The sequence below is a fragment of the Cannabis sativa genome, chromosome X, assembly GCF_029168945.1.
Source record: "Cannabis sativa cultivar Pink pepper isolate KNU-18-1 chromosome X, ASM2916894v1, whole genome shotgun sequence".
Taxonomy (NCBI): domain Eukaryota; kingdom Viridiplantae; phylum Streptophyta; class Magnoliopsida; order Rosales; family Cannabaceae; genus Cannabis; species Cannabis sativa.
The window spans coordinates 33,042,532-33,114,620 of NC_083610.1; the positions used below are offsets into that span (position 1 = coordinate 33,042,532).

At 33.4% G+C, this 72,089-nt stretch overlaps 2 protein-coding genes and 2 pseudogenes across 4 annotated transcripts; 2 read left to right on the top strand and 2 right to left on the bottom strand.

Annotated features, from left to right (window-relative positions):
• Window positions 1-22,270: 22,270 nt before the first annotated feature.
• Window positions 22,271-24,230, bottom strand: LOC115720198 (uncharacterized; annotated as a pseudogene).
• Window positions 24,231-25,386: 1,156 nt separating this feature from the next.
• Window positions 25,387-25,770, bottom strand: LOC133032125 (glutathione S-transferase T3-like). The gene has a single exon (XM_061105969.1). The coding sequence runs from the start codon at window positions 25,768-25,770 to the stop codon at window positions 25,387-25,389; it is 384 nt and encodes a 127-aa protein (XP_060961952.1).
• Window positions 25,771-26,995: 1,225 nt separating this feature from the next.
• Window positions 26,996-37,058, top strand: LOC115710561 (uncharacterized). 3 transcript variants are annotated; one of them, XM_061107289.1, is made up of 17 exons: window positions 26,996-27,233; window positions 27,575-27,976; window positions 28,073-28,158; window positions 28,477-28,631; window positions 32,238-32,302; window positions 32,402-32,596; window positions 32,688-32,739; window positions 32,930-33,175; window positions 33,274-33,407; window positions 33,939-34,128; window positions 34,240-34,299; window positions 34,404-34,655; window positions 35,037-35,295; window positions 35,375-35,399; window positions 35,494-35,580; window positions 36,057-36,107; window positions 36,264-36,309. In XM_061107289.1, exons 2-16 carry the CDS (start codon window positions 27,801-27,803, stop codon window positions 36,085-36,087), a joined length of 2,013 nt encoding a protein of 670 aa, XP_060963272.1. In that variant the 5' UTR covers window positions 26,996-27,233; window positions 27,575-27,800; the 3' UTR covers window positions 36,088-36,107; window positions 36,264-36,309. The 3 variants fall into 3 exon arrangements, with proteins under 3 accessions (XP_060963272.1, XP_030494789.2, XP_030494784.2); XM_030638929.2 differs by having other exon boundaries at window positions 27,006-27,482; window positions 35,375-35,580; window positions 36,264-37,058; XM_030638924.2 differs by having other exon boundaries at window positions 27,006-27,233; window positions 35,375-35,580; window positions 36,264-37,058.
• On the top strand, window positions 33,450-33,632 carry LOC115703328 (U2 spliceosomal RNA; annotated as a pseudogene).
• Window positions 37,059-72,089: the final 35,031 nt, after the last annotated feature.

Genomic DNA, 72,089 nt, shown 5'->3' on the forward strand with positions numbered 1-72,089 from the left:
CTAAAAAGATTTAAAAAATCTTAATAGATAAGATATTTTTAAAATATCTTAAAAGATAGGATATTTTTAAATATCTTAAAAGATATTATAAATATCTTTAAAAGATATTATAAATATCTTAAAAGATAAGATATTTTTAAATATCTTAAAAGATATTATAAATATCTTAAAAGATATTTTAAATATCAAAAAATATCTGACCTTAAATTTAAAAAAATATAATCAAATTTAAAAATAAGATAGATTTTTAAGCAAAAAGATAAATACTAGTTCTATTCAAATTCAAATTACACTAATATCTTGAATTAAATAAAAAAAAATTAAATTAATTCAAAATGATAATTAGAATTGAATTAGGAATAGAAATAGTATATATATAAAACCATACAAAAAATTGGAAGTTAATTCCATGAAAAGGTATGAAAAATTGAAGAAAATTGAAAAAAATCGAAACTGTACGGACAGCTCTGCGATCGCAGGAAACTATCAAGACAATTTTGTCAAATCTTCAAAAAATCATAACTAATTCAAATAAAATCCAAATTGAGTTCTGTAAAAGGCTAACTTGCTTAATTTTTTCCATACTATCCAATAAAAATAATTCCAGAACCGAAATAACAATTATTTTTCACGAAAATTTCATAATCATCAATCAATCATCAAATAACACTCAATACAACATAATACCATCCAAAGAACATACAAACAATCGTTTTAAAGTCCAAATTACATGTAAGTAAATCAATTACCATGGCTCTGAGGCCAGTTGTTGGGAATTATTTTACCAGGATCTTAGATCTACTCACAAGTATGTTTATTAACATCCTAAATATGAACTTTCTAAAACGATAAAATAAACACATATAAAGTTAAGAAAACCTTACATTGATGCAGCGGAATAAATGTCTCCTTCCACTCAGATCTCTAACCCTTGATTCCTTTACGTAGCGAGTATAATCAAGATCCGAGCCCGAATCTCCTTCTTCTTCAAGCTTTGATCCTTCACGGTCTTCCAATCTATGATTGAGTTACGCTTCTTGTGTGTGGGCACTTACTCTTTCACTAGGGTCACGAAAAAGATGAAGGAAAAGAGGGAGAGAGGTTTCGGCCAAGGTAGAGAGTGAGGGAAGGCTCGGTTTTACGAGAGAGAAATTTCTGTCAGAAAGCTAATGAAAGCATGTATTGTGAATGAGCCATCACTTTCTATTTATAGGCAACTTACTAGGTTTAGGTTTAGAATTATTTGGCATTAAAATAATGAAAATATTAATTTGAAAAAACCTTATAAGTGGCCGGCCATAGGTGTTGTAATGGGCCCCACTTAATTTTGCAATTTTATCAAATTTTATCTCTATTTTCTCAAAAATGCCAATTTTCCAATTCTAACCTTTTAAATGCCAAAACTAATTATTTAATAATTAAAATACATTATTAAATAATATTGTCATTTAATTTAATTATTAATTAGACATATAAAGTCTATTAATAAATAAATAAACCTAGAAAACTCTTTTCCTTACAATTTCACCCCTGAATAGTGAAAATTCATAAAATCAGACATAGTCTAACTTTAGAATTATAATTGATCAATCACGAATCAATTAATGAGTCTTATAAGCAGAATGTTCTCAACTAGAATGGGGACCATGGATCTATATGCTGAGCTTCCAATAAGTGAACCAAATTTACCAAGTAAATTCCTACTTATTAATTCTTCGTTGAATCCACTCTTAGAACTTAGAATTGCACTCTCAGACTTATATAGAGCATATTGTATGTTTCACGATACCAATATACTATCTCATTTAACCATTGTTATAATCTTATTGTGATTTAAAGATCCTCTATATAGATGATTTACATCGAGATGGGATTTCTTTACCGTTCTCACCCCTCGATGTATTTTGCCCCTTAAAACACTTAGCTACCTGTAAATGGTGTTTAATGATCTAATAATTAGTCAGTTAAACAAGAGCTCATCCATTTACTTCTATTTGCTAAGCTCGAAGGGAATCATCACTTAACTTCTATACACCAGTAGAAGCTATAGATTCCATATTTATGTTCAGCACTCCCACTCAATCATACTATCATGTTCCCAAAATATACGTATCACCCTGACCCAAAAGTAGGCTTAACTAATAAATCAAAGAACATGAATAGCACTCCTGAGTTGAGCCCAAGCATATCAGGATTTAGATTCTTTTCAATCTTAAGATCAACTACTGATATTGACTTGGAAAGATATGTATAACGGTAAGTTTGTAATATCTTAACTTAGTTGCAATATCGGTCCAGTCCAATGTATACTCCATACATTCGAAACTAGTATACTTTACTAATGTCCTGGAAAGAACATAACACTTACTCCAAGTGTAAGTACACATCATCGCTGATTATCACATTAGTGTAAATCCAATAACACTGATGAAACAGGGACCAAAACTTTTGATTCATATGATCACAATCACATTCCACTGTGTTGACGATACTGTAATTGTGAATAAACATATGATCTGGATTTAACTGATTTTGTGTGTATGAATGTAATAAACATATTAAACATATTAAACCATTAGCATGTAAAATTCATGCAAACATCAATCACTTGAAATTTCTTATATTGATAACTAATCAGATTGTAAAGAGTTTTATTTAGGGCATAAAACCTAACAGTTTTTTACGTGGTTTTGCAGTTAAAAATCTGTATTGTCCACGAGTCAATCTTATTCAGATTTCTGAGTATTTTTTAGGGCCTCTTTCATATGAGTTTTTTTGTCCCTTTTTTGATCTTCTTTGTCACTATTTATAATTACATAGTGGACATTGAATTACAAAGTTGACCGAAATAATTTTACAGCAATCATCCCTAAAATTGTGGGATTTGATTACATATCACGTAGTGTAAATGCAGTTTATGATTTGGAAATCGTATAACTGTGATTTTCCCGCTTTTACTGGGTCAAAACTATCGTGTATCAAACACGTCTTTAACTGTTGAATCTAGAGATGTCTTGACAGAAACTTGATTATCGTGATCCCAATAGCGAGCTGGGGCCACTCTTCCTTCCTAGGTCGACAAGGTATGTCTTGTGTCGATCGCGGTTATTTACAGAGAGGTCTTTTGACTCGCCAGGGTTGTAAGCCTCGCTCCTGTTAGATGGATGAAGCTATAGGAAGTCTTCTCGTAGCGAGATGGTCACCTCACTTATTTGTTCTTTGAGCCGATCCATCTTTTTCACTTAGTTTGTTCATTGCACGCTAAGGACTTTCACGGTTGATACTTGTCGCTTTCTCTAGTACCTCACTATTCGCATTTAGCGATATATGGTTTCTCGCTAATATGCTAAGTGCCAGCTTGTACATTGATTCCTCGCCTAAGACCTTACAGTAAACGGGTTACAAATATACTCTGACTCTTATGTAATTAATGAGTTATTCTATAAGAGGAATTGCATTGATTCATATTCTCTTAATCCTGACACGTGTCCTTCATTAGGGTGGCCGCCGAATTTTGGGTATAACATGCGTTAACAGAATGTAATTTCAATTTTTAAACAAACTATTAATCTCGCAGATAGCACTGAAGCAGCCAATTATCCCAATCTCCCTATTGTATGTAATCAAGGTGAAGCACTCAATAATTAATGCTTTTACCTAAGTAGTAAATCCACGAAGCATGCAATTTATTTAACTTAGATAAAGCTTTGAGATTTATGGAGATAGACTAATCTAGGCAACAAATCAATGAACCATATAATTCATTTAACTTAGGTACTATTTTTCATCACAATTAAAATTATAATTTGTCACAAACACTTAGAATCCTAGACTATTAGGTGAATAGTAATCCTAAGATGACAATAGATTAAAGTAAAACCTAATTTAGCCACCGTCTAAACAAGATTAAAATAATAATCATAACAGTGAACATAGAAGAATAGAAGCAATTTAATATATAATGGAAACTAGAAATTAACATTCAATAATGAAACTAAAAATTCATGTCTCGGGTTTTGAAATAACCCTTAACTAAAAGAAAACTACTCAGAACAAGACATTATAACCAAAATCATAATATTTAGTAAAAGTAGAAGGAGAAGAAAAGAACTAGAATGAAGAACACTTTGAAGTCGATCTCCGTCTCTTCCTTGATCTCTCTCTGAGCTTCTCTCTCTAATTTGTAGTTTTAGAATTATTCAATTCGTAGCCTAAGAGGTCTTATTTATGCTGCTTGAAAAGATAGATGAATCCCCTTAGAATTAGGATTCTATTTATAGTATTAGGAAATATCTCACTAAAAGAAAAGATAACTCATCTTTTCTTTAAAAAAAAAAGATAAAAAATCGCAACTCTACTTGAACAACTATCCTTTTATCTTTTTTTTTTCAAAAATTTCCTGTTGTAACGACTGATAGTATTTTGGCCATAACTCTCTCGATATTACTCGAACTTAAACGATTCAAGATGTTCCAGGAAGCTAAGAATAAGATCTAAAACTTTCATGTTGAGCTTCAAGTCTAGTTCTACCTCTAAGCTTGTTGAAATTTGCCATTAAATTCTGCCTTGTAAAATCGAGCTCACCGGCTTCCATTATTTTCTATCAAAATATGCTAAAATCCCTCCAAAAGACTCTAAATGCATGAATAGTCTTTAAAATAGCCCAACAAATTAAAATCACACTAATTAATAATTTAAAGAATCAATTTAAGAATATTAATACATAAATTGATCATATTTATAAGACAAATATGGACTCATCAAATTCCCCCACACTTGACTCTTGCTCGTCCTCGAGTAAGTTAATGATAAAATGAATGATGCTTAAACAAATCGGTCTTTATGAAAAAAGAAAAAATAGTTTCAAGAATTGTACATCCCTTTATAATTCCAAGAAAAATTACTTTTCCTGGAATTTCAATCATTAGAATTTCAACTCAAGATAAATTACTTTACAAACTCAATTTTTTTTGTGTGTATGCAATCAACTCATCATATTACTAACATTCAAATCAATTCATGCATGCCAACAATAAACACATCTCAAAAGAAATGTGTATTTCAACGAAAATCTACTTCATAAGCTTAATTATCAAACCATTCTCCACTAAATATAATCATACACAATCTAAAAATCAATAGGACTATAGGCTTATAATGCAAGGCTAGGGTGAAAGGTAGATAGAGAATGTTAATTTAGGCTCAAATCACAACATAGTATACATATGCAATATTCTCTCAAATAATTCATATTTGTATTCTCCAATCACTCTCCTCAACAATTCAATCTTGTATCTTTTTTTTTTCCATAAAACTTACTATTCCCCCACACTTAAATTGTTGCAAATATTCATTTTGTTATTTATTTTTCATTGATTTTTTTTTTTGAAATACTTACAACTTGCAAATATTCATTCTAAGGGAATAATAATTTTTTTTTTCTCATCATCACTTATACATAACCATGAATATTTTCTCATCAATAAAACTTTCACACTTTTATAAACACATTAAACATCAATATCTATGGTGTGAAAAATGATGAATAAGTTTTTTTTTAGGCTCAAAAGTTTATTGTATAGGGTTAAAAAGAAAAAACAAAGATGTTAACATTTAGGCTCCAATTAGGTAAAACTATGGAATTACAAATAAGGTAGACTTGAAAAGCTCAATCGATCCAAAAAAAATTGCCTATATCATATCTCAAAATCATGTGTAATTTATCAATTTCATCTCAAATGATTATCAAACAAGTTCTAAAGTGGTTGAGACTTTAAATTAAAAGTCAAGCATGCACTTATCTTTCCAAGCATTCGCAAAATCATGTATGAAAGTTTTTTTAAAAAAATAAAGCTTGAACAGTAATTAATCATGAGTTACGCACACAAATCATGAGAATCTATCACTTTTCTAAAATTATAACTATCACACAATCAAGAATTTTATTATCAACAAAATTATTTTTCACAAGACCATGCATAAGACATCAAAGTAAAAATACATATCAAATACGAGCAATTATTGTCAACAGAATTTCATTCAACCCACACTCACTAAAATTAAAGTAAGAAAAATTAATATACACTAAAAAAAACGATAAAAAAATAACTAAGGAAAAAAACTGGATAGATACGATAGTTAATCTCCCCCCCACACTTAATATAAGCATTGTCCTCAAGGCTCAATCAAATAAAATTAATGCAAAATAAAAAGAAAAGGATATGAAAAACTCCCGTAAGTTTACTTTGTTTAGCGTCGTTAGCTTGACTGCATGTTGTACTCATGTGGTCTTCAAGTGAGGTCTTCTAACAAAGACTCATTCTTTATGTACCTATCTATAGAATTTAACACATTGAATTTGAGTATTTCACCATCAAATTCCATTCTAAGTATCAATGCTTTTGTATCCAACTTCTTACTTGCAGTGAGTAAGAAGGGTCTCTCAAATAGAGTTGATGTAGGATTGGTCACATATATTTTTGAAAGCAAACTAAAACTAAAACTAATAACTTACATGGTGGATACAAAAGCATTGATACTCATAAATCTGAATAAGATTAACTCGTGGACTGTGCAGAATTTTAACTGCAAAACCACGTAAAAAACCTTGTGTTCATATTCTTTATTTTGATAGCTTTTATTTTTTTCTGTGTGAAATCAATATTGTGAGGCTCAAATTTGGTTAACGAAAGTCTGTGTTAACACTGGTATACTCGAAATATCTTGCTTCATGACTCCTCCCCTTCTTTAGAGCTTTAATCCAACTTGTATTCTTAGCACTTCTTTTGTTCCTAGAATGACTCACATTTAATTCAAAACTGCCATTTGTTGACTCGTCTGTCTGGGGGCGACACTGTTGGGTTCTATGCCCTAAATAAAACCCATTTCAATATAATCAGATTTACTAATTAATAAAGATCAGAAATAACATTTTATGTTGCATGGTTCACATGATTTATTTCATGATTGTTTAATGTATAAATTCTATTAAGTCCAGAACATATGTTGTATTTGTTAATGATTATAGTGTTGTCAGCACAGTGAAATATAATCATGATTATATGTTCAAAAGTTTAATTCCCTGATTTGTCAGTTCACTGGATGTAGACTGGCATGATAATCAGCGATAGGTATTCTTACACCTTGGATAAGTGTTATGTCCTTTCCAGGGCATTGACAAAGTTTACCAGTATCGGATGTATGGAGTATACATTGGAAGGGACCGATATTGAACTTTGTTAGATATGATAATTTTACCGTAATATCTATTCAATTCAATATCACCTAATTGATCCTAGATCAAATGATCTTAATCCTGACATGATTAGGTTCGATCTCAAGAGTGTTATTCGTGTTCTTTGATTTGTTAGTTAAGCCTACTTTTTGGTCAGGGTGATATGTACATTTTGGGAACATGATAGTACAATTGAGTGGGAGTGCTAATCATAGATATGGAATCTATAGCTTTTATAGGCATTTAGAAGTGAAACGATGATTTCCTTCGAGCTTGCTAAATAGAGATAAATGATAGAGCGCTCATTTTAACGACTATATTAGTTCACTATAATATCATTTATAGGTGACAAGTGTTTTAAGGATAAAATACATTGAAAGGGTGTAACGGTAATTTTATCTCTATGCAATGTAGATCATTTTTAGAGGATCATTGATTATTGGGATTATAACAATGGATAATTAATAGCGTATCTATATCGTGGAACATATAGAGCGTTCTATATGACTGAGAGTGCAATTCCAAGTTCTATGCGTGGATGCAACAAGGAATTAATAAGTCAGTAAATTTACTTGGTACGTTCTGGGTCTGCTTATTGGAAGCTCGGTTATATAGGCCCATGGTCCCCATACTAGTTCAGACCATACTGCTTGTAAGACTGAGATAATTGATTTTAATTAATCAATTATAATTTTAAAATTAGACTATGTCTAGTTTATGAATTTTCACTAAGCAAGGGCAAAATTGTGAAGAAAAGAGATTCTAGGTTTTATTTATTAATTAAGAGACTTTATATGTCTAATTAATAAATATATTAAATGACAATATTATTTAATAATTAATTTTTAGTTATTAAATAATTGGAATTGGCATTTAAGTGGTTAAATTGGAAAATTGGTATTTTTGAGAAAATAGGATGAAAAAATGACAAAATAATAAAATTACAAAGTGGGGCCCAATCCAATACCCATGGTCGGCCACTTGGTGTAGGTTTTACCATTTATTTTTCTAATATTTTAATGCTAATTAATTCTAACCTAAACCTAGGTGGTTACCTATAAATAGATAGTGATGGCTCACACTTAATAGTTTTGATGAAATTTCTTGTCTTCAAAAAATTGAGCCTCCTATTCTATTCCTTAGGTCGAACCACCATTCCCTCTCTTTTCTTCTTCATAATTTCGAACCTTGAGTGATAGAGTGAGTGCCCACACACATCAAGTGGTATCTCAATAATAGTGTGGAAGACTGTGAAGAATCCAATCAACAAGAAGGAGAATCGGGCTCAAAAAGGAGAGAAAGAGATCCAGATTCAGATCTTGATAATGCTCTGCTACAGAAAGGAATCAAGGGCTAGAGATCTGAACGGAAGGAGTCATTATATTCTGCTGCACCCAATGTAAGGTTTTCTTAAACACTTATGTGTTTATTTCATTGTTTTAGAATTCATATTAGGATGTTAATGAAACATACTTGTTAGTAAATCTAGATGATAGGTCAAATATTTCCAACAGACACTACATCTAGTTTATACCACCCCTGAGCTAGAAAAACTAGTCTGTGCAGAAGTTTTTCTTGAGAGATTGGGTCCATACACTGTTGGACTTATGAATACACTTTCGGGAGGAGTTATGGTTAAAGTAGAAAATTGAGGTGTCAGAGTTGAACTACTAACAATTGTTGACGATGCAAGAGGCACTTCATAAGCATGGACATAAGCCTCTTCCAAATTTATGAAGCCTTGAGCTCTGGATAAAAAATCTGACAATGTATCAGACCTCTTTCTTTGCAAATCTCCCCACAACAGGGATCTAGTAGATATCCCTGAAGTTAAGGCCACAAACTTCATGTCATTGTTGACCTTATTTTGGCTATTGCATCCATCATCCTTTGGATAATCTTTTTGAGACTTTATCCTGGTTCTTGTTTTACATTGGTCAATGAATTAACCTCCATGTCATAATCCTTAGCAGCTATGAAATATTTTTTAAACATGGTTTGTAAATCTTTCCATTTACGAATTGAGTCGGGAGACAATTTCTTCCACCAGTCTTCGCTAGACTTCAATAAAGCTAACAAAAAATAGAGGCACTTTGGGGTTGTTTGGTATGTGGTAATGAGAGAAGTGGGAATAGAAATCTGAAAGTTTACTATGTTTGGTTAGGTTTTTAATATTTTAATGTTGGCTAAGTGAAAGTGGTGGCTTCAGTTTGGCTGGCAAGGAAAACCCAATGAAAATGTGGTTTCCACTTTCCAATGCTATTGGCAGACAAAAACTTTTGCATTTTAAAATTATTTTTTTTATATATGAATACTAATGTATATAAAAATATTTAAAATATGAAGTATTTTCTTTATTTTTTTATATATTTTATTTTATAAAATATATTATCGATTTGTATATAAATTTATTCTTTATAATTATTTATTATTGTTAATTTTTTTATAAAATTATATGAAAAATAATAAATAAAAATTATTTTAAATAGTTAGAAAGAAAAAAATATTGAATTATTAGTATTTTACAAAAAAAAATTATTATTGTAAAAAAAAAAATTGTCACATTCCATTCCAATGTCAACCAAACACGGTAATATTACTTTCCTAGGTTTATCATTCCCTTCATCACTCTCCAAGCAATGTTAAACCTATTCCCATGGAATGAAACCTGCATACCAAACGACCCCTTTACGTCATCACTTGCCTTTTCTACTTGCATCAATCAGATATATTTAGACAGGTGGGCCCTGGGATCCATCCCGCCCTCATATAGCTCCATCTGAGGCATTGTAAAGTGTTCCAGCAAGGGTGCTTCTATTATTCTTCTCACGCAAGGTTCCAAATCTTATTCTTCCGAGTTAGATACGACTTCTACTTTTGAGTCAGATACGACCCCACTTTATTTTTGGGCAAGTCATTTTGTGAACTTAGTCAACTTAGCTATTTGATCTTCCAAATGCTTAGTGTTATCATCTTGGAATTCAAGCTCACAGACTTTGTCATTGATGTGATTTCTAAGATTGTTTCCATGAGGCCTAGCCTTCTCACCTCTAGCTTGTTCTTTTTGCATTTAAGTGCTTCTAGAGGTTCGCTGTAGAGAAATTATCTTCTGGAATGGGTTGAACCTCACCTACTCTATCGCTGAATAATATATTTTTATACTTGGGTACCATGCCTATCATTCTGCGGAACTCTACCTCGTGGATCAATTAGGAAATTTTTCCCTGGAGCATTAACCACCTTATTTTTTCGCAGAGGTTGGTTGGCAGTATTCATGTTGTTCCTTGGAGTAGTGGGGACAATCTTTTTTATTGGTTCCTTTATAACACCCTTTTATCTGTCCCCTGTGGGATCAGAAGTTCTAGGGTCTTTGGTTTGTTTTCCTGAGGAGCATGGTCATCAAGAATATTGTCATCGCGAGCCACTTCCCCTAATTCAATTTTGGCCTCCAGTTTTGCTAGAGTTTCTCACATTTGATGGAGAATTCCTCCTGATCTGCCAACTGTTGGAAGTTATTTTACCAGGAACTTAGATCTACTTACAAGTATGTTGATTTAACAACCTAAATATGAACTTCTAAAACGATATGAAATTAAACACATAAGAGTATCAGAAATCTTACAGTGATTGCAGCGGAATATATATGTCTCCTCCCACTCAGATCTCTAACCCTTGATTCCTTTCTGTAGCAGAGTATAATCAAGATCTGAGCCCGAAAGTCCTTCTTTGTTGTCTCTGAAATCTACACAGCCTTCCTCACTATGATTGAGGTATTACTTGATGTGTGTGGGCACTACTCTAGCACTCATAGAAACAGTGAAGGTATAGAGAGAGAGAGGGTGGCGGCTCAGAGAGAATTTTCTGGGAGAAAATTCTTTCAGAATAATGCTGTGAAAAGCTTGTACAGTTGTGTTAAACTCTGAAGCCTTTGCCTTCTATTTATAGAAGACCACCAAGGGCTATGATTGACATTTTGAACTGAGAAAATCAAGGGGAAAAGGAAGGTAAAGGGTCCGGCCTAGGCAATGTGGAAACAAGGCTTGCCTCTTTTCCAACTTTCCTTTTCCTACACTTGATAGTTTCCCTTTTTGTGAAATGTTGCCAATTCCATTGTTCAACCATATTAATGATAAATCTAATTACTTAATAATTAAAAATAATTATCAAATAATATATTATCATTTATTTTATTAATAATGAAACTAATTAAAGTTTCCTAATTAATAAATATGCCCTTCAAAATCTCTATTTACAGTTTTGCCCTTAATGAGTGCTAAATTCTCAAACTGACAAGTCTATCTTGAGAATTTTTAATTGATTAATTAAAATCAATTAAATGAGTCCTACAAGTAATATCATCTCAACTAGTGAGGGGACCATGGGTCTATATATCCGAGCTTCCAATAAGCAGATCTTGAATTTACCACTTAAATTCACTGACTTATTAATTCTTCGTTGAATCCACACATAGAACTCAGAATTGCACTCTCAGTATATAGAATGCTCTTCCTGGATTTGACTGATACCTGCTCACGATTCCAACTGCATAGCAGATGTCAGGTCTAGTGCATAGCATAGCATACATCAGACTCCCAACTGCAGAAGCATAAGGAATTTTTGCCATGTCTTCTATCTCTTGAGGATCAGTAGGACACTGTTCCTTAGATAGACGGATACCATGTCTAGAGGGCATGTTTGCCCCTTTGGTATTGGTCATGGAAAATCTCTCAAGAACTTTGTCAATGTAGGCTGTTTGAGAGAGAGCAAGGGATCTGTTCTTCCGGTTTCTCACAATCTAAATACCAAGAACATAGGCAGCCTCACCCAAGTCTTTCATGTCGAATTGAGTGTCAAGCCATTCTTTGATGTGAGTCATTTTCTTGACATTGTTTCCAATGATCAAAATGTCATCAACATAAAGGACCAGGAATACTACTACTTGGTTTTCCTTGAGTTGGTAAACACAAGGTTCATCTTCATTCTGATGAAAGCCGTAGGTCTTGATGATCTCATCAAACCTTTTGTTCCATGAGCGAGAAGCTTGCTTAAGCCCATATATGGACCTATTTAATTTGCAAACTTTATTCTCCTGCCCAGGAAGAACATAACCTTCTGGTTGCTCCATATAGATGGTTTCTTCAAGAAGCCCATTAAGAAAGGCTGTCTTGACATCCATTTGCCAGATTTCATAATCTAAAGCGGCAGCTATGGAGAGAAGAATTCGGATGGATTTGAGCATGGCAACAGGACTAAAAGTTTCCTCATAGTCCACACCTTCTCTTTGGGTATAACCCTTGGCGACCAGTCTAGCTTTGAAAGTTTCGACTTCGCCTCCAGCACCTCTTTTCTTCTTGTAGACCCATTTACATCCAATTGGACGAAAATCTTCAGGTGGTTCTACATATTCCCAGACTTTGTTCTTCTTCATGGAATCCATTTCTGAATCCATACCGGCTGACCATCGCTTCCGTTGCGGACTTGCCATTGCCTGTTTATAGGTCAATGGGTCGTCATCAATACCGTCACCAACGACCATATTGATTTCACCATCCAAGCCATAACGAGATGGTTTCGTTGAAACCCTCCCACTACGACGAGGAGCGGTGACTTTCTGAACAGGAGCTTTAGTAGTAGTTTTCTCAGTTGCTGGCGAGGGAGTGGGATGTTCCTCTTCTTGAGTAGAAGAAGATGGTACATTTGAAGGAACAGTATCTGTGAGCATTTCCTCTAATACAATTTCACTTTTCGGTTTGTTGTCTTTCATATAGTTCTCTTCAAGGAAAGTAGCATTTGTAGAGACAAACACTTTGTTATCCTTGTGACTATAGAATAGTCCACCCCTAGTCTCTTTAGAATTTCCGACAAACATGCAAACTTCGGATTCGCGATTCCAGTTTGCCTTCTTTCTTTCTTAAGACGTGAGCAGGGCACCCCCAAATCCTATAATGGCGCAAACTAGGTGTGCGACCATTCCATAGTTCGACAGGTGTCTTAGGGACTGCTTTAGATGGAACAACATTTAGAATGTCGTTTGCCATTTGAATAGCATATCCCCAGAAGGACGTAGACAGAGTTGAGTAACTCAGCATAGACCTAACCATTTCTAAGAGAGTGCGATTTCTTCTTTACTGCAACTCCATTCTGCATGTGGAGTGCTAGGGGCAGTATATTGGGATTCAATTCCAAGTTCAATTAAATGATCTTTGAACTGCATATCCATATATTCTCCACCCCTATCAGTTCGCAAGATCTTTAATGTTTTACCTAATTGGTTTTGAGCCAAAGCATGAAATTCCTGAAACTTTTCAAACGTTTCAGATTTCTTTTGCATTAGGTAAAGAAAACTATATCTAGAGAAATCGTCAATGAAAGTGACGAAATACTCATAACCTCCTCTGGCTTTTACATTCAGCGGTCCGCAAACATCTGAATGTACTAACCCTAGTGGTTCTTTGGCACGCTCTCCCTTTGCAGAGAAAGAACGTTTGGTCATTTTACCTTCTAGGCAAGACTCGCGGTAGCGGCTCTCCTAAGACGACATTTTTCAATGGACCGTCTTTGGTTAGCCTATTGAGTCTATCAAAGCCTATATGACCTAAACGTAAATGCCATAGATAAGTTTGATCATCATTATCAATCTCTTTTCTCTTAAGGCTTATAGGTCTAGCTACATTGAAAAGTTCAGTATTTAGTGAGATTTGAGTATCAGGTCTTAAAACATAATGCCCTCGTTCCATGTTTGCAACACATATATGAAATCCATTACGAGAAATTGAACAATTTGAACTCGAAAAATTCAATATATAAAATTGTGTCTGTAAACATGAAACACTAATCAAGTTTCTACTAAAATTAGGAATATATAAAACATTCTCTAAAAGTAAAAACTTCATAGAATTAAACTTGATTCGGGCTGTTCCTCTTGCTTTAACTGATACCAACTCGCCATTTCCAACTTTAAGCTCTAACTCATCTAGGTGAAGATTCTCCCAAGTTTCAAGCAGCTGTAATGAAGAACATACATGGTTAGTAGATCCAGAATCAACAATCCACGAGGATTTGTCGTTCTCTAAAACACATGATTCAAATACAAAAGCATCACCTTCTTTTGAATTGTCTAGAAGCCTGGGACATTGTTCTTCTTTATGTCCCTTTCCATTACAATTCGCACATAGAACATGATGTCTGACATTTGTACTTGAAGAAGCAACTTTGTTGGAGCCCTCATGCTTAATCTTCTTCCTCTGATTAAAACTTGCAATGCTAGCAGGTCTCATTGCAATCAGATCCCGCTCATGGGCCCTCAACTCAGACTCGAGTTTGTCCATGTCGGAGGAGTTAGGATTGTTCAATAAGTAATATAGAACAAAACTGTTATACTCCTGAGGAAGACTATAAAGTATGAGTTTCACCCATTGTTCCTTTGATAAATCAATTCCTAGTAGATTTGCCTTTTGGAATTTCAGATTCATCAACAATAGGTGCGAGTTAATGCAACTACCAGGATGCATTTTCACACTATTGAGTTCTTTTGCAAAGATACTAACTAGGAGTGGATCGGGATGAGGGTTATTCATTTTGGCACTACAACATATCAATAAACAGAAGTAAGGTTTCGGTTCTATAAATTCATACACAGGTTCAGAAAACAAACAATCACTTATGTTATAAAAATACTAAATCTAACATAGTTTATTTTCCAAGGTTTCCAACGAACTGATACAGTGTCCCGTTTAGGCGAGAGTCAAAGCATCATCCATTGAATAGAGTTGTCAATTCATCTAAAATGTCAAACATTCTAGCAACCTTTTATTCGATCAAGATTGGAATTCAGCGTTGTCCCGTTTAGGCGAGAGTCAAGGCAATTCTATCTTATGAGCTTCTACCATTGTTTCGCATTCTTATAAGTCTTACATAGTCGCCACCATTAGGGTGGTCATGAACCATATAAATAAACCTATAAGAATACTTATCTTTCGAGATTAAACGGCGCTAACTTGCTAATGAACGTTCCTCCATTAGGGAGGATTACTCACTAAAACAATAGCTATGTAAAACCAACAATGGAGATCGAATTTCTCTTTGATTAAAGCTCATTATTTAAACATGTATTTTATCTAATCATTTATATTCCATATCTCAATAATGAAATATTACAAATTAAAGTAAAAACTTTAATTAAATTTCAAAAATGGAATAATTTTGAAAAATATCTTATTTAAGTTGTTTAGAAAATCTAAATACCCAACTTAAAAATATTCCTCAAACAATGACTTAATTAAATATTACCAATTAAGTAGTAACCACTTAATTTAGAAGATATTCCATTTTAAGTTCCCATATTTAGAAATATCAACTTAAAAAATATCTAAAGAATCTTAGAGCATGTTTGGTATTGTTTTCTGTTTTTTGTTTTAAAAAATTGTTTTTAGAAATGAGAACAAAAAATAGTTTTTGAAGTTTTTAAAACACAAGTCATGTTTGGTTAGTGATTTTTAAAAACAATATTGACCAAAAGTGAATTGGTTTTTAAAACAGAAAACAACATTTTGTTGTTTTCAAAATTTTTGTTTTTTGTAACTTTGTTTTCTAAAAACTGTTTTTAAAAAACAAGACCAAACAAGCCAAATTGTTTTTAAAAACAATTTTCTGTTTTTAAAAACAAAAAACAATTTTTTAGTTATGATGCCAAACATGCACTTAATAACCAATTTCCAAAATTCCTCAACTTAATTTATAATAGGAAATTCAAAAATATTCAAATCTAAGTTGATTTGATAGATTTAACTAAATCTCAACTTAAATAGGAATATTTAATGAAATTATAAAATTAAGATTCAGAAAGAATTTATATGGTTATAATTCCATATTTAATTAAAACAAGAAAAATACATATAGCTTTCTAGAATATGATTATTCAAACTATGTTTTTCTTAAATTAATTTCAAGGAACAATGAAATTAATTATGTTGCTAATCAATCTTTTATTAGGTCAAACTAATATAATTAACCTATCACAGTTATCCAAATCAGGCAAATGGGCCTTCACAATTGGGGTTGTTCATGTGAGGGGGAGCTGGGTCCAGTATGTCGCACCCACTTCTAAGGCTCCCAACTCTCACACAAGGCCCAAAAGAGAGGAATTTAACCTTACAATGAATAACTGTTATTAATTGAATAGGCTCACAACTAAATGAGCCTAAATAAAATCTATCAGTTATGATATTTTATTTAGCAACAACCACCTATATGTATCTATAATAGAAATTAAACATATAGGCTCACACAGGCATACACATTTGGATGGATCCTATCATGTTGCTAAGTCATACATAGATGAAAGAAGTTTGTAAAAATTACCTGTTACAAATTATTTACATGATCTATCGTCAATTGAACCTTTGGTTAAAACTAGATCATCTGATCTATTATCAAGTTAACCAAGGCAATTTAGATCAAGCAATAATAGGTTTTAGAAAACTTACAAACAATCTAAAACACATACTCCTGCAACAAGGTTAGATTTGGATAGTTGGATGTAGGATTTATTTAATTTTAATCATTTATTTCGAAAAATAAAAATAAAATTAAACCTACCATTTTGAAAAATTAGGTTTTGGGTAACCTAAATGTCATTTCAAAATAAATTGCTAACTTTCCTTTTAAATTTCATGTTATTTAATAAATTAAAAAATAAAATAGAAAATGGTAAATACATACCCTTTTCTTGTTTTACAATTTAATTTAATTAAAAAATAACAAAATTTAAAAGTTAACAAAAAATACCTTATTTCCTCTTTTAAAAATTATCATGATTATTGTGATCTTATTTTAATTAAGGTCAAGTTACCAAAAAAAAAATTAATATCTGACCTTAAAAAAATAAAATAATCAAATTTTAAAGGAAATAAGAAAAAGGTAAGCAAAACTTGATTTTTTTTCCTATTTTCAAAATCAAATTACACTAATATCTAAAATTAATTTTAAAAATTAAAATTAATTTATTTCTGATAATTAGATTTGAAATTTGAAAAACAAAAATCAATATACAAAACTACACAAAAAATCGGAATTTAATTCCATGAAATAGCATGAAAAATCGAAAAAATTGGAAAATTGGATGAACTGTACGGATGGCATGCTGTGCATGGCCATCCGCGCGCGGATCTGGGTGCATGACCGAGAGATCACGGCGCAGGGAGGCTGAAAGCAGCCCTTCCGCGCGCGTGATCATGTTGCTTGTCACCCCGATTTTTCCAGTTTTCAAAAATTCATAACTAATTCAAATTAAATCGAAATCGAGTTCTGTAAAAAGGTAAATTGCTTAGAATTTTCCAAACTATCCAAAAAAAATAATTACAGAATAAAAACAGTAACCATTTTTCCCAGAATTCACAAACAACATTCAAACATCAATATGACACTCAAAGCAACATGATACCATCCAAAAAACAAGCAAATCGTTTTAAGTCCAAATTTCTTGCAAGCAAATCAATTACCATGGCTCTGGTGCCAGTTGTTGGAAGTTATTTTACCAGGAACTTAGATCTACTCACAAGTATGTTGATTTAACAACCTAAATATGAACTTCTAAAACGATATGAAATTAAACACATAAGAGTATCAGAAATCTTACAGTGATTGCAGCGAAATATATATGTCTCCTCCCACTCAGATCTCTAACCCTTGATTCCTTTCTGTAGCAGAGTATAATCAAGATCTGAGCCCGAAAGTCCTTCTTTGTTGTCTCTGAAATCTACACAGCCTTCCTCACTATGATTGAGGTATTACTTGATGTGTGTGGCACTACTCTAGCACTCATACATTTCGAAACAGTGAAGGTATAGAGAGAGAGAGGGTGGCGGCTCAGAGAGAATTTTCTGAGAGAAAATTCTTTCAGAATAATGCTGTGAAAAGCTTGTACACAGTTGTGTTAAACTCTGAAGCCTTTGCCTTCTATTTATAGAAGACCACCAAGGGCTATGATTGACATTTTGAACTGAGAAAATCAAGGGGAAAAGGAAGGTAAAGGGGCCGGCCTAGGCAATGTGGAAACAAGGCTTGCCTCTTTTCCAACTTTCCTTTTCCTACACTTGATAGTTTCCCTTTTTGTGAAATGTTGCCAATTCCATTGTTCAACCATATTAATGATAAATCTAATTACTTAATAATTAAAAATAATTATCAAATAATATATTATCATTTATTTTATTAATAATGAAACTAATTAAAGTTTCCTAATTAATAAATATGCCCTTCAAAATCTCTATTTACTGTTTTGCCCTTAATGAGTGCTAAATTCTCAAACTGACAAGTCTATCTTGAGAATTTTTAATTGATTAATTAAAATTAATTAAATGAGTCCTACAAGTAATATCATCTCAACTAGTGAGGGGACCATGGGTCTATATATCCGAGCTTCCAATAAGCAGATCTTGAATTTACCACTTAAATTCACTGACTTATTAATTCTTCGTTGAATCCACACATAGAACTCAGAATTGCACTCTCAGTATATAGAATGCTCTATATGTTCCACCATATAGACACATTATTAGTTATCCATTGTTATAATCCTAATGTGATCAATGATCCTCTATATGGATGATCTACACTGTAAAGGGACTTAGATTACCGTAACACCCTACAATGTATTTTATCCTTAAAACACTTAACCCTGTATAAATGATATTTCAACTAAGTGAAATGAGTACTCAATCATTTATCTCGTTTGGTTAAGCTCGAAGGAAATCACCCTTTGCTTACTATTCGCCAGATAGAAGCTATAGATTCCATATTTATGTTAGCGCTCCCACTCAATCGTACTACCGTGTTCCCAAAATGTATGTATTGCCCAGACTAAAGTTTTAGGCTTAACTAACAAATCAAAGAACACGAATAACACTCTTGAAATTAAGCCTAACCATATCAGGATTTAGATCATGTGATCTAGGATTAACTTCTGATATTGAATTGAATAGATGTTTACGGTAAGTTTCAAAATCTAATTCAAAGTTCAATATCGGTCCATTCCAATGCATACTCCATGCATCCAACCTGAGCTTTACTTTAACCTATGTTCTGGAAAGAACATAACATTTCTCCAAATGTAAGTAAACTCTGTTGTAGATTGTCATATCAGTGAAACCCAGTGTTCTGATAAATCTAGGAATACTTTATTCACATAGTCATGTTTATTTTCCACTGTGTTGACAACACAATAAACATGTTCAAGTATGTGAAAGGGGTTTGGATGAATTTATAAATCAAATAGACAAGCAATTGATTAAGTGAACCAAAACATACACAAGTGAATGAAAAATTACTTCTGTTACTTTATTGATATAGAATAATCTGGATTACATTGAAACAGAGTTTTATATAGGGCATAAAACCCAACACCAACTTCTTTTTAGTTTCAGCAAGTTCTTTAGCCATTCGAATGACTTTAGGATCTGGTTCATAATAATACTCCTCTTCTTTGTCTTTTCTATCATCATTAGGATCATTGTCCTTAGGAACATCTTTTGGATCTTTTGGGTCATCTTCATTAATCTCTCTCCTCTCACTGTCTCTGTCTCTAAGTTTTATTTTTGTCTTTCAGATCTCAGAACGAAGAACAAGAGATTTGGTTCTAAAAAATGAAGATTTTCTATAGGTATAAAGATTTTCTACTATTAATATTTATTTTTATAATTTCTTTTGTTGATATGGGATCTTGATTTGTCTTTGATGTGTTGTGTTCAATTGCTTGTAATTTCTAATCTTGAGGTTTTCACTTGAGTTTGAGGATAATCTCTGGTCATTCTCTTTATTCTCTTATGTATTTCTCTTAGGGTTGGCACTTCGTGTTATTGTGTCATGTTTATGTCGACACATTTATGATACGACACGATTAAGGTAAACACAAACACGATATGTTTATTAAATGTGTCAAAACCTTAAACACAAACATGACATGTTTATTAAACGTGTCGAAACCTCAAACACGAACACGACACAATTAATTAGTAGGTCACACGACTCGATAACACGATTATCATTATAAATACGAAAATTGAGTTTTTTATATAATATATGAAAAGTAATTCGTGTTATCGTGAATTATGACACGACATGATTACTAAACGTGTCAAAAACTTAATCACAAACACGACACAATTATTAAACATGTTAAAAACTCAAATACGAACATGATACGATTATTAAACGTGCCACCCAAATTTATTTATTTCGTGTTGTATTCGAGTTGTGTTGTCGTGTCGTGACCTATATTGCCAGTCCTAATTTCTCTTTTGTATGATCTCTCATTGATGGGTTTTCACTGTGGTGGACCTTGCTTCTACTACTGTTAATACATCTGCGAAGCTCAATAAAACTCCTTATTACTTAGTTTTAATATGAAACTGTATTGAAGTCTGCCCAACCAATTAATTTTCCATGGGTTTTAGTTTTGAATTTTTTTTAAAGTTGATTACGAGTCTTTAGAATCATTTCCAAGTATGGTTTTTATGATGACTAGATTTTTCTCATATAAATTGTTAGTTGTACTATCTGGCCATATTGGTTGTTTCTTGCTTAGCCTTATGTGGTGAGTTTATTTCCAAGGAAAAAATATCATAGTTTGGCAACAACTTGATTTAAGACTTTTTACCAAGCTTGGATATGGTGATATCTATGTTAAATCTCTTGTTACATCAAAGAAAAAAGTCTTTATTGCTCATCAAGATAGTAAAATAGTATGGAGGGCGTCTAGGAGATCCGAGAATATTTTAAGCTTGTGGACACACTTCCAACAACAAAAGATTATTTTGGGAAATTCATGAGACAGAAAAATTATGTACAAACTAGAAGTAACTATAAGAAATTATGAATTGAACATGCTGATAATATATCTTGTTTGGCAATCTGTAATGGGTTGATTTATTCAAGTTCATTGGATAAGACTTTGAAGGTTTTGAGGGTATATGATTTGAAGTGATTAGAGTCAATTAAAGCACATGATGATGCTATAAAATCATCATACCCAGTTTACTTCTATTTTGTTGTGTGTGAAAACTATAGCCTAATTATTATTTATAAATTTTGTGATTGCTCAGGTGAATTTCCAAAGGCAGGCAAACACCTGACAAGTCTCTCTAACAGGCGCTGAGGACATAGGCCGACAGCCAAGACGCCAATGTGATGGTAGCCTTAACGAAAATGGTTTGGTGACTGACTGCCTGAGTGGGGAGAACAAAAGTCACGTCTTGTTCAATGACTTTATGGTTAGAAAATTCAAAATAACTTTAGACTGCGAAAGATATCTAAGCAAAGAAATCAGTATTTGGAACAATTAATTTCTCTCTATGGGAATGATTCAGTGGAAGAGCAAATGCAGCTTGGGTGTGTTTATTCAAAGCACTTCTCACCAAGTATTTGGATCTCAGAACATTGAATTACGAAAGGACATGTGAAATTCATCAACTCTAACTCTTTTCATATAGGTCATTGTTTTTGTTATGTAAAGAATCATGTGTTTTTGTTTAGGATATTTATTTTTTATTTGTATTTTTAATTCTCTTCATTATGATATTTTGGAGATGGTGAGGATGACGGTCTTTCCAGATTGGTTGGTTTAAGGGATGGAGCAAGAAATTTGCATTATGCTTCATACTTTTTTTTTAAGATACATTATCCTTCATACTTAGATGTGATTGAACTGCTTTTGCTTTATTTTTTATTTAAATAAATAAAAAAAATAAAAATTCATGTTTTTTGTTTTTAAAATTGATAAATAAAAGTAGTTGTAGAATACACTTTTATTTATTATTTCTAAAATTAAAAAACAAAAATAATTACAAAACACATTTTTATTTTTCAAAAACAAACTTTAAAAAATAAAAATACTCTTTCTTTGTCATTATAAAATTAAAAAATAAATTTTTTTACTAAACATCACTTAGAACATCTCCAATGGTAGCATCCTTTAAGGATGCTAAAAATCTCCATATCATCTAAAAATATAATATTTTATTTTATTTCTCTTTCACATTATTTTTGACACTATTACTTTTAAAAACACTCCAATGGTATAGCACTCTTCAAAAATGCTATAACTATGATCTCACATATTATTATTTAATATATTACTTTTTTAATTATAAATACATTATCACACTAAATTTAAAGAAATTATATATTAATATAAATATGCATAACATAAAATTTAAATTTCTTAACTATAAGAAAAAAAAAATACACTAACTTTTAAAATAACAAAATTATAATTAAACAATCTAATATAAAATTAAGATAAACTAAATTAAAAATAACTCATTAAATAACATAATTAATAAATATTATAATATAATTAAAAAGTACTAATTAAAATAATTTTTAAATTTAGACCATATGTGCTCCACTAAGTCTGCCTGAAGATTGCGATGAATATTTCTATCGCGAATTTGAGCATTTATTTGAAGCATCGCCGAAAAATTAGAAATGGGTCCATGTGATACTTCAACTATTGGAGTGTCGGCGGGGCCTTCATCATAATTAAAATCTGAAATACCCTTATATGTATCTCTTTCATCCTCGACAATAATATTGTGTAATATGATGCAAGCATACATAATATCTTTGAGAACATCTCTTTGCCAGAAACGCCCAGGACCACGTACAATGGCAAAGCGAGATTGAAGTACCCCAAATGCTCGCTCAACATCTTTGCGCACAGCTTCTTGACATCGTGCAAATAATTTTCTTTTCTCCCCTTGAGGTAATGGGATAGTCTTAACAAATGTAGCCCACTCTGGATAGATACCATCTGCTAAATAATAACCCTTGTTATATTGTGTACCATTTACCATAAACTCAAAAGTGGGAGCTTCCCCTTGCAAGATGTTAGTTAATAAGGATGATTGATTTAACACGTTGAAATCATTATTGGAACCTGGAACACCAAAAAATGCATGCCAAATCCAGAGATCTTGTGATGCAACTGCCTCAAGCATGATTGTTAGGGTACCATGATCACCACGTGTAAATTGGCCTTTCCATGAAACTGGGCAATTTTTCTATTCCCAGTGCATACAGTCAATGCTTCCTAACATACCTCGAAAACCTCGAACCTCTCCCATTTGAAGTAAGCGACGAATATCATCAACATTGGGTCTTCTCAAATATTCGGTCCCAAAAATCTCATTCACTCCCCGAACAAAATTCACTAGGCAATCAATAGCAGTAGTTTCACCAATTCGAACATACTCATCAACGTAATCGGCAGGCGCTCCGTACGCCAACATTCGCATAGCAGCAGTGCACTTCTGTAGTGGAGACAACCCTCTTTTACCGGTTGCGTCAAACCTCATTTGGAAATAACTTGAATGACTTTCTAGAGCTTGTACTATGCATAGGAAAACGTGCTTACACATTCTAAATCTTCTTCGAAATTGATATTCTGTATAGACCGGATGATCAGAAAAGTAGTCATCAAACAAAAGTTGGTGTCCTTCTTCACGACTCTTGTCTATGTGATTTCTCTTTCGTCCTTGCCTTGTAGAGCTACTTCTAGCTAAGAATTCATTGTAATATTTTTCATCGGAATCGTCAATTAATTCTGAAATTAAGATATCATCCAAACTCATATTTTCGTACGGATTTGGAGAATTTAGTGAATCCATGATAAAACTTAAAGTAGATTAAATTTGATAAATATAATAAGTAGGTTATATTTGGGCACAGCTTTACTACTTCCAATCTCCTAACTAAGGGTCTTACCACCAACATCGCTTCTTCCTTCAACGCAACGGCGAATTCAATACATAAGTATAAGGTTGATAAATATAAGTAGATTATAGTGAAAAATTGATTAAAATGGGGACTAAAATCTGATATTTATAGATGTTAAAATGTTAAATTGCTCAACTAATTTAGAAGTAATTAAAATTGTAAGTGCTCAACTAACCTAATTAAATTTACAAGTACCCAACTAACTTAATAATTAAAAGTTAGGTGTCTACTTCCTAACTAACTACTACAATCCTATATAAAATAAAATGTATGAAAAAACATCAAAAAAAAGTGATTACCAATAATTTTTTTTGGCTCTCTTTAATTACCAATGCCTCTACCATTGGATAATTAGAACTTTTTTCTATGCCTTCACATTGATATTGATGATATTATCAAAAGAATTCAATCTCATAAAACAACAAATTTTCATATCATTAAAAAGAGAAATCAATTAAGACCAAAACTTAATCACATCTATTTATATTACATTATTTATCTATTACCTATTATAAAAGAGTGAAGTTTGGTGTTGAAATTTGGGTCAAATAATTTTGTCTTTTGTTAATTAAACTTTTTGTCTTTTTGTTTGGTTTCTTAATTTATTTCAAGTTTTTTAGAGAGTATGTTTCTTTTTCTTTTTTAATTATATTTGGCATGCATGCCATATTTGTTATAAATTTTAAATTAAACTTCTAAATATGAATGTATAGATAGGTCTTTTATAAATGATATTATTGGCATTGAGTAATGATAAATAATAATAGATATTGTTGGCAACCATTAGAAATTTTTAAATATAGAAAATTTAAGTTACACTAGTTTAAAATAAAATTAAAAATATTAACTAAATAAAATAATAAATATTAATAAAAATAGTACAAATACATAACATTACAACTTTAAAATATTAGTCTTAATATGACTACATAGATTTTCATGATCTTTTTTTTGTTCCGCCGTCATGTGTGATGTGTCCATGACGAGATAATCCATATATTTTATCATCATATTATGTTCCGTCTCTTTTTCTTTTATCGCCACCAATTTTTCTAAAGCAACTGTTTTCCGTGCATTAACATCTATAAATGCAGTATGTGTTTCTTTTTTTTTTTTCCTTTCCCTTCCGCTTAGCCGCCTTTTGGCCAGTAGGGCACACTTCATGAACTTCATGCTCACTCATTTCCGCATTGGACGATGAAGTATATGCCCCTAATTCGGAGAGCTTTGTTCTCTTACCACCTTCTTGTGGTTGAAAAGGTTGTATTCCATTTCAGCTCATCCTTTAGCAATCTCCAGCAGGGTACATACAAAAAATTAGAATTGTTATTTTCATATTTATACATTTCATGCGCAATTTCAGTAATTTGCTCTTCAGACTAACCACTATGATGTGCTTGTTGTACTCGTTTATAACACCCATTGAAACGCGTCACCTTTTGATTCATCTTGCCCCAATGATCTTTGCATTGTTTTCCAGTTCTTCGTTCTTCACCTTTGTGGTTGGTATTGAAGTATTCTGCGATTCGATCCAAAAATTTAGCAGAAGTTTGGTCATTTCCTACCACAACATCCTTAGATGTATTAAGCCGTCCACTTATTAAAAGTATATTTGCTTCTTTGCTCCACTTGAGTTTACTTCTCTGGCTTGGTAGATTTTCATTGTCTATAACCACATTTTCCAGCCCTATATGATGGGTTTCAGATGCTGATGCCGATGCCGATGAAGTTTCAACATTCAAATCAATTGTACTCTTTTCCATATTTGATCTATGAAAGCCATATGGTAGTGAATTTCGTAGTGTGAATAATGGAGTATGTTGAGAAGTCTCAAAAGAGTTAAAATTTTGGTGAGGGAATGAAGATATGGGAAAATTTTGACTGAGTTGAGAATACTGAAAATTTGGATTGCGGGAATTAGTATGTGGAGAATTTGAAATTTTTTGGTTAAATTGAGAATACAATAAATTTGGATTTTGGGAGTTGGTATATGAAAATTTTTGAGAATTTTAGGAGTTTTGTGAATCTATTATTTGGTAAGAAAAAAAAAAAGTAGCATGAATTGTAAAAGAAGAGTATGTGAAATTATTTAGAAGATGAATTTGTGTTAAAAATGTAAAATGATTAGTGACTATTTATAAAGAAATAAAATAATAAAAAATTAAATTTAAAACGATAAAATTACTGTTGCTCAATTCTTGTTTTTTTTTTTGAAATCTAACATAATTCAATGCAAATTTTTCTAATATATTAATATTTTATATATATATTTAATTATTCAATTTTAATTAAAATATTATATAATCGTTTTTTTTTGAAACAGTACAACACATTTTTATAATATTTTATTATTATATATAACAAGTTAAAAATATAACAGTATTATTGTATATGTAAATTATTTGGTTATAATTAAAAATTTTTATATGTTTCTTCATTTTTAACAACAACAAATTTTTAGTTTTAATTTTTTATTAAAAAATTATGATAGTATTGATGCTACTGTATAGTATCCCCACAATTTTTAGAATGTTATTCTTTCTACTCCAATAGTATAACATCTAAACATTTTACCACATCATTTATCTACTTAAGTAAGTATTTTCTTTTTTTTTACCATTAGAGTTGCTCTTAAAATAATAAATTTTTTCACTATTTTTCTTTGAGAGATCCGTCATTTTTTTTTTTTAATTTTCAAGAAAAAAATGATTAATTTTGTCATTATTATTTTGTCACGTGGCTCTCATGATATATGTTTGTTTGTTTTTCTTTTTTTTTTTTAATTTTTTTTTTATTTTATTTTTTTATTTTTTAACGAAATTATGTGTATGTTAGATTTTAATAGAAGCCTCATTTCAAAAAAAAAAAAAAAAAAAAAAAAAAATAGAAGACAAATGAATTGGGGTGATTTGAAACATTTTAGAAACACGAGGATATAATTGCATAAAAAAAAATAAGTTAAGGGCCAAGTAACAAACTACGATTAACTTAGGGGCAATACACACACCTCCTTGAAGGACATTGATCACAATCATCGGCGTTAGAGAGGAGGACAACGTTGTAATTGAGCACCAAACAAGGAAATTCAACGTTGTCGAAAGATTTTTGTCCCAAATGGCTTCTCCACTAATCAATCGCTCTCGCAAAACCAAACCCTAGCTCCACCTCTCTCTCTCTCTCTCTCTCTCCCTCTCTCTCCCTCTCCACTGCGCCAGATCTTCTCACGGTACCTTCGTGTTTTACTTCCTACATTTACAGTCCTTGCATATTTGTGTATCTTTTTGTTTTGTTGACATCTTGTTCGATCAATTTCCCTTTGCCACCTAGCTTTATTGAATGTCATTTTCAGACCAGAAAAAGAAATTTATTACTTTTTTTCGTAATAAATATGTTCTGGACATAAAATGGTAATGGGGTAGTGATTGAAGCTCCTGTATTGAATTCGTGTATGGTGGCAGTGATTCTAAGTGTTAATGTAATCCTTATTGTTTTTATTATGAATATTGTTTATATGTTTTCACTTCGGAAGCTGAGGCTAAATTGTATGATTTGTGTCTGGTTTTGCAGCTGCACAAAGCTCTTGTGCCCCCTTGGAAAGTTAAATTGTTGAGGTGGAAAGTGTAATTACATTACAGAGAGAGAGAGAGAGTGAGTGAGTGAAAGAAAGAGACTTTACAACTATTCAGTGAGGCTTGTGAAAGGATAGGTTGAATTGGGCTGGAAATGGGATTGGGAATTGACATTGACTGAAAACGAAGGGAGGGATGCAAGTTTATTTGATAGTTAATTACGTATGTTTCGGCGTCTTGGATGGTGGGTTGGTCTAAATTATAGAAGCTGGTCAGGAAAGAGGTTGGCAGATGCCCAGCCTCACCCGGCGAAGATTAAGCCTGTGGCTATGTTTGACACGGTACAGGAGATTGCTGTTTATATTCATAGGTTTCACAATCTCGACCTTTTTCAACAAGGGTAAGTGCTTATCGAGTATTTCTTTCATTTACTATCAAAATGATATTCTTAATATGTATCTGTAACTTTGTTTAACATGATTTTCTGTTGTTGTAGCTGGTATCAACTCAAGATTACCATGCGATGGGAGAACAGCGAGTATAATTCTGTGGGTACTCCAGCAAGAGTTGTCCAATATGAAGGTATGACTAGAACTTGGGACGTCTTCTATGTGAGACAATGGTAATACTACTAGGCTATGCAACTAGATATTGGACAAAGAAATCAGACTAAGATAATTACAACAATAGAGCTCTAATTATTATCTAAGTTAGCAAACAAAAAACACATTAAATTCTGGTAGCGAAATAGAAGAATTTCATGATACTGTTAGTATATATGAAATAATCATCTTTATGATAGAAATCTGCCAATGAGAAGAAGAAAAGAAATGTCAAACTAAGGCTGTGTCTTAAAGTTGTTTTGCTGTCCCCTAATGTTATTTTTTATCTATATTCCAGCTCCAGATATAGGTGCTGATGACGTATATGGAGTGTGGATGATTGATGATACAGACAATAGCTTTTCAACACAGCCTTTCCGGATAAAATATGCAAGGCAGGATGTGTTGCTATCAGTTATGATATCGTTCAATTTATCTCTTGGCAAAACTGAGGTAATTGTCTGCGTTAAACACAAACTATACTGCTATAACAATGTAAACATGTTGTAATTCATCATTGATATTTAAGTTGTACAGCATGTCAGAAAATGAATGTGACTTAGCCTGCCACTTTTATTAGGAAAATGATAATACACAATATTTCATTCTTTCATAAAGGCATTTCTGCTTATGCAAGTCCATTTGTATGGTTTGTACTAAGTAGATATGCCTCGTACCTTGCATTAACATTTTGAAATACGTAGTGTGTGGTTTTATTGCTTAAAGCCTAACAAGACTTCGTATGAGATTAGGTCTAAAATTAATGATGTTTTAAGAAATGGTTTGATGTGCCCCATACATCCCTTTTAGTCAACCTAGCAATAATATGAACAATAACAATAGCCAAATGCAAAGAAATTAGAAACATGAGTGTTTATTGGAATTAACTGGGAAAAGGTAAAACTCTGCACCCCAGGTATTCAAGAGGCTTGGTGCTCTCGATGCGATGAACCAACTTAATTCATGCATACCTCACTCTTCTAACAAAAGGCCTATATATTCAGTCACAAGGCCAACCACTCAAAGACCAAACCACCCATCCTTTTTCAATTAGCTTGCTGTCCCAAAACTACCCTTGTGCAGTGTTCAAAATTGCATTTGTTAGGTGCACCTCACTTTGAGGTGGAACCTTTACGCACTATGGCATGTGCCTTCATATGCAACAAAGAGGCATACGTCTTCATATGTAGCAATGAGGCGTATGCCTCACATTGGTGATGCACCTTTGATCTGACTGATGCCTGAAAATGATCAAGGCATGGGCCTTAGAAAAAAAAAGAAGAAAAATCGTATTGGACTTTTGAATGCTCAAAAGGCCAAAACTAATGTTATTTTAGTTTTTCAGCTTAAGTAACTTAAGCCCATTGGTTAAATAACTGAAAAAAGTCCAATATAACTCAACAAATTTAAAAAGTTCCAATAAATAGCTGTCATTTGCTTCCCCTCCCTCCTCCCTCAATTTTGATTTTAAAACTCCAGAGAACACAAAAAAAATTGTCAAGCATGTAGTGTTCTTCTCGAGCTGTTGGTTGAAGCTTCTTCTTCTTTCTTGCAAGCTAAAGCTTCATTTCATAGTAGAAGGAGAGTTCAACTTTATTTTAGTTTTGAGTTTTATGAGACACTTTATGGTATGTTTGAGTTTTATGAGACTTTTCATAGTATGTTTGAGCTTTATAAGAGATATTATTCATCCTTAATATTTTTAGGTGCTTTAAAAATATTTTTTCAATTAAATATTTGAGGCTTACGCCTTACCTCACAAATAATAATAATAATAATAATAATAATAAATAAAAAGAAAGAATAACTTCTCAAGGCTTAAAAGCGTTATTTTAAACGTTGTCGTGCTGTAGGTCCTTTACCCTCCTCACACATATGAATTGTATGAGAGGCCTAATAATACCCTCTAATATATTTCACCTTGTCCTTGAGGTGAAAATCTAGAAAATGACTTTGAATGGCATCAAAATTCTCCCAAGTCGCTTCAAAAAGAGGCAGGTCCTTCCATTTAATTAAAACTTCGAAGGTGCGTTAACTGCCATGCCGAACCTCTAAGACTTCAACAGGTTCCACTTGCAGCTCTATATTACCAGTATGTTGAGGAGGTAAAGTTGGAGAAGAATTTGCTACCGTGGGCAGCTCGGAGTTGTGACATATGACACACCAGATAAACCACAAAGGAGGTAGGAAATTCAAAATGAGATGTTACTGCCCTAATGCGACGCAACATCTTAAAAGGGCCATTAAAGCGAGTAGCTAATTTCTCATTTTCTGGACGACCAAAGACTTCTGATGATAGGGGTATAACTTCAAAAACACATGGTCCTAACTTGAAGCTCCACATGATAACGCGAAACATCAGCTGTTGCCTTCATCTTTTGCTGTGCTTGGAGCGAATTCATCTTAAGATCATCAAGGAAAGAGTCGCGCTCCTCCAGCCATTGATCCTCAGCGACCATAGAGGTATGTAGACCTCACTGAGTAAAGGACAAGAGTGGGTGTATTGCGATTATACAACACCTGGAAAGGAGTATACACCCCAAGGAATAAAGAGAACTATTGTTACCAATACAACACCTGGAAAGGAGTATACACCCCAAGGAAGAAAGAAAACTATTGTTACCAATACTCCGCCCGTGGCAGCCATTTTGTCCAAACTTGTGGCTTCTCCAAAGCAAAATAATGTAAATAAGTTTCTAAGTAATGATTGACTACCCCAGTTTGGCCATCAATCTTAGGATGATAGGTGTTGCTATGTCGTAACTCCATACCTTGGAGATGGAACAACTCCACCTAAAAATGACTAAGAAACACCTTATCACGGTCAAAATTGATGGGGTGTGGGATGGCATGTAGTTTCACCACATGCTTGTGGAAGGCTTCAACATCTACCTTGGCATTAAAAGGGCGCTTCAAAGGAATATAGTGTTTGTACTTACTCAGCTAATCCACCACCACAAAAATGACTCTATCAAGTTAAGGTAAGCCTTCAATAATATCCATTGTCAAATCCTCCCACACTTGATCGGGGAGCGTCAAGGGCTAGAGCAACCCCGTAGGAGGCATAACTTGATGTTTATTGCACTGGCAGATGTTGTAGTTACGCACAAACTCAAGTAACTGCCTTCTTCATTCCCTTTCAAAACACATCAACAACTATTGATTCTCCCACTTGAACCAATCAAAGCTGCCCCATCCAAACAAATAATACCAGAATCAAGTTTCTAGGTCGGTAAGAGTAGTTGGAGTTCGAAATAATGCTTTGCTCAATTGGTCTGCTTGTCGGGTCCTCACCCAAGAATATTGTAAGCTCAATCTTTTGAGGACAGAGTTCAAGTCGTCAATTGCTTTCCCCATCCGTCTAGAGTAGGCTTGCTCGGACATAGAGCAAGTCGGATTGGAAATTGCAAGGCTTAGTCAACAATTCTTTCAGGTGATCGAGTTTGGAATTGATGGCTGCAAGTCCTTTATGATTTATCCTGATTGCACATCTTCTCTTTCAACATGATCAATTCATCCTGAACAGTTTCGACTACCCTTTCCATTGATTCGACGTGGGATTCGATGTTTCTTTTAGGCATTCGCCAAAAAAATATATGCTCTCATACCAATTGATGTGCCCCATACACCCTTCTAAGTCAAGTCAGCAATAATATGAACAATAAGCCAAATGCAAATGCAAAGAAATCAGAAACCAGAGTGTTTATTTTTTGGAATTAACTGTGAAAAGATAAAACTCAACACCCTAGGTATTTGAGAGACTTGGTGCTTTCCAAGATGCAATGAACCAACGTAGTTCATGCATACCTCACTCTTCTAAAGAAAGGGCTATATATTCACTCACAAAACCAACCTCACAAAGACCAGACTGCCCATCATTTACAATTAGCTTGCTGTCCCAAAACTACCCCCGTACAGTAAGACCTTTACCTTTCACATAAGTGAATCGTATGGGAGGCCTATCATGATTTTACATTATGGTTTGTGATGTCTATTATGAATAACGAGAATGAGTAAAAAAGAACATTTGACAGTCTTGTATAATAAAATTGCTCTCAGGGTCCACCCATGTCAGCTGTAATTTTGAAGTTTGAGCTTATGTATGCACCCATATCGGAGACTGGGTGAGTTTTTTTTTTCCTTACTTAAGCTTTATTGTCCACACCTTGTGTGTTTTTTTTACCTCAATTTAGATCCTTAATTGTAATTTGAAAAACATGCAGGTCTAACTTGCAGGCTTCTCTAAGTGCTTGCTCTGCTGCAGTCCATGAATTTCGAATTCCTCCTAAAGCTCTTTTAGGTTTGCATTCATATTGCCCTGTTCATTTTGATGCACTACATGCTGTGCTCGTTGATGCAAGTGTACACATTAGTCTACTTAAAGGTGAATCATATATAGCTGCAGAAAAGCTTCCAAGGTTTGTGATCTTTTACCAGTTTTGGGAAGTCTAGATTATTTGCAGTGGCTTTTTGATATGTTGAAGTAACAGAGTTATTTAATTATTTCAGTGATTCTATTAGTACCACAGTTGCTGATGGTGAAAGTAATGGGTCAAACCAGGTAGGTTTTCACACATTGTTCCTCTATATAGTTTCCTAGTGACATCTTTTTGTCAAAATTTATTTATTATTAACTTATTTATCTTATGTGTTATTATTTTTTCTAAAGTTTGTTTACAAAAAATAAAAATAAAATAATTATAATAAATAAGTTCTTTCACCTAATTTGAAATATGTGGTTATTATATTAGGCACAGGGTCAGTTGGATACGACGGATTCAAAAGCTGTCATGCTTATCAAGTCATTAGTAGCTGCTCGTGACATTCTACTTGAAGAGTTACAAAGGTTCAGCAAAGCTGCCGATCAAGTTATTGATTTGGATGAGTTTATATCAAAAATGGATGATATAAAGCTTTCTGATTCTGTCTCTCAAGGAAATTTTTCTGTCATAAATGGAAAATTTTCTGGACAAGGCAAGCTACAAAATGTTTCTGAGGTCCTTACTTGTTTCACGCAGCAAGTCTTATTTTAGTCTTTGTTCGCCTTTCTAGTCATGGATTTTGTTGCTAAAATGCTTCTTTGTTTCTTGAGCAGAATGAGAATGGTACTTTAGACCTACAATGTGGTGAATCACTCCTCTCTTTGCCAAAGAGTGTTCTATTAAACACGCTTCATTTATTGGGCGATCAAGTGTTATATTTATGGAACACATTTTTGCAGTTCCACAGGTTTTATTTTTCTTCTCTTTTCCAAATGTGTTTTTAATTTTTATATCATTGGCGATTTAGTAGTTTTCACTTTTTTTCTTGTTCTTCATCTAGGCAGTCGCATAATGCAATCTCAAATTATTAAATTTATTTTTTGAGGGGGAAAGCCAATTCCAGTAGCTTGCTACTCGGGCTTTCAAGTGTCACCTAAGCTTTGCACTATCGCTTGGGCCTGGCGCACCTCATAAAAAAAAAGAAAAAATAAGTAGGACTAGAGTACAGAAACACACACACACAGAACACGTGTAATAATGTAATGTGAGCTCCAGTTTGTATGTATGCATATGCATGCATACATATTTTTATTAATGGGATGGCAATATATTCATTCAGTTATCAATTTATCATTAGAAACCTGATTCATTGACAGGTTTTTTGAGTTCATTTTAATCTTTTAATTATTCAGCTTCGTGTCAATAGTAGTATATGTAATGTGCTGAAAAGTGATTTGATCCTATGGTCTAATTGCTAAATCACCTGGTTTTGTTGCAGGTCCAATAAAACTAGGATATTGGAATATCTGCGTGATGGTTGGGCTAAAGATAGAAGGGCAGAATGGTCAATATGGATGGTATACTCTAAGGTTGAGATGCCTCATCATTTTTTAAATAGTGGTACAGATGATTCTTCTCCCCATAGTGTTCATAAAAGAGTATCAAGTATTTGGAAGCTCACTGATGATGTAAGTGATAGAAAGTGATAAAAGTTTTGTTGGTCATGCCATATTTTTAATCCGGGCAAGAATTAATTCTTCACTATGTTCTAATAAAATATTATTTTGTGCTCTGTACAGCCAGCCCAGACTGCTGCTATGCGTGCTGAGCGCCATCGGCGAAGTATTGCTCAAATGAAAGTGAGTCCTGTGGACCTGGCCACTCATGAAGTGACCTATTGCTCGTATCTTCTGTAAATTGTTATTATTTTATCTTTTTGTGAATGGAAATTTATTTAGTGCAGATTAATAATCGGTCAATCCAAGACATGTACATATTTGGAGATCCCTCTCGTATTCCTGTTCTTATTGTGGAGCGTGTCATGAATGCACCAACGCGTGCTACTAGTGAAAATTCTTACTTGAGACATTTGGATGTGATTAATTCACCTGCTTTACTTAGTGCACGTGGCTCTGAAGCTGTTAAGCTAACTGGCACTAACAAACCAAAGAATGGTCGTGTTTTAAAGGTGGTTGTATTCGTGCATGGGTTTCAGGCAAGTCTTGATGAACTGTTTTTAAATGTTTAGGATTTTATATGGATTGTTGGAAAGTTGCTGTGCCTGTTAGCTTTAATTATGTAATCGTAGTTGTGTGATATTAGAAGATTAGAAAGTTGGACCTTTGGCTTAGAAGATATATATAATGGACATTTCCTCTTGGAAAATACCAGCGGAATATTTCTAAGCTTTTTTTTCTTCAATTAAGTTTTTCAGTTTTGTAGGTCCAGTAATTATATATATAATATTCTCTTTTACAAGATTTTACTGTCAATTATTTTATGGACAGCAGAGAATACACTTTGCAATCATTGCATTATACTGGTTATTATCTTATTCCGCAAAATATTTTTTTTGTGTTTCAATCTAAAATCATAGGGCCATCATCTGGATTTAAGGCTTGTACGGAATCAATGGCTTTTGTTCGATCCCAAGATAGAGTGTCTTATGTCAGAGGTAAATGAAGACAAAACATCTGGAGACTTTAGAGAAATGGGACTAAGGCTGGCCCAGGAAGTGATTTCTTTCCTAAAGAAAAAAATGGATAAGGTTTCAAGACATGGGATCTTGACTGATATTAAGCTTAGCTTTGTTGGACATTCTATTGGAAATATCATTCTAAGAACGGCACTAGCAGGTACAAGTATGGTTTTCGAGTCATTCTTTTTCATGAATTTATACTTTGGCACTAGATATTTATGGTTGTCTTTTTGCAGAAAGCATAATGGAGCCATACCTAAGGTACCTGTATACATATGTCTCTATATCCGGTCCACACTTGGGGTATCTCTACAGTTCGAACTCTTTATTTAATTCTGGACTATGGCTTTTGAAGAAGTTCAAGGGCACCCGGTGCATTCACCAACTTACTTTCACGGATGATTCCGACATTCAGAATACATTCTTTTACAACCTGTCCAAGGTACTGAAGTTTTTCATGCCTTTTTCTGGTGTTGCTTGTTATGTGCATGGAACTATGAAATGTTTCACGAGATCTTGTCCATGTATGTTACTTTATTGACATGGAAAGTAGTATCTGAACCACTCCTAAGTTCTTTTCTTTCTTTCTTTCTCTCTCTCTCTCTCTTTTTTTTTTTTCGAAAACATTGTCAGATTTGGTGTCTGTCATGTCAAACTATTTATATTCATTCATTTCTTGAGCATGTTGCTCAACAAGCTATAGGCTGACTGGAAAACTTATATTTATTGGTTCAAGTTTTTTGAATTATTCATTTTTGTAAAAATCAAGCTAGCTGTAAATTTACATTTAATGCATTTTTTTCATTTACTCTAGGATTACTAGGTGACATTGTATTATATATACGCTGTGTATAATACTTAAAAAGTCCGAAAATAAAAAACATTTTCCCCTCATTTGCTTCAATTTTCTAATTGCAGCAAAAGACACTGGAGCACTTCAGGCATATAATCCTGCTATCTTCGCCACAGGTATTTCAATATTGATTATGTCATTTCCAGTAAAGATTTAATTACTGAAAATGGCCTTTCTTAGTTTGATTAATTAATTGTTTTTCACGTATCTATCTTACAATTTCTTTCATTTTTCCTCTGCTGATTTTAGTGCGCTATTTAATTGTGCTGTAGGACGGTTACGTACCATACCATTCTGCTAGAATTGATATGTGCCAGGCAGCTTCATGGGATCACTCAAAGAAAGGCAAAATATTTTTGGAGATGCTGAATGATTCTTTGGACCAAATTCGGGCTCCTTCACCAGAACAGAGAGTGTTTTTGCGTTGTGATGTCAACTTTGATACTTCTTCCTATGGGAAGAACTTAAACACCTTCATAGGACGAGCTGCTCATATAGAGTTTTTGGAATCTGACATTTTTGCAAGGTTTGTGTTGTGGTCTTTTCCGGAACTATTTCGGTAAAAGCTGCATGAACTGCTTTTGCAGTGATCCAGCTTTTCTGACCTGTTATCCATAGCGATCTTCCATCAGTCTAATTTTCTCTAACATAGTGGACAAGAAGACGGTGGTGTTTTATTATGTCCTTGCAGATGGATTAAGATGATGAGGAAAGGTGTGGGAGACATTGGCCATTGTAAATTATTAGCATGAAGCTAATTTCATGTAAGGAATTTTAGCTGAAAAGTTACACCAAGGCTCTGAAAAATGATAGTGTTGTGTAAATTAGTGTAGGTTTAGATAAAATTCCTTTTTTTTTTTTTGTGATAATGTCCATCTTCCAAGTACAGCTAGAAGCCGTAACAAGGAGTTGGACACTTGGAATACGTAGTGGTCCTGGTATAATAAACTTGGTAAATACTAGTTTAGTTTTTAGTTTTTCTTGATGGAGCCAAACAAAGAAAATTATTAGGGTTGCTCTCGATATAATTTCTGATAAGAGTATCGTTTTGAGATTTTCTTTGTCAAGTATTGTTTTTAGAGTTAAATTTTAGTTAATGCCCATTTTTATTTTACTTTATTAAAGGTTTTTTTTTAATCATTCGTTTTTTATTTCTTATACGTATTTATATAAATAAATTACTTCGTCATGTTAGTGATGAATTGATCCTACTGGATCTAATTTATACATTTTAATAGAGAAATGCTATAGGGTACTACTGGTATTTAGTATTCTATTACGTGTTAATATCGCTATTGGTGCAATTAAGTATTAGGTTTCATATAGTTAAATATAATAATTTTTATGGAATATTGTTAATTAATTGCAAGACGACAGGTTTAAAAGGTGCTAAGCATTACTGGTGCCTAATAGCAATGCTCATTTTAATATTATTGTATTTGTTTATATTAATGTCCATTGCGATAACAATAAAAATGGTTCAGTTAAAATCATGCAGATACAAATCACTTGGCAATTATTTTCCTGTGTTGTTGATAGTATTTTTTATCATCTTTAGGGTGTGTGGGTTTTTACCAAAACCAAGTCTTTTGTGTAAGAATGAACAAAAGGTGTTTGTGAGAGTTAAGTTTACTCTCAAAAAATTTATTGATGATAGTTCATCATTTTGGGAAGAGAGCAATTCTTTTTATGATGATGACCTCTCGGTTATACAAAGAACAAATGTGACAATCACTGTGTTGAGATTTATGAAAGTAAGCGATTAAATTTTAATGAAGAAAGATTTGTGTGCGAAAAATATTTAATTGATCCAAAATAGAACTACAAATTTTAAAAAAGGTTATTGTTTTGTTTTATAACTTTTAACTCGTAACGTTTAGTTTTGACACAACGTAGTTGTTCTTTGTAATCTTGAAAAATGTGACTATTTGGGCGATAACATTTAGTCGTTACTCGATTACGAAATTTCATATAGAATAACCAATCATATGCTGGCGAATATTATATCTATTTGAGCGACTTGATATGTTATTTTCACATAAAATGACATCAATCATACGTTAACAACTTTATTGTGACAATATTTAGTCGTTATAGAAGATTACGTTTTCCTTTGAAGAACAACATTAACGACGTTGGAAGTGCTAAAGGTAGATGTGCATAGTACGTTTGAAGTGCTCAAGGTAGACGTGCCTTGTAATCGCTTTCGCTTGCTAAGATAACAGTCTCCTAGATATTTTAGAAGGACTCGGATACAAAATGATCCTAAATTTAGAAACTAAGTTACTAAATGTACATTTTTAAAAAAAATTAAGAAAATGACCAAATATAATAAATTAGCTAATAAAAATTATAAAAATATATTTATTACATATTATTTTTTTTAAAAAAATATATATAATAATTAAATTAAGTTATATAATTTTTTAGTATTGCATATTATTATATTGTAACAAAAACAGATAAATATATTAGATCATTAAATATATACAACAATATTTGATATATCGTATCATTGAAAATTAATATACCGTAGTAATAAAATTATATAATGAAAAACTAAGTTTTTACAAATGCCAATAATAAATACAAAAATATAAAATTGTATACGTCTGCAGAAGCAAAATATAATTCTGTTACTGTAGAAGCCAGTTTTGCAGCGACAAAACAGAATAGACAGAATATAAAAATAATTGTAGAAAATTAAATCACTTGACATAAGAGATTTGTACGTGGTATCAGTGTTCTTTCGAACACTCCTAGTCCACGGGACCACACCCAGAGAATGAAATCAATTAATAAAGTACAACAATTACAAAGACAATTGACTTAAACAAGTTTAGACTCCCTCTAAATTATTGTCGCAATCTTTTGTATCGCACTTTATGAATCTGACTTCTGAAACACCTCCAAACAGCGAACTCCCTTCGTCTTTGAAGTGTGTGTGCTTACTTCCTCCCGAAGTAAGGCTTGAACAAGTCTTCTCCCGAAGACATCTCTCTTGTTCACTCAAGTTGTTCTAACAAACCCTAAGACAGAGTAAGAACAAATATGAAAAATCCTAGAACCTAGATGAACAACTACGTTCTCACAAAAATAACTCTCTTCACAAATGAGAAAAATGTAAAAAATGAAATCTAGAAGAGTTGATCTGAATGACTGCTCTCTAGGTTCTATTTATAGAACATAGAAACCCTAGAAACAGCCACAAAGACAAATCTACAGCTGTACAAAACTTTCCAAAGAAAAACTTGATTTGCAGCATCAGAAACAAATTTTGTCGCAGCAAATCAGACCAGAAAAGGAAACTTGCCAAAAACGAGTTCGATCTTGTATTGGGTCTTGATACCTGCCATAAACAGTGTGTATGATCTGATCTTATCAATACACAATCAAATTTATTAAGGAAAATAATAATAGTCAAAGTTTCCTTTAAAAAACCAACTTTCCATAAGAGAATTTTTTCTCTTACAAGAAGTTTCCATACAAGAAAAGTCCAGCTTAAAATCAATCTTTCCTAAGATAGAAAAGAGCAATAAAAACCGAATAATAAATGTGAAAAAATCAGTTATGAATGCAAATAAATCTCACCATAAAATAAAAAATATTTTGGCATCTAAATTGCCAAAAAAAGGACTTTGCATATAATACAAATAAATTATAACAATACTAAATTAATATTAAAATATATATAATGCTAACAAAATTATATATACTACTATTAAAATATGTATACATATCAAAAAATTTATATATAATAAAATAGAAACTTAATATCATCTTAAATAAATGATATACTATAGACAACAAAAACCATATACCATACAACAAAATATATATACTTACAATAAAAATAAAATAATATAATATTATTAAAAAATTATATATACCATATTAATAAAATTATATCACCTTTATATATAATAAAATAAAAACTAAATATGCATAATCTAAAATAAAATTATATACTATATAATAAAATTTATACACAATATAACAAAAAATGTACACCTTACAATAGAAATATATATATATAATAACAACAAATAAAAATAAAAATATATAGGATGCTAATAAAATTATATATCATGTCAATAAAGCCGTTATTGTATTTTAATACATAAAACATTTCATTACTAATTATGGAAAACAAGTACACAGCATATTTGGACATTCTACTAAAATGGGAGTTCGGGACCAAGCCTTCAATGTCGGACGATCATTTTAGTTTAGTGACTAAACCCCGTGAGTTAAGAACGAACAAATTTATAATTTTCCATTAAGCAATAAGGGACTAAATGTCCCACCTCATGCAAAAGGTGGGGTGGAGGGGAGTGGAGTCATGTGAGGCACATGATCCCACTTAACTTTTAATAAATAAATTTTTGGGAAATCACTTTTTATACATTTAGTTGTACTTTTTTTTTTTTAATTTAAGTTTTTTATTTTTTTCATATACTTACTTTTACATTATTTTTATTTTTATTTTTTATTTTTACATGGTTCTCAGTCAGTTTTCATTCTCCCTTTTATCAAAGAAAAAAACTTTCCATTCTCATATTCCCTCTCAAATCCATCATTCTCAGAGACCTACGTTTCTTTTTCATAGAGTTTTCTTTCTTCTCTATCGGTTGATTCACATTGTAGATCATCATCATTGTTTCTTCATATTACGTAACAATAGTTCTTTTGGTTTTTTTTCCTTTAATCTTCTTTTTCATCTGAGATACCATCGATTTTTTCTTATGTAACCTTCTATTTCATCTGAATCGCTTCTCCATCTTTTCTTGCCCATCTAAATCTATATTGCAACCCCACGTCACACATTTCCCCTAAAATTAACACCCAATTTGTAACCCTAGATCCCAATCTAAAACCCATTGCACAATATCCTCAAAATCAAAACCAATTTCAAGAACAAATCAATCCATATTGCAGTTGTTGGAAAATTCTCATTACAAGAGAGAATAGGAGGATTACAATCAAAATACTCAAAATACAAATAAAAGTATTTCATCAAGATTACAAGAAAGCTAGAGAAGAAGAAAAATGATAACACACAAAAAGCTTGACCAAGGCTCAAGGACCTTTGTCCTAAAAGTCATTTCCTCCCTCATATGAACACTTAGGGAAACTCTAGAAATGCTCTTAAAGATTTATCAAGCCTCATATGCTCAGCCTAGTGTCTAAGGATGAGCATATCCTCACAAGGTTCTAACCACAACAAATGGTTTGAACTACTACTTTTACAGGTGAACAATATGGCATCTATTTATAGAGTTTTCACTCTCATATGAACATGAATGACCACCATAAAGTCCTTGGATGTTACCAATCATAAATTGGGCATTTATGTTATTAATTGGGTGATTTGGAGGAGTTTTGGGCTGTTACAAAGGCTCTCAAACTTTCAAAAACGTGTGCAATAATATGCTGAAAAAAACAGTAACTAGTTACTAGTTACCAATTTTTCAGCTTTGGCCAATTCTTCTCCAAAGTGTTCCAAATCATTCACACTTGATTTTGAACCATTTATACACCTTATAAATGAATAAATCAAGTCTCCAACAACTATATTTTTAATAGCTATCATTCATTCACATTCATAAATAATTAGTAACATCTTTTACTAATTTAAGAGTGAAAAAGAGATGAGAGTTACATATTCAAGTGATCATCAATTTAAAGGATTTGCAACTCCTATTTTGTGATCATTCTACATACATTTTGTAACTCCATAATGTATGTTACAATTTGACAAAATTAATACTTTGTCACACTTAATTATTTACAACTTAATTATTTAATCTAAATATTATATTATATAAAATAATATAACATTCCCCCACTAGATTAAATAATATCTCATTTGTAACAAATAATTTTGTAGCAAATAATATAACAACAATCTTTAGATACTAATATTGCAATAATCTGTGTATTTGGATTTTAAATTCTGCAGATGATGCTTACTTCTTTCTTTTTTTTTTCTCTGCAGAAAGGAGGGATAGAAATACACATTCACTATGTGCATTCTGTTTGTGTCCTTACCAAAGATAGAAGTGTATCTCTATGTGGTATTTTTGAGTAATTCTTTCCACTCCACGATCTGCTAAGAAGACTGTCTTGAGAGCACCTAGCACGCCCCACAAAAATGTCAGATTATATGTCATAGTCTATTACTTAAATGCTTAACAAAACATGTGGAAAATGACATAGGAAAGCCAACTTACTTTACTTTGGCATGATCTCAAAATTTTGGTTATAAAATGACACTGCCTATGAAAGTCTGTTATTAGATTTCTATAATCTGTAATATCATAATAATATATATGAGTAATAATAGGATCAATTTGCTTTTCTTTTTGTTCTATACTATTTCCATCTTTATCTTCTTTTTATCATGGATAATAATATGAAATGAATCTCATCTTAGGTGCTTATAAGTAAGTGTATTTTTGGTTGCAATTGAAAACAATGGAATGGCGATTCCTTCCAAAGTGAGAGGAGAGGATATTCTAATGCATAATGAATATATGTAACTTATTTTCCTCATATTAAATGTCATTTTATTCTCATTCTTGTTTCTTTATTTTCATTTTAAATCAACCCATATTGTAAATGCAGTAACAACAATCGAAAGTGTTTATGAGATTTTCAGAATACCAATTATAAATAATTAGAACTGAAGAAATAAATAATTAACAGAGAAAGAGTAAGAACAACACAAACATTTTTTACTTGGTTGGGGTGTTAACGAGTCTTAGTCCACGAGTCAATGTTATTATGTAACTTTAAGCTAGAAAAACCTTTGGGAATACAATGAGCATAAGTTCTCAAGTTTTCCTGAAAAATATTGTAAGAGAATTTAGTCCTTAATTCGAAGGATTCATTGGGTATTTATAGTGTTAAGAGAATTGTACTTAGTTTCTCTTTTCCCACTATTAGGGAGCTTACATTGAATTACTTAACTTGGGTCGTCTCGTGAAGTCCAACCCACGAAGGAGACAATCTTCTGACTAGGCAGATTAGATACAATTGAATTTGTCAAAATCGTATCTTATAATCGTGGGCAATTAATCATGAATTAATTGTTTAATCTTTATTTAGGAAGTTTTCCCTTTTTTCTTGATATAATCTTCTGTCAAAATTTGGGAGCATTTATTTCCTTATTTGTGCAAATGAATAAAAAGGAAAACTAGACTGGTCTTCTAGGAACATTCGTGCTTCCCCCTTGGCACACTTGGACTTGGAGCTCTTCTTGACTGGTGGCTCCACTTCCAACACTACCTCCTTAGAAAGGTCGATGACTGACTCACCAAACTCTTCTCCTGGGGCGGTACCTCGTCCACCTTGGGTTGTTTGGCATACAACTTATTGTCCCGTAATCATTGTGAAACTGATCTGAGATGCAACTCATGTTCTTTATCTGTTTCAGATTACACCAAGATGTCATCGATAAACACGATCACACATCTAATCAGGTAATCTTGGAACGTCCGATTCATATAATCTATATCAAGTATACTACGTAGCTTTGGCCCATCTTTCACCCTGATGGTGATTCTTACATTTCGGACATTCAAGATATGACTTGAAAGAGGATTCGTGACCTTGACGGTCACCTCAATTTCCCCAATACTTTCTATTACTCCCTGATACTTCGAAAGCCTCAGCCTTCTGTTTGTAATCAGGGTTGCCACTGTCGGTCCCCTTACTGACGTTACCATTAGCAGGCAGATTCGATGTCATGACGGCATCCTTTGTGGTCTGCTCATTTATTTCATGCTCTTTCAAGACTTAAACTCAAAAATTAAACAAAGATTCAATCCAAAGAAAGTTATCTCAAACTCAATTTAAAGCCAAGCTCAATCAATCCTCAAATACTAAGCTTCAAACCAAGCAAATCTTCACAAAATCAAGTTTGAAATTTAAAGAGGGTTGAGAGAGAGAGGGGTTCGGGTATGAGGGAGGAGAAACCAGAATTTTCTATTCATTTTCCTCAAAATTCCATCTTTTATTAATTGTAGAAAATAAAGGTCAAAAGACCATTTTGCCCTCATGGCTTAAATTCACACATACACCCTCACAAGGGTAATTTTGCCATTTCATGCATACATAATTCACAATTAATTTCAGATTATCACTCATCAAATAAAATGCCAAATAAATTAATCCAATTTACATTTCGGGCCCGAACCCAACCCAGTTCGGCCCGAAATTCTCGGTTGTGACTATACCGCGGTAACCTGTCAGAACACACCTGAAAAGACAACACAGGCATACTATATAATAATATAGTTCTATTAAGCATGTAATTAAATTAATTTCATCATTTTACCGTTCTCGGGTCATAATTACCAAAATGCCCCTGGCTCACCAACGGGGTCTTTAATATATTAAAATTCATATAAAATCACATATATTGAACTATATAATATTATAATTCCTCAATTATACATAATTATCTAGTTAGGGTTTTGCTAATCCATTTCTTAATTCTGGGTATTACAGTGTCACCCTGGGGAGTTCCGATTTTGTTCGTCAAGAAGAAAGATGGAACTATGAGAATGTGCATCAATTATCTGGAATTAAACAAGCTAACAGTGAAGAATAAATATCCACTACCTAGGATCGATGATCTTTTTGATCTACTTCAGGGGAAGACGGTCTTTTCCAAGATTGATCTCCGATCGGGTTATCATCAGTTGAAAATCCGAGAGGAGGACATTCCGAAGATGGCTTTCCGTACTAGGTATGGACATTACGAATTCTTGGTTATGTCGTTTGGACTAACCAATGCTCCCGCAGCATTTATGGATTTGATGAATAGAGTATTCAAGGATTTCCTCGATATCTGTGTAATTGTGTTTATCGACGACATCCTTGTGTACTCTCAATCAGAAGAGGAGCATGAGTTACATCTTCAGATGGTTTTGCAACGGCTTCGGGAACACAAGCTTTATGCCAAATTCAAGAAATGTGAATTTTGGCTATCTCAGGTGTCTTTCTTAGGGCAAATTGTTAGCAAAGATGGGCTCAAGGTGGATCCGGGGAAAATAGAATTCGTCAGGGATTGGCCAAGACCGAAAACAGTGACAGAAATTAGAAGCTTCTTGGGTTTAGCCGGATATTATCGTCGGTTCGTGGAAGGGTTTTCTAAGATTTCAACACCCTTAACCGAACTTACGAAGAAGAATCAGCGGTTTGTTTGGTCAGATAAGTGCGAAGCTAGTTTTCAGGAGCTGAAATAGAGGTTGAATACAGCTCCAGTGCTAGCTTTGCCTTCAGATAAAGAGAAATTTGTAGTTTATTGTGATGCATCCAGACAGGGTCTGGGGTGTGTGCTGATGCAAGCCGATCGGGTTATCGCTTATGCCTCCCGTTAGTTAAAGGATTATGAACAGCGATACCCGACTCATGATCTAGAGTTGGGCGCGGTAGTTTTTGCATTGAAAATCTGGCGGCATTACCTTTACAGAGAAAGGTGTGAAATCTATACCAACCATAAAAGTCTCAAATATTTCTTTACTCAGAAAGATTTGAATATGAGACAGAGGCGTTGGTTGGAATTAGTGAAAGATTACGACTGTGAGATTCTCTATCACCCTGGGAAGGCCAATGTAGTGGCTGATGCCCTGAGCAGGAAGAGTCCTGGGCAGGTAGCTAGCATGATTCATATCTCACCTCAGTTAGCAGAGGACATGGTTAGATCCAGCATTAAGTTTGTGGTAGGTCAGCTTCACAACTTGACGCTGCAATCTGATCTACTGGAAAGAATTAAAGCCGCTCAGATGACTGATCCAGAGTTAGTAAAAATCAGAGATGAAGTTTTGGCTGGCCAAGCCAAGGATTTTCAGTGTCAGATAACGGGATGCTTCTGTATGAAGCTAGGGTTTGTGTTCCGAGTAGTGTGGAACTCAGGAATGAGATCTTTGAAGAGGCTCATTCTACCCCTTATTCTCTGCATCCCGGCACCACCAAGATGTACCAGGATCTTAAACCGTACTTCTGGTGGAGCGGTATGAAGAAGAATTTGGTAGAATTCGTATCGAGATGCCTCACCTGTTAGCAGATTAAGGCTGAACATCAGAGACCAGCAGGGTTGTTACAGCCTTTAACCCTACCTGAATGGAAGTGGGAGGATATCACGATGGATTTCATGGTTGGGTTACCTACAACCACGGGTTTGTTCGATTCCATCTGGGTAGTGGTGGATCGATTCACGAAGTCTGCTCATTTTCTGCCTGTTAGAACAACCTATTCAGTGGATCAGTTGGCAGCATTGTACGTTAAAGAGATTGTAAGACTTCACGGGGTACCGAAGTCTATAGTTTCGGATAGAGATCCGAAGTTCACCTACAAGTTTTGGCAGAGTTTGCAACGAGCAATGGGTACAAAACTGAAATTCAGTACAACATTCCATCCTCAGACTGATGGGCAGTCCGAAAGGACAATTCAGATATTGGAGCACATGTTACGAGCCTGTGTTATGGATTTTGAAGGCTCTTGGAATAAATATCTACCGTTGATTGAATTTTCATATAACAACAGTTATCAGAGTACGATAGGGATGGCTCCCTATGAACTGTTATATGGTAGGAAGTGTAGATCTCCCATTCACTGGGATGAGACAGGGGAGAGGAAATACCTAGGTCCGGAGTCAGTGCAGCGGACCAATGAGGCAATTGAGAAAATAAAAGCTAGAATGCTTGCCTCACAGAGTAGACAGAAAAGTTACACAGATCCGAAACGCAGAGATGTTGAGTTCCGAGTAGCGGACCATGTGTTTTTACAGGTGTCTCCAATGAAGGGGATCAAACGTTTCGGGAAAAGAGGCAAGTTATGCCCTAGGTTTACAGGACCTTTCGAGATTCTCGAGAAGGTAGGTCAAGTGGCATACCGGTTAGCGTTGCCTCCAGCTTTATCAGCAGCTCACAATGTATTCCATGTCTCTATGTTGAGAAAATACGTTTCAAATCCTTCTCATATACTCAGTTATGAGAGCCTTGAACTGCAACCATATATGACATACGAAGAACAGCCAGTGCAGATCCTGGATAGAAAGGATAAAGTCCTTCGGAATAAGACCATAACATTGGTCAAGGTACTCTGGAGAAACAGTAAGGTGGAGGAAGCCACCTGGGAGCTAGAGTCAGATATGAGAGCTCAATATCCAGAGTTGTTCAGGTTAGATTTCAGGGACGAAATCCTTTTAAGGGGGGAATAGTTGTAAAGACCGCTTAGTTTAATTTGGAAATTAGCAGTTAATTATGTTTGATTATGGAAAATTATTTATAGATATTTAAATAATTGTTTATGCTGTTATTATTGAATTCTGAAATGCATTTTATGTCATATAGTGAAATTCATAATTTTACATTTCCGGTGCCCGGTAACATGGAACTCGGTGTTTGGCTCAGTAAAATCACAACTTAGTATGTTAGTATTGGGGGACGGTTATTTAGACATTGGGAATGTCGGGAGTGGTCAGGAATTTAGAATTTCCCAAAATACCCTTTAGTGCCCTATATGTTATTTTAGTATGGAGGGGCAAATTGGTCATTTTGTCCCATTATTGTTTTATCCTTTAGTGGACTTAGTGATTTGAATATATGATTTATGTGGCTTCTTTTGGCTCAAATGAAGGTTTATTACATGCATTTTCTCTCATTTTATTCAAATTAGAAAACTTAGAAAAATTAAAAAAAACTCAAGTTCTTTTCCTCTCTCTCTCTCTCTCTCTCTCTCTCTCTCTCTCTCTCTCTCTCTCTCTCTCTCTCTCTCTCTCTCTCTCTCTCTCTCTCTCTCTCTCTCTCTCTCGGCTGGTGTGGATTGCTAGGGCTGGGAGTTCTTCTTGATTTTTTCAAGCTTAATTCATCCAATCTAAGTGTAGTTCAAGTGCTTGGTAAGATCATTGTAGCTTCTCTTTTAGTTTTCTTCGTTTTTAAGAAAGTTGAGTATTGCATGCTTGAGAGTTTGTGGCTGTGGTTATTGTTTGTGATTGCTTTTGATTTCTGAAGTTTAATTATGATTTAAAATGTTGATTCAAGCAAGATTGTGTTGGTGATTAGTTGGTTTTATCAAAATATGGAATTCTTACTCAAAACTATAGTTTTCAAAGAAAAATGATGAAATCTGTTGCTGCACTTGTTGTTGATGCTTGCTGTAGTTTTCAGAGGTTATTATATGCTTATTTAGGGAGATTTGAGCTGGTTTGAATGCATGTTATTGATGCTTGACCAAGTTTGAGTTTTGAACTCAAAGCTTGGAGCTTTAATGGTGATTTTTGATTCTGTGTTTTCTGGGCTGTGTTATTGCTTTAGAAATGTTCTTTGGGGTATTTAGAACAGGTCTAGAAGGTTTGGTATGAATTGGGTTTGATTTGAGCAAGTTATGAATTTTTGGGTGTTTTCTGCGAGGAACTGGAATTCCGGTTGTGCAACCGGAATTCCGGATGAGGGTTCAGGAATTCCTAGAACCGGAATTCCAGTTGTAGAACCGGTCTACCGGTTGGGGGATTTTTAGGAACCCTAGTTTTTCTCGTTTTTATGTTATTTGGGGTATTGCCATGCTTTTTATCGATAGGGAAACTTCTAGTTTCTAGTTTAAGTCCCCGGGAAGTGATTTAGCGTATCACTTATCTAGTGTTGTGATTGTTATGGTTTAGGAGCCTGTAAATCGCCGTGCAGTTCGTTCCACTCAGGTTGATCGGCACACCTTAATTCGGAATCGAGGTAAGATTAGTATAACAGTATGCATATGTATTACATGTTTAGCGTGCATGTTAGGAAGCCTGTTAGATTACATTAGATATGTATGTTGGCTTCGTACCGTCCGATTGTGTCAGATCGGTACAGGCTAGAGTATGACTAGCAGCTGGAGTACGACCAGCGTACCGAGTATAGGCTGACATTGAATCACATTGGTTAGGCTAGAGTATGACTAGCAGCTAGAGTATGACCAGTGAACCGAGTATAGGCTGATACTAGGGTTGGTGGTACTGTACTATTTGACCGTATCACATCGGTACAGGCTAGAGTATGACTAGCAGCTGGAGTATGACCAGTGTACCGAGTATAGGCTGATACTGTAACACATCGGTACAGGCTAGAGTATGACTAACAGCTAGAGTATGATCGATTAATGCAGAGTATAGAGCATTTACTTGTCAATAGTACCGTCTTATGAACGTTCGGGACTCAGTATCGTGTGGGACACGACAGTTAGGGTAATGGTCAGGGGTATGGGCGTCTGATCATAACTCGGGATTTATGTATGATTATGTTTATACTTTTCTTACTGAGTCTGTCGACTCACAGTGCTATGTTCATGTGTAGGTAAGGGCAAGGCCAAAGCTGAGGAACCGTGAGGACGAGCTGATGAAGATTGTACATGTCGGGGCGGTTAGGCCTGGAGCGTACGATCCTCGAGACAACAGTGCTTTTGTAGTTAGTCGCTAGGCGACAAGTATTTTATATTAGTCAGTAAACTTTTGTAAAGCGTTTTGTAATCGGGATCCCGAGTATTTTTGTATAAATATTTTATAAGTTTAATTAAAAAGCAAAAAATTTAATTAATCACGATTTCCATAAACCTCGTTGATTAGCAACAAGCTGCACAGTACGTTTAAAAATCACGTAACACGCCTATGCTAGTTAGGGTGTTACATATAAAATATGGTTGTGTCTTTTGATGACTTGATTTAGTTACATCAAAGAGCTCTTAGAATAGTGTAAGTGGATTTTGGTCACAGAATACTCAACTCATACAGTTTGAATCCATTAATAGAAAATGATTATTAAACACTTGTGAATGTGTAACTGTATCATGAGTAATTCTTTCTTGGACCACCACTACTAATCTAACTCTAAGTTAATTTGCCCATACAAGTAGGAGATTTCTAAGATTGAGGATTTATATCATTTCGAGATAGAATTTCGGGAATATAATCATATTCGTCATTGAATTTCTTAAGAGAAAATATAGAATGACTTTATATGATTTATAGACCATTCATCCAATAATATGTCATTGAGCTAATTCTAAATGAATAAGCTAAGAGGAATTAGGATAATTTTGTTTTAAATAAGAATCCAACGATGCTCCGATTAGCGAGAGTCAAAGTAATCTTATTTATACAATCTTCTTGTTTCATATTGTAAAATACTAGTCTAAGGTGTCATCAATTGATGAACAGCTAGATGTTGCATATGCAATATTTATCTTTCGAGATCTAACACTATTATGTTAGTCTAATGGTGAGAATCCATTAGGGATTTATCTCATTAGAAAATCAAACCAAGTTAGACCAACAATGAAGATTCGAAATTAAACTACAATTTAATAACAGAAAATAACATGGTTCAATATAAATTCATACACAATTCAGAAATTATTAATCACATAGAGCAAGTAGGAATGACAAGTGAAAATACTAAAACATACAATCCTAAATAATTTCCAAGGTCTTCAACAAACTGATATCAGTGTCCCGTTTAGGCGAGAGTCAGTGATACCATCCATTGAGTAGAGTTGTCAGCTCATCTAAAATGATAAATATTCTAGCAACCTTTTATTCGATCAAGATTGGAATGCGCGTTGTCCCGTTTAGGCGAGAGTCAAGGCTATTCTATCTTATGAGCTTCCACCATTGTTTCATATTCTTGCAAGTCTTATACAGTTGCCACCATTAGGGTGATCAATACTATATAAAAAACTTACAAGATTACTTATCTTTCGAGATTAAACGGTGCTAACTTGCTAATGAACGTTCCTCCATTAGGGAGGATTACTCACTAAAACAATAACTATGTAAAACCAACAATGGAGATCGAATATCCTAATAATAAAGCTCATTATTTAATGAAAGTTGTATTTTCTTCTGAAATTTATTTTAATTTATTTATTTTAAATATATATATTTATTTAATTAAAATTTCCTATTTAGAATAAAAAATTCTAAATATAAATTTGAATGTAATATTTATAAATTATACTTAGATGGATATGAAAATAACGTGAATTATTTCCATCTTAGTAATAATTTCCATAAATATTTAGAAAAATATGCAATTTAAGTTGTTTCAAAATTAATTTAAATTAATTTACAACTCAAATTTAATTTTCTATAAATATATATTGCATTTCGAGAAATGAAGTGTATAAGAATACTACTTTCGAAAATGCTTTAAAATAAAATAAAAATAAATCCTGGAAAAATTATCTTAATTTTATGTGGGCCCAAAATTAATTAATAAAATTAATTTACAACAAAAATATAATTTTCCTATTTAATTAAATATTTAAGAAAAATTTCAAATATTTAAGTATCATGATTAAGAATCAACTTAAATATTAATTTTCTATTTAATTAAATACACTAGAAAAATATTTCAAGCAAAACAGATAATATCTATCTAGACTTTCATTGACTAATTAATTCAATTTCTAATTATAATATATTTTAGTTCATTTATTTTAATTAATCATTAAATGAAAAAATCATTGATTTAAGTTGGTCCAAAAATAATTTACAACTTTAATCTATTTTTCAAATTAAAATTCGAAAATTCTGCAATAAAGAAATGCAATTTCGAAATTGTGGGAAAAAAATTAATAAAATAAAATAAAATATATTTTGAAAATTATTCAAAAATAAGTTATTCTGAAATAAGATTCCAAACTTAAAAATAATTTTCAACTTTAATTAAATATCATGAAAATAACAATATTTAAGTATCATGATGAAAGTCAACTTAGATATTGAAATTTTCAATTTAATTAAATGTATTAAATTCAAGAAATAAATAATTAAGTATAGAGGAAACTTAATTATTAATTTTAGTTTAATACTAGGAAAATATACTAAACTTAGATTGTACCAAAATTAATTATGAAACAATTAATTTCACAATCAATGATATTTTCCTATTTAATATTAGAAATAATAATTAGTACTAGAAATAACTATCTAGAATATATATCATTAACTAAGTGTTTTTCTAAAATTAACTTTAAAATATTAAAATGAAAAATAAATTTCATATATTTTAAAAGTTAATCATGTTGCTAATTCAATTTTAATTAGGTTAGACTAATATAATTAACCTAATACAATTATTTAAATAAGGCAAATGGGCCTTCACAATTGGGATAGTTCATGTGAGGGGGAGCTGGGTTCAGTATGTCGTACCCACTTCTATTGGCCCTCAACTCTCACACAAGGCCCAAAAGAGAGGAATTTAACCTTAAAATAAACAATTGTTATTCATTGAATAAGCCCAAATCTAATTAGGCCTAAATAAAATTACTTATGTCAAATTTTATTTTAGCAACCTAGTCCATTTACTTAGTAAAACTTAAATGGGCTTCCTATATGCATCTAAGCCCAATAGCAAACATATAGGCTCACACAGGTCAAATGATTTGGATGGGCCCTATCATGTTACTAGGTTTACACAGATGAAAGAAGTACAAAATTTTCCTGTTACAAATTATTTATAAGATCTATTGACAATTGGACTATGATTAAAATCAGATCATTGGATCTGTCAACAAGTTAATCATAGCAATTTAGATCAAATAAATAATAGGTTTGTTAAAATTTTTTTGAATAAACAATATAAAATAAACAAACATTGTCCATGTAACAGATGTGAAATAAGATATTAATATAATTAAATTATTATTCTTAAACTAACCAATTAAATTTTAAAAATTTAGGGTTGTTAAAACAAACCTTAAAATCTCAAAAATAAAGGAAACTAATTTTAAAATATCTAGGTTTATTTAAATCAGATTAAATTAAATATCAAATAAGATCAATGATTTGAAAGTAAAGAATCTTCAAAATCACTTTCAAATCTTATAATTTAATAAAATAAACCAATTTTAAAATAGATTTGGTTAGATAATTATTATTTTAGGAATAAAAAAATAAATAAATAATAATTACCATAATTATATGTCAAAATATCTCAAATTAAGCAATATTCAAATTTCTACAAAATATCTAAGTTATTTAAATATTCAAGATATGATTTATAAATTTCCAATAAGGAAAAAAATGATATATATAGAAAAATATCATTTTTAAAATTATAGTTTATAAATAATTAAATATTTAACAAAATAACAAATTTTGAATTTGAAAATATTATGGTAAGTATATCTATAAAAATATCTATGTTAATTTCAAATTTATTAATTATTTAATTTGTCACATAAGATAATTTTAATATAATATTTTAAATAAAAAGACAAAGTTATCTTTTAATTTAAAATATGTTAAAGATCAAAATATCTAATCTTATAATTAAATAATAAATAAATATTAAAGAAGTTAACAAATTTTTAAATCTGACCATAATAGGAAATATTTAAAATTAGAAATATTCCAAAATGGAAATATTTAAAATTGAAAATATTTAAATTTAGAAATATTTAAAATTGGAAAAATGAATTTTGGGAAACAATCCCATGAAAAATTGGATTTTTTGGGAAAAAACCACAAAAGAGGCAACTTTGGGCTGGCTGCCCAGGAGGCTGCAAAATTGCCCTTACGCGCGCGGAGCTGGATTTGATGCCGAGTAAACTCGGCTCCTGCAGCATGCCTGACCGAGAAAAATCGGTCAGCTGCTGGGTGCTTCACGGGGTTGTTGCAGCATATACGCGCGCGGATGTGCCTGGCTCGCCCGAGTGTCTGGTGCACTCGATGCACCCACTCGACAACCATGGCACCCAAATTTTAAAAATTCATAACTTTTCCAATTTTTATCGGAATCTTGTTCCGTAAAAAACAAAATTGCTTAATTTTTCACAAGGAATCCAAATAAAATATTTTCAAAAATAGAAAAAATATTTTTAATGGAAAAAATTCTTACAATACAAACTTTCATCACATAAACACATAAACCAACATGAAACCATCCAAATCAACACAAAACATATAAAACATCGTTTTAATTCATATTACATGAAAGTAAATCATTACCATGGCTATGGTGCTAGTTGTTAGAAATATTTTACCAGGATCTAGATTTACTAACAAGTATGTTTGATTAACATCCTAATATGAATTCTAAAACAATGAAATAAACACATAAGAGTTTAAGAAAAACTTACATTGGGTGCAGCGGAATATTATGACTCCTTCCATTCAGATCTCTAGCCCTTGATTCATTTCTGTAGCAGAGCATTATCAAGATCTGAATCTGGATCTCTTTCTCTCCTTCTTTGATGGTTGATTTTCCATAGTCTTACATGTTAACTCAAACTTTTCGATCTCCTTGTTTTGATGATTAGCAAATATTTGATTATTATTTGTTACTAATGATTTATTGATTTTGTAGCAAATTTAAAAGAGAAAATAAATATTTTGGTATTTTTACCAAACTTTTAAAAGCAACACTAAATGGACTCAACAAGCATGTCAAGAGCAAAAGATTCATCAAGGGATCAACAACTCAAGACCCTATTCAAAAGAGGTCTTCAAAATCCCAAAGTCAAAAAGTCAACCCGAAAGTCAAAGTCAAAGTCAAAGTCAAGGTCAACTCTCGGGAAAAATCAACTTGGGATCAAAAACATGCAAATCAAGCTAGGAGGCTCATCTACATCAAGACTACTCAAAATTAAATGGTATAAATCTACTTTAGTCTTGTTAAAGCGATTTGCATAGCACACTAAGTTTTTACAAATTTGAATTTTGGCCCATTCACTAACTTGTGCAACAAGTTTTCTCACACGATAGTTCAAAAAGTTTTTGATTGAATTTCTAAATTACATTTTGTTTAACTAAGAGAACAAAGTTGAAATTTCTGAAATCGGATAATCGAGTAAGAAGTTATGCGCGTTTAAGTCCCGAAAAATGGCACTTTTGCCACTGGTCAGTCATCCGGAATTCCGGATGGCAACCGGATGGCAACCGGAATTCCGGTTGCAATCAATCCGGAATTCCGGTTCCCATCCGGACCTCCGGTTCATGGCTGACCCCACCTCGGGAAACGTGCTAACGGCTATAAACGGCTAGTTTTTTATCAAACACTATATAAACTCGATTTTTCTTTCAAAAAATAAGTTGGTTGAGCATTTATTACATATATCTAACCTATCTAAGTGAGATTAAGGAGCTTCAAAGTTTGAAATCCAAACCAACACATTTCACACACTTTGAGCCAAATTTTGATTTTATTCATCTTAAGTGTGCTTGCTTTTCACTCTAGGTTTCCATTGTATCATCATATTTCTAGAGTGATTTTAGCTTGTATATCAAACACATTTCCATATTGTGATTGAGGTGAGGTTGGCACCGGTTTTGTAAACAACCCGGAAATAGTGAGATTGGCACTTTAACAATCCGAGAAAGAGGTTAATAGTCCTCGGGGGTGCGAAACTATTGTAAGAGGTTTGGAAATACCTTGGTGAAAATTTCCCGGTTGTAAGGGTTAGTCAAGCCCGTTAACTTGGCTCGATATTGGAACTCAAAGCTAGGTCCATAGCTTTGAAGACCAAGGACGTAGGTGGCATAGTTCTACCGAACCTTGTAAAAATCGAGAGTTTGCATTTTCTAATCCTTAAACTCTTTACTTTACAAGTTTAATTATTTGTCTTAATATATTGCTTGCCATACTACTTGCTTTTACTTGATTAATTGACTAATTGCATAATTTTGTGTTAAAAGTTTTAATTTTCCGAAATTAGTTTAAATTTCCAATTCACCCCCCCTCTTGGAAATATATCTTGGGCTAACAATTGGTATCAGAGCAAGGGCTCAAATTATTTGATTAGATTTCACAATCTAGAGCATGGCGTTTCCAAGTAATTCACAAAATAACATGTTAGAAGGTTTTAGCACAAATAGAGCACCATACTTCAATGGAGTAGATTTTCCTTATTGGAAAATTAGAATGGAAACTTACCTTCAATCTATTGACTATGATTTGTGGCATATTGTATCTAGTGGTCCTTATGTTGCTAAACATGTCATAAATGGTGTTGAAGTAATTAAGACTTATGAAGCATATGATGAAAATGATAAGAAAATGCTTTCTAAAAATGCTAAAGCTAAATATGCTCTTATATGTGGTTTGGATAGAGATATTTTTAAAAATATTGAACAAGCCTCTACCGCTTATGATATGTGGAAAATGCTTGAAGTTACTCATCAAGGAACTAGTGCTATGAAGGAAACTAAAATTCAAATTTATTCCACTCAATATGAGAACTTTAAGATGAAATCGGATGAAACCATTGCTAATATGTATACTCGCTTCACTACAATTACTAATGGTTTGAACTCTCTTGGCAAGGTACTTACTCAAAAGGATATGGTGACCAAGATTTTGAGAAGTCTCACCAAGGCGTATCAAGGAAAGGTGGTTGCCATTCAAGAAGCCAAGGATCTCTCAACACTTCCCTTGGAAGAACTAATTGGCTCACTCATGAACCATGAAATTTTCATGAGTGCTCAAGAAGAAGAGGAAGTTGAGAAGAAAAAGAAGACTATTGCATTCAAGTCTTCCTCCTCCCATGCCATTAGTGAAGAAGATGAGGAAAGCTTATGTAGTGACATGGAGGACTTGGCACTCTTCTCTAAGAAATACAAAAAGTTCATGAAATTCAAAAAGAACTTTGGGAAGAGGCCACAAAGAGGGAGTGACTCAAAAGAAAGAAAAAGCAAAGATGATCCACCAATTTGCTTTGAGTGCAAGAAGCCCGGACATATGAAGATGGATTGTCCAATGAGAAAGAAGAACAAATACAAAGGAAGGGAAATGTTGGCGGATTGGCTCAATAGTGACGAAGAGGACTCACGAAGAAGAAGGAAAGAATGAAGTGGCAAACATGTGCATGATGGCACTTGATGATGGGGTAAGCATTTCTAACCAAAATAATTGTGATAGTGAAAATGATGATGATAACTTAGATATGTCATATGATGAGTTGTCTAATTCATTTAAGGAACTATTTGATGATTTTGGTAAATTGCTTGTTAAAAACCAAACCCTTAGAGAGAAGACCAACATGCTTTTAAAAGAAATTGAGATTTTGAAAATAAATGAAAAAGAACTTATAGCTAAATCTCAATGTACTACATGTGCTTCACATAAGAAAGAAATTATTGATTTGAAAGCCCATGTGAGAAGCCTAAAAAATGACATATATACCTTCACTAGAGGTAAGGAAGGCTATGATCTCATGGTGGGAAACCAATCATGTGGTTTTTCAAAAAATGGTATTGGTTATGATCCTAGTAAGAAACAAAAATTTTTGAGAAACTTTTTTGTGAAATCATCTAGTCTACCTCACTTTACATGCACATATTGTAACCGAGATGGCCATACTATTTCCTATTGTCATGTAAAGAAATTTGCATATCTAGGCAAGACTAAATGGGTACCAAAGGGTTCTAGAACTAACATGAATGGACCCAAAGTTATATGGGTACCAAAAGCCAACAAATGAATTTGTTTTTGTAGGAATCAACAAGAAAGAGCCAAAGCTTATGGTTCTTGGATAGTGGATGTTCAAAGCATATGACCTGTGATCCATCAAGATTTTCAAGCTTTAAAAGCAAGGAAAGTGGCTTTGTCACTTTTGGAGACAATTCAAAAGGAAAAATCTTGGGCATTGGTGATATCGGTAACATATACTCTCCATGTATTAAAAATGTGCTTCTTGTTGATAATCTTAAACATAACTTGCTTAGTATTAGTCAATTATGTGATATAGGTTTTCGTGTTGTGTTTGAATCCTCAAAATGCTCCATTGAAAATGTTTCAACCAATGAAGTTATTTTCCTTGGAGTAAGGAAGGATAATGTGTATGTTATTGATGTTGACTCTTTTGATAGTAAAAATAAATGTTTAACCGTTATGAATGATAATTCTTGGTTGTGGCATAGAAGATTAGGACATGCTAGTATGGATTCTATTTCAAAATTGGTTAGAAAAGATCTTGTTATTGGTTTGCCATCTATTCCGTTTGTTAAAGATAAACTTTGTGATGCATGCCAATTTGGAAAACAAATTAAAACATCTTTTCATTCCAAGAAAGAAATTTCAACTACTAGACCTTTGCAATTGCTTCATATTGATTTATTTGGTCCTTCTAGAATTGCTAGTCTTGGTGGTAAATACTATGCATTTGTAATTGTTGATGATTTTTCAAGATTTACTTGGGTTATTTTCTTGACTCTTAAAAGTGATGTTTTGGAAAACTTTGTCAACTTTTGTAAAAATGTGCAAAATGAAAAAGGATATTCTATTACCTCCGTTAGGAGTGACCATGGTGGTGAGTTTGACAATGATGCCTTAGAATTGTTTTGTGATGATCATGGTTTTAACCATAACTTTTCGGCACCAAGAACTCCACAACAAAATGGAGTTGTCGAAAGGAAGAATAGAACAATTCAAGAAATGGCTAGGTCAATGCTAAATGAAATTTCATTACCAAAATACTTTTGGGCCGAGGCCGTCAATACTTCTTGTTATATTTTGAATCGTGTTTTCATTAGGCCCAACATGAATAAAACCCCTTATGAGCTTTGGAAAGGAAGAAAACCCAACATTGGCTATTTTAAAGTTTTTGGATGCAAATGTTACATTTTAAACACCAAGGACAACCTTGGAAAATTTGATGCTAAATCCGATGTTGGAATTTTTATAGGGTATTCAACACATAGTAAAGCTTATAGAATTTATAACAAAAGAACTAATGTTGTTGAAGAATCTATTCATGTTGCTTTTGATGAGACTAACCCGCCTACAAGCAAAAGTTTAGATGATGATGTTGTAGGTTTGGGAGATGAGGTTCAAAATCTCGAAATTGGAGAGACTTCTAATGCTCCTTCACAAACTCCCAAAGAGGAACCACCCGTGGAAAAGGTAAATGAAAGCCAAGGTATGAACTCTAACCTTCCACATGAGTGGAAATTCAAAAGTGCTCATCCTATAGACCAAATTCTAGGTGATCCTTCTCAAGGTGTCACTACTAGAAACTCCCTTAGAAACTTGTGTAATTTCATTGCTTTTATTTCTCAAATTGAACCAAAGAATTTTAAAGAGGCCGAAGTTGATGAATTTTGGCTTCTAGCTATGCAAGAAGAAATAAATCAATTTATAAGAAATAATGTTTGGGAGTTAGTTCCAAGACCGTCACATCAATCGGTGATTGGAACAAAATGGGTCTATAGAAATAAGGTAGATGAGCATGGGGTCATTGTGCGTAACAAGGCTAGATTAGTGGCCCAAGGTTACAATCAAGAAGAAGGAATTGATTATGAGGAAACCTTTGCCCCGGTAGCAAGACTTGAGTCCATTAGAATGTTGTTAGCTTTTGCATGCCACAAGAATTTTATCTTGTATCAAATGGATGTAAAAAGCGCATTCTTAAATGGGTACATTATGGAAGAGGCTTATGTCTCTCAACCACCCGGTTTTCAAAATCATAAATACCCTAACCATATTTACAAATTGAAAAAGGCTTTATATGGTTTAAAGCAAGCTCCTAGAGCTTGGTATGAAAGATTAAGCACTTTTCTTATTTCAAATGGTTTTTCAATGGGAAAAGCGGATAATACACTTTTTATAAAAAAGAAAATCCAAAGACATTATTATAGTACAAATTTATGTTGATGATATTATCTTTGGTGCTACTAATGATGCTCTTTGTGAAGAATTTTCTAAGTGTATGCATAGTGAGTTTGAGATGAGCATGATGGGAGAACTCAACTTTTTTCTTGGACTTCAAATCAAGCAACAAAAAGATGGCATATTCATAGGTCAAACTAAGTACATCAAGGATCTCCTTCAAAAGTTTGACTTGGCAAATGCAAAGTCCATGAATACACCCATGAGCACATCCATAAAGATGGACAAAGATGAAAGCGGTAAAAATGTGGACATCACCAAGTATCGAGGTATGATTGGCTCTTTATTATATTTAACCGCTAGTAGACCGGATATTTTGTTTAGTGTTGGTCTTTGTGCTAGGTACCAATCTTGTCCTAAAGAATCCCACTTAAGTGCCGTTAAAAGAATATTTAGATACTTGATAGGCACAATGAATCTAGGACTTTGGTACCCCAAGAACTCAAACTTTGAAATAGTTAGCTACTCGGATGCCGACTTTGCCGGTTGTAAGACGGATAGAAAAAGTACTAGTGGAACTTGTCACTTTTTAGGAAATTCCTTAGTGTCATGGTTTAGCAAGAAACAAAACTCGGTAGCTCTATCCACAACCGAAGCCGAATATATAGCCGCGGGTAGTTGTTGTGCACAAATACTTTGGATGAAACAAACTCTTAAGGATTTTGATATTGATTTTGAATGTACACCCATAAAGTGTGATAACACTAGTGCCATTAACCTCTCTAAGAATCCAATATTGCATTCTAGAGCCAAGCATATTGACATAAGGCACCACTTCCTTAGAGATCATATCCAAAGAGGTGATATTATGCTAGACTTTGTAAGCACCGAATTCCAATTAGCGGATATATTCACCAAGCCTCTTAGTGATGAGAGATTTAGTTTCATTAGAAGAGAGCTAGGCATGACCAACTTAAATGAAATATAAGGTTTGCTAGCTATGAAAAATTTCATATCTCTTTACTTACTTATTTATGCATAATTGTTCCAAATATGATATTAATGAGATTTATATGCATAGATGAGAAAATTTATTGATACTTGACCTATATGAACTATCCTTGTTGAAAAACTTAAAATTATAGGTCAAAATGTGGATTTTTGGTGAACTTTGGACTTGTTTTTAAACAAGTGAACATGTGAATTTTTGCATATTTGATTTTCTTGTGTGTCTATATGCTTGAATATGTGAAATTGAATGTATTTAGTATGCCTATAGGTTTGCCTTGATTGAAATTTGCATGAAATAAATTTTTGGTACCTCACTTGTTGAATTTTTAGATTTTTAGGCCTAAAAGAGTGTTTTTCGCCAAACTCTCTCATTTTTCCACATTTTTTGATTCCGTAAGTTTGTACACCTCACATTTTATTTTATAAAACTGCTGGAAAAAGAATTTTTCAATTTCGTTGCATAAAACTCATTTTTGGTACGGTTCTAGTTTTCTTGGCAATTTTCGAAAAACTTACCGTAAATCGTCATTTTTCATTATTTTTCAGATTTTCTTGATTGAGCAATTTTGTTTTATCATATTAAAGGTATTAGAATTGGTTTGGGGTCATTTGGGTCAAAATTGAATTTTTTAGCACGTTTTTAGGATTTTTTTTGCTGGTCCTGTACCAACCGGAATTCCGGTTGTACCATCCGGAATTCCGGATGGCACAGGATCAGCAACAGGGGTGTTTTTGTCATTTTATTGCGATTTTTTTCCCTTTTTAAACCCTACCACCGAATTTTTTCTCCCCCATTCAGTTTTTTCAACCCTAAAACAGCAGCCACCATCTCCTTCTCTCTAAAATTCTCTCTTTCAAAGCCTCACTCTCATCTTCCAATAATTAAAAAAAACAAAAGAGAGAAGTGTGTTCTTCAATGGCTTCCTCATCAAGAGCTCCCAAGAGAATGGCTAGTGCAATTCAACAAAGGGAAATAAGGGCAAAAGCAAGGCAAGAGCCCACTCTCTTCTTCAATGATGAAGATCACAACAAGTTTGTCAATGATTTCTCCTCTAGGAAAATTCTCAAAGGTAAAATTTGTGATCTCCCTAGCCTTGATTGTGTTGATTTTAGTCATCATTTTGATACCCTAGGATGGACATCTTTTATTCACATTAATACTCCATTGTATCCTAGGCTAGTTCAAGGTTTTTATGCTTGTATTAAACCTACATTAGAACCTTTAGGTGTTAGAGGAACCCTTAGAGGAGTAGCTTTTGAACTCAATGTAGCATCTCTTAATGACATGTTAGGAGCACCAAATGGTGGCATATTACTTGAACCCAAACTTTCTCTCAAAAATGATGCCATTTTTAACTTTGATGAGTGTTCTAGGAATATTTGTGGTGATGGCCCTTTTATTATGAGACCAAAAAGACACCAACTCACTTTAGAGGCTAAAATCCTCCACAAATTTATTGTTGCAAATCTTGCTCCTAGAAGTGGCCACCAAGATGAGATCAATTCCATTGATCAATTACTCATGCATCTCATTATAGCCAAAACCACACCCATCAACCTAGGCTATCTTATTTTAAAATTCATACTTGATGTGGACAAGCCTAATATGATTAAGGCACTTCCCTTTGGTTTTCTTCTTAGCTACCTTTTTCCTCTCTTAGGAATTCCTACCCTACATGAAAAGAAAAATGATCCTACCTCTAGCGACATTCTAGGATCCAAAACTTTCAAGGCTATGGGTTACAAATTCCTTAACAATGAGTGGGTGTTCACACCCAAAAGAGGGCAAAGAATGCAAATTGATTTGGAGAGTGATGATGAAGAAATTAATTTGCCCGCAAGTGAAAGTGAAGAAGAAGAAGAAGAAGAAGAAGAGATGCCTCCTCAAGCTCCTCCCATGCCTACTTTTCCCCAATTCAACCTTGAGGAAGCTTTTACTCGTCTTCACACTTCGGTTGACAACCAATTTCAAAACTTGCGAAATGATCTCAACTCACAACTCACCAACCTCAACAATGACATTAACACCATGAGGAGTGACATGGTTCATGGGTTTGCAAATGTGCAAGAGGAGATGGCACAATGGAGGGCATACATGGATCGCTTTGGCCCCCCACCAAACTAGTTCTTGCATTATTTTTTTATTTTTTTTATTTTTTTATTTTTATTTTTTATTTTTTTATTTTATTTTATTTTTTTTTTGTTGTTTGAATGTTATTTTGGATGTTGTGTTTTTTTTTAATGCATTGGCTTGTTGCTTTGTTTTTATTTTTATTATTTTTTTTCTCTTTTCTTATATATTTTGTGAATTCCTTGCCACCCTTTTTGATGAATCAAAAGGGGGAGAACAACTATTGATTAATTTTTTGGCATCACCTCAAATTTTTTTTTGATATCTAATCCTTTTATCATAAGTAAAAATTGAGGGGGAGTTTACAATTTCATGCAAGGTAAAATTAAAAGGTAAATTTTTTTTTCTTGCACACATTAAGGGGGAGCTAATCCAACTTACTTTGCTTAAATTTTTTTTCTTTCCCTTTAAAAAATAATCAAATATTTGATATCATCAAAAAGGGGGAGATTGTTAACTCAAACTTTTCGATCTCCTTGTTTTGATGATTAGCAAATATTTGATTATTATTTGTTACTAATGATTTATTGATTTTGTAGCAAATTTAAAAGAGAAAATAAATATTTTGGTATTTTTACCAAACTTTTAAAAGCAACACTAAATGGACTCAACAAGCATGTCAAGAGCAAAAGATTCATCAAGGGATCAACAACTCAAGACCCTATTCAAAAGAGGTCTTCAAAATCCCAAAGTCAAAAAGTCAACCCGAAAGTCAAAGTCAAAGTCAAAGTCAAGGTCAACTCTCGGGAAAAATCAACTTGGGATCAAAAACATGCAAATCAAGCTAGGAGGCTCATCTACATCAAGACTACTCAAAATTAAATGGTATAAATCTACTTTAGTCTTGTTAAAGCGATTTGCATAGCACACTAAGTTTTTACAAATTTGAATTTTGGCCCATTCACTAACTTGTGCAACAAGTTTTCTCACACGATAGTTCAAAAATTTTTTGATTGAATTTCTAAATTACATTTTGTTTAACTAAGAGAACAAAGTTGGAATTTCTGAAATCGGATAATCGAGTAAGAAGTTATGCGCGTTTAAGTCCCGAAAAATGGCACTTTTGCCACTGGTCAGTCATCCGGAATTCCGGTTGCAATCAATCCGGAATTCCGGTTCCCATCCGGACTTCCGGTTCATGGCTGACCCCACCTCGGGAAACGTGCTAACGGCTATAAACGGCTAGTTTTTTATCAAACACTATATAAACTCGATTTTTCTTTCAAAAAATAAGTTGGTTGAGCATTTATTACATATATCTAACCTATCTAAGCGAGATTAAGGAGCTTCTAAGTTTGAAATCCAAACCAACACATTTCACACACTTTGAGCCAAAATTTGATTTTATTCATCTTAAGTGTGCTTGCTTTTCACTCTAGGTTTCCATTGTATCATCATATTTCTAGAGTGATTTTAGCTTGTATATCAAACACATTTCCATATTGTGATTGAGGTGAGGTTGGCACCGGTTTTGTAAACAACCCGGAAATAGTGAGATTGGCACTTTAACAATCCGAGAAAGAGGTTAATAGTCCTCGGGGGTGCGAAACTATTGTAAGAGGTTTGGAAATACCTTGGTGAAAATTTCCCGGTTGTAAGGGTTAGTCAAGCCCGTTAACTTGGCTCGATATTGGAACTCAAAGCTAGGTCCATAGCTTTGAAGACCAAGGACGTAGGTGGCATAGTTCTACCGAACCTTGTAAAAATCGAGAGTTTGCATTTTCTAATCCTTAAACTCTTTACTTTACAAGTTTAATTATTTGTCTTAATATATTGCTTGCCATACTACTTGCTTTTACTTGATTAATTGACTAATTGCATAATTTTGTGTTAAAAGTTTTAATTTTCCGAAATTAGTTTAAATTTCCAATTCACCCCCCCTCTTGGAAACATATCTTGGGCTAACATTACATACTATGATTGAGATACCACTTGATGTGTGTTGGCTACTCATTCACTCAAGGGATTTTGAAAACAGAGAAGAAAAGAGAGAGGAAAGTGGTGGTTCAGGAATTCATTCTGAAAAGAATGAGATCTAATTCTGTGTGAAACCTGAAGCCTTTACCTTCTATTTATAGAATACCACACAGGGTTAAGGTTGAATTACTTGGCATTTAAAATTGAAAAATAAAATGATAAAAGGGAAGCAAAGTGGCCGGCCATAGAAAAGTGGAAACAAGCCTCTCACTTTTGCAACTTTCCTATTTTATCATTCTTAGTTTCCCATTCTCAAAAATTGCAAATTTTCTCATTCAACCACATAAATGTCAAATCTAATGATTTAATAACTATATATAATTATTAAATAATATATTATCATTTATTTTATTTATTAATAAAAACTAATCAAAGTTTCCCAATTAATAAATATACCCTATATAAATTCACAAATAGACGTAGTCTAATCTTGAGAATTATAATTGATTAATTAAAATCAATTAACTGAGTCTTACAAGCAGTATGGTCTCAACTAGTATGGGGACCATGGGTCTATATAACCGAGCTTCCAATAAGTCGAACTGAATTTACCAAGTAAATTCCCTAACTTATTAATTCCTTGTTGAATCCACACTTAGAACTTGGAATTGCACTCTCAGTCATATAGAACGCTCTATATGTTCCACGATATAGACACGTCATTAGTTATCCATTGTTATAATCCTAATGTGATCAATGATCCTCTATATAGATGATCTACACTGTAAAGAAATTAAATTACCGTAAGACCCTACAATGTATTTTATCCTTAAAACACTTAACCCTGTATAAATGATATTTCAGCTAAGTGAAATGAGTACTCCACCATTTATTTTCGTTTGGTTAAGCTCGAAGGAAATCATCCTTTACTTACTATTCGCCGGATAGAAGCTATAGATTCCATATTTATGTTAGCGCTCCCACTCAATTGTACTACCGTGTTCCCAAAATGTACGTATCACCCTGACCCAAAAGTAGGCTTAACTAACATATCAAAGAACACGAATAACACTCTTGAGATTGAACCTAATCATATCAGGATTAAGATCATTTGATCTAGGATCAACAGGGTGATATTGAATTGAATAGATATTACGGTAAATTATAATATATCTAATCAAAGTTCAATATCGGTCCCTTCCGATGTATACTCCATACAGTAAATTTTGCCAATGTCCTGGAAAGGACATAACACTTTTCCAAGGTGTAAGAATACCTATCGCTGATTATACCATGTCAGTCTAAATCCAGTGTTCTGACAAATCAGGGAATAAACTTTCGAACATATAATTAAGATTATATTCCACTGTGCTGACAACACTATAATCATTAACAAATTCATATGTTCTGGACTTAAATAGAATTCATACATTATATATATAATCATGAAATAAATCATGTGAACCATGCAACATAAAATGTTATTTCTGATCTTTATTAATAAGTAAATCTGATATATTGAAATGGGTTTTATTTAGGGCACAAAACACAACATGTTCTACCTCAGGCAAGGTGGCAAGGCGGGCAATGTGTGGGTCAGACAGTGAAGATTTTCGTACAGTCTGCTTGGTTCGCGCCATCATATTACGCTTAGATGGAGTTTTATCAGACATGTGCATAGCAATAGTCATGGGGAAGGTGGCAACAGGCTTATCTGCAATAGCAGGGTTTGGGTGGCCCTCGGGCAGAATGTCAATTACGTTTCGGCGGACTATGTACGTCCAGTTGGACGAAAGATAGCGTCTCCACCCTTTGCTAAGTTCCCAATTGAAACGACCGTATCCCTGACCTTGGATCTGGTCGGGATAAAAGTGATGTTGCACTTCAGGATTTGGGGAAGGCGTGTGTGTTGGAATTATTTTACCAGGATCTTAGATCTACTCAAAAGTATGTTGATTTAACAACCTAAGTATGAACTTCTAAAACGATAATAAATTAAACGCATAAAAGTATGAGAAACCTTACATTGGGTGCAGCGGAATATATGTCTCCTCCCACTCAAATCTCTAACCCTTGATTCCTTTCTGTCGCAGAGTATAATCAAGATCTGAGCCCGAATGTCCTTCTTTGTTGACTCTGAATTCTACACAGCCTTCCTCACTATGATTGAGGTATTACTTGATGTGTGTGGGCACTACTCTATCACTTAGAGGATTTCAAAAAACAGAGAAGGTAGAGCGAGAGAGTGGCGGCTTCAAGATGATTTTTGGGTGAAAGAAAATAATGTCAAAGTGTGTAAAACCTGAAGCCTTTACTTTCTATTTATAGAAGACCACATAGGGTTATGGTTGAATTACTTGGCATTAAAAAATGAAAAATAAATGGGAAAAGGGAAGCAAAGGTGGCCGGCCTAGCAATTGTGGAAACAAGCCTTCCACTTTTCCAACTTTCCCTTTCCATCATTCCTAGTTTCCCATTTTGTCAAAAACTGCCAATTCCCTTATTTAACCACATAAATGTCAAATCTAATTATTTAATAATTATAATTAATTATCAAATAATATATTGTCATTTATTTATTAATAATAAAACAAATCAAAGTTTCCCAATTAATAAATATACCCTTCGAATTCTCTATTTACTGTTTTGCCCTTAATAAGTGATAAATTCTCAAATAGACATAGTCTAACTTGAGAATTATAATTGATTAATTAAAATCAATTAAATGAGTCTTACAAGTAATATTTTCTCAACTAGTGAGGGGACCATGGGTCTATATATCCGAGCTTCCAATAAGCTGATCAAGAATTTACAACTTAAATTCACTGACTTATTAATTCTTCGTTGAATCCACGCATAGAACTTAGAATTGCACTCTCACTTATATAGAACGCTCTATATGTTCCACCATATAGACACGTCATTAGTTATCCATTGTTATAATCCTAATTTGATCAATGATCCTCTATATGGATGATTTACACTGTAAAGGGATTTAATTACCGTAACACCCTACAATGTATTTTATCCTTAAAACACTTAACCCTGTATAAATGATATTTCAGCTAAGTGAAATGAGTAGTCCACCATTTATTTTCGTTTGGGTAAGTTCGAAGGAAATCATCCTTTGCTTTCTATTCGCCAGATAGAAGCTATAGATTCCATATTTATGTTAGCGCTCCCACTCAATTGCACTACCGTGTTCCCAAAATGTACGTATCACCCTGACCCAAAAGTAGGCTTAACTAACAAATCAAAGAACACGAATAATACTCTTGAGATTGAACCTAATCATATCAGGATTTAGATCATTTGATCTAGGATCAACTAAATGATATTGAATTGAATAGATATTACGGTAAGTTTAATAAATCTATTTCAAAGTCCAATATCGGTCCATTCCAATGCACACTCCATGCATCCAACCCAAGCTTTACTTTAACCAATGTTCTGGAAAGAACATAGCATTTCTCCAAATGCAAGTAAACTCTGTTGTACATTGTCATATCAGTAAAACCCAGTGTTCTGATAAATCTAGAAATCTTTATTCACATAGTCATGTTTACTTTCCACTGTGTTGACAACACAATAAACAAGATCAAGTATGTGAAAAGGATTTGAATGAATTTATAAATCAAATAGACAAGCAATTGATATGGTGAACCAAAACATACACAAATGAATGAAAAATACTTCTGTTACTTTATTGATATTGAATAATCTGGATTACATTGAAATGGAGTTTTATTTAGGGCATAAAACCTAACAAACTCCCACTTGCACTAATATAAAACTAATCAGTACATTTCAATTAACCCTAAATTCTGACGGGGCTTTTCAAATGCAGTCACTGCCAAGACTGTGGTGAATGGATCAGCTAAGTTGTCCTGTGTGTCCACTTTCTCCACCAGTACATCCCCTCTTGCCACATATTCTCTGATAATATGATATTTTCTTTCTATATGTTTGCTTCTCTTGTGGCTCCGAGGTTCCTTACTGTTGGCTATTGCTCCATTGTTATCACAAAGCAGGACTAGAGGCTTTTCCATTCCAGGTACTACACCAAGACTGCTGAAGAACTTTCTAAGCCAGACAACCTCTTTAGTTGCTTCAGCCGCAGCTATGTATTCTGCCTCCATGGTAGAATCCGAAATCGCGGTTTGTTTCGCACTTCTCCAAACCACTGCTCCACCCCAAGAGTAAACACCATCCCAGATGTAGATTTCCTGTCTTCAAGACATGCCTGGAAATCTGAGTCTGTATAGCTTATGGGATTTAAAGCACCACCCTTGTAGACTAATACATAATTCCTTGTACTCTTTAAGTATTTCAAAATATACTTAACAGCATTCCAATGTTCTTGTCCTGGATTTGACTGATACCTGCTCACGATTCCAACTGCATAGTAGATGTCAGGTCTAGTGCATAACATTGCATACATTAGACTTCCAACTGCAGAAGCATAAGGAACTTTTGCCATGTCTTCTATCTCTTGAGGATCAGTAGGACACTGTTCCTTAGATAGACGGATACCATATCTAGAAGGCATATTTGCCCCATTGGTATTAGTCATGGAGAATCTCTCTAGAACTTTGTCAATGTAAGTTGTTTGAGAGAGGGCAAGGGATCTGTTCTTCCGGTTTCTGATAATCTAAACACCGAGAACATAGGCAGCTTCACCTAAATCTTTCATATTGAATTGAGTGTCTAGCCATTCCTTGATGTGAGTCATTTTCTTGATATTGTTGCCAATGATCAAAATGTCATCAAGATAAAGGACCAGGAATACTACTACTTGGTCTTCCTTGAGTTGGTAAACACAAGGTTCATCTTCATTCTGATGAAAGCCGTAGGTTTTAATGATCTCATCAAACCTTTTATTCCATGAGCGAGAAGCTTGCTTAAGTCCATAAATAGACCTATTTAATTTGCAAACTTTATTTTCCTGCCCAGGAAGAACATAACCTTCTAGTTGCTCCATATAGATGGTTTCTCCAAGAAGCCCATTAAGGAAGGCTGTCTTGACATCCATTTGCCAGATTTCATAATCGAAAGCGGCCATGATGGAGAGAAGAATTCGGATGGATTTGAGCATGGCGACAGGACTAAAAGTTTCCTCATAGTCCACACCTTCTCTTTGGGTATAACCCTTGGCGACTAGTCTAGCTTTAAAAGTTTCAACTTCGCCTCCAGCGCCTCTTTTCTTCTTGTAGACCCATTTGCATCCGATTGGACGATAGTCATCGGGTGGATCTACATATTCCCAGACTTTGTTCTTTTTCATGGAATCCATTTCTGAATCCATGCCGCTGACCATCGCTTCCGTTGCGGACTTGCCATTGCCTGTTTATAGGTTAATGGGTCGTCATCAATACTGTCACCAACGACCATATTGATTTCACCATCCAAGCCATAACGAGATGGTTTTGTAGAAAACCTCCCACTACGACGAGGAGCGGTGACCTTCTGAATAGGAGCTTTGGTAGTAGTTTTCTCAGTTGCTACAACTGAGGGAGTGGGATTGTCCTCTTCTTGAGTAGAAGAGGATGGAACATTTGAAGGAACTATATTTGTAAGCATTTCCTCTAATACAACTTTACTTTTCGGTTTGTTGTCTTTAATATAGTTATCTTCAAGAAAAGTAGCATTTGTAGAAACAAACACTTTGTTATCCTTTTGACTATAAAATAGTCCACCTCTAGTCTCTTTAGAATTTCCGACAAACATGCAAACTTCAGTTCGCGTTTCCAGTTTTCCTTCTTTCTTTCTCAAGGCGTGAGCAGGGCACCCCCAAATCCTATAATGGCGTAAACTAGGTGTACGACCATTCCATAGTTCGACGGGTGTCTTAGGGACTGCTTTAGATGGTACAACATTTAAAATGTCGTTTGCCATTTGAATAGCATATCCCTAGAAGGACGTAGGCAGAGTTGAATAACTCAGCATGGACCTAACCATTGCTAAGAGAGTGCGATTTCTTCTTTCTGCAACTCCATTTTGCTGTGGAGTGCTTGGGGCAGTATATTGGGATTCAATTCCAAGTTCAATTAAATGATCTTTGAACTGCATATCCATATATTCTCCACCCCTATCAGTTCGCAAGATCTTTAATGTTTTACCAAATTAGTTTTGAGCCAAAGCATGAAATTCCTGAAACTTTTCAAACGTTTCAGATTTCTTTTGCATTAGGTAAAGAAAACTATATCTAGAGAAATCGTCAATGAAAGTGACGAAATACTCATAACCACCTTGGGCTTTTACATTCAGAGGTCCGCAAACATTTGAATGCACTAACCCTAGGGGATGTTTGGCACGCTCTCCCTTTGCAGAGAAAGAACGTTTGGTCATTTTTCCTTCTAGGCATGACTCGAATACTGGCAGTTCACCTAAGACGACATTTTTCAATGGACCGCCCTTGGTTAGCCTATTGAGTCTATCAAAACCTATATGACCTAAACGTAAATGCCATAGATAAGTTTGATCATCATTATCAATCTGTTTTCTCTTAAGGCTTCTAGGTTTAGCTACATTGAAAAGTTCAGTATTTAGTGAGATTTGCGTATCAGGTCTTAGAACATAAAGCCCTTGTTCCATGTTAGCAACACATATATGAAATCCATCACGAGAAATTGAACAATTTGAACTCGAAAAATTCAATATATAAAATTGTGTTTGTAAACATGAAACACTAATCAAGTTTCTACTAAAGTTTGGAATATATAAAACATTTTGTAAAAGTAAAAATCTTTTTGTATGAAACTTGATACGGGTTGTTCCTCTAGCTTTAACTGATACTAACTCGCCATTTCCAACTTTTAGCTTTAACTCATCTGGGTGAAGATTCTCCCAAGTTTCAAGTAGCTGCAATGAAGAACATACATGGTTAGTAGATCCAGAATCAACAATCCAGGTTGATTTGTCATTCTCTAAAACACATGATTCAAAGACAAAAGCATCACCTTCGTTTGAATTGTCTAGAAGCCTGGGACATTGTTCTTCTTTATGTCCCTTTCCATTACAATTCGCACATAGAACATGATGTCTGATAATTGTTTTTGAAGAAGCAGCTTTGTTAGAGCCCTCATGCTTAATCCTCTTCCTCTGATTAAAGTTTGCAATACCAGGAGGTTCCATTGCAACCAAATTCCGCTCATGGGCTCTCAACTCAGTCTCGAGTTTGTCCATGTCGGAGGAGTGAGGATTGTTCATCAAGTAAGATAGAACAAAACCATTATACTCTGGAGGAAGACTATTAAGAATGAGTCGTACCCATTGTTCTTTTGATAATTCAATTCCAAGTAGATTTGCTTTTTGGAATTTCAGATTCATCAACAATAGGTGCGAGTTAATGCAACTACCAGGATGCATTTTCACACTATTGAGTTCTTTTGCTAAGATACTAACTAGGAGTGGATCGGGGTGAGGGTTATTCATATTGGCACTACAAC

What these genes read in the sequence shown, in the direction of transcription:
- LOC133032125 (XM_061105969.1), bottom strand. Translation starts at nt 25,770, where the DNA reads ATGGAAAAGAGTACAATTGATTTGAATGTTGAAACTTCATCGGCATCG.
- LOC115710561 (XM_030638929.2), top strand. Translation starts at nt 27,801, where the DNA reads ATGTTTCGGCGTCTTGGATGGTGGGTTGGTCTAAATTATAGAAGCTGG. An exon ending in GCACCCATATCGGAGACTGG is followed by an intron (nt 32,303 to 32,401) that starts GTGAGTTTTTTT and finishes AAAAACATGCAG; the next exon opens with GTCTAACTTGCAGGCTTCTC. An exon ending in TTTGGAAGCTCACTGATGAT is followed by an intron (nt 34,129 to 34,239) that starts GTAAGTGATAGA and finishes TGCTCTGTACAG; the next exon opens with CCAGCCCAGACTGCTGCTAT.